The sequence below is a fragment of the Saccostrea echinata genome, unplaced genomic scaffold (genome assembly GCF_033153115.1).
Source record: "Saccostrea echinata isolate AGI-Se365-2 ecotype Australia unplaced genomic scaffold, CSIRO_AGI_Sech_v1 ptg000015l, whole genome shotgun sequence".
Taxonomy (NCBI): Eukaryota; Metazoa; Mollusca; class Bivalvia; order Ostreida; family Ostreidae; genus Saccostrea; species Saccostrea echinata.
The window spans coordinates 11,634,170-11,690,820 of NW_026889764.1; the positions used below are offsets into that span (position 1 = coordinate 11,634,170).

The 56,651-nt window shown below is 33.2% G+C and overlaps 2 protein-coding genes across 3 annotated transcripts; one reads left to right on the forward strand and one right to left on the reverse strand.

Moving 5' to 3' along the window:
* Positions 1-34,865: 34,865 nt before the first annotated feature.
* Positions 34,866-44,793, reverse strand: LOC133187526 (uncharacterized). 2 transcript variants are annotated; one of them, XM_061322930.1, is made up of 10 exons: positions 44,504-44,657; positions 43,116-43,225; positions 41,117-41,870; positions 40,662-40,837; positions 40,183-40,326; positions 38,952-39,231; positions 38,457-38,587; positions 37,938-38,074; positions 36,572-36,661; positions 34,866-36,083 (listed from the first exon to the last, which is right to left on the reverse strand). In XM_061322930.1, the coding sequence occupies exons 2-10, from the start codon at positions 43,212-43,214 to the stop codon at positions 35,891-35,893; spliced, it is 2,004 nt and encodes a 667-aa protein (XP_061178914.1). In that variant the 5' UTR covers positions 43,215-43,225; positions 44,504-44,657; the 3' UTR covers positions 34,866-35,890. The 2 variants fall into 2 exon arrangements, with proteins under 2 accessions (XP_061178914.1, XP_061178913.1); XM_061322929.1 differs by lacking the exon at positions 44,504-44,657 and adding an exon at positions 44,672-44,793 and having other exon boundaries at positions 34,867-36,083.
* LOC133187534 (dol-P-Man:Man(7)GlcNAc(2)-PP-Dol alpha-1,6-mannosyltransferase-like) lies at positions 44,749-54,732 on the forward strand. Its single transcript, XM_061322937.1, has 10 exons — positions 44,749-44,887; positions 47,809-47,960; positions 48,244-48,376; positions 48,974-49,147; positions 49,522-49,716; positions 50,087-50,190; positions 50,715-50,941; positions 51,035-51,204; positions 51,784-51,859; positions 53,949-54,732. Exons 1-10 carry the CDS (start codon positions 44,836-44,838, stop codon positions 54,181-54,183), a joined length of 1,518 nt encoding a protein of 505 aa, XP_061178921.1. The 5' UTR covers positions 44,749-44,835; the 3' UTR covers positions 54,184-54,732.
* Positions 54,733-56,651: the final 1,919 nt, after the last annotated feature.

Genomic DNA, 56,651 nt, shown 5'->3' on the forward strand with positions numbered 1-56,651 from the left:
GTGAAAACCTGATTCCTTTTATACATTTACTTAATGACATTGAGGCTGTTATTCGTTCACAAGTTGGAGCATCTAAGTATCAGATTAAAAAATTAAACAATCATGAATGTGAAAACGTTTATAAAATTGCAAAATTTACTATGACCATGGTTTTTACAATTATTGTGATATTTTATATTTTATTAAGAAACAAAGATACTGATTTATCAAATGATAATCTTTGTGGAAAAATCGTACGTCACTAGTTCAATCCTTTGTGCCTTACTGTGACCACACGTTGTGACGGCCTCGCTTGGAAAACGTTAACACCCCCTTCTAATGTTATTGTGATTTGAATTCAAAACACGTGGCCTTAGTTGACCCATTCAAACGTTATAGGATAGAACCGGTTTTATAAATAAAATTGGCAGCAAACAAGGAATTGCTGCAGTATGTTTCTTTGAAATACATCTACCATGAAAAATTGAGCTTCCAGGCACCTTTCTGGTAGATTTTTATGATTTCAAAAAAGTAGGGGGGTGTAAAAGTCACCTGCTACTTAATCTTCACATCTATGTTAACCTATTGATATTATTGCGCACAGCGGATCTTACCACGAACAATTGTCCAATCATGGAATAAATAGCAAATTATGTTGACCTACTACATGTTTACATTTTACTTCGAACATGTGATTCAGGTCAATCTACGATGAGATATCAAATGGACCAGAACACCTCAGCATGCTCATCTTTAGGGACACCCAAATGACACTGATGAATATCAATCTCAATGATATACATCAAATTGTGAAGTCGTCTTTTGATTGTTTGCTTGAGTTTTTTGGAATTAAGAAAATCTCACAATGACTGAGATTTAGCGAATACGGAGGATGGCTAAGCTCTGTAAACGTTCTTTTCTTCAAAATTTCGTTTACATCTCCATGCTTTTTTGCAGCAGCGTTGTAAGACACAAAAAAATTAACCCCAGGAGCGGTATTTGGACTTCCCTCACAGAAAAACTGCTGAACATTCCTCAATGCAATTGTAACATAAAAACCCCATTGATTTTCCCTCCTTTGGATGTAGGTTCATGTATTACCGGACCTCTTGACTAAAGAGAAAACCTGTACAAGAAATGTTTGGAGCTCTGGCTTTTCTTTGCAAAAATAAGACGACAACTTTCCCTATGGTTCCACTTTTTATTATTGCTCTTCCTTTTTGGCTGTAAAAATTATTCAAGACCCATAACCCACGTTTAGCATACCTTTTTTGTAACAGTGTTTATTTTTTACTAGATCTTTGGCACATTTAACGTATGTTTCCTCTTAGGCATCTGTAAGGAAATAAGGCACCCATCTGAAAAAAAAAAATAAGATTCATATTTTCTTTGTCAGAAATCTATAAACTGCGATGTTGAATTGCTTAGTGTCTTAGGAATTTCTTTCACTGTAAATCTGGCATTAACAGATATCAAGTTGGTCACAGCATCGATATTTTTTGGTGTACATACAGATTTTGATCACCCAGTTCAACAGCAATCTTGTAATATTCCATTTCCATTTTTGGATTTCTTAATGCATCTGAACCCTCTATAGTTTTGAGGCTTGTCTTTCCAGATATCAAAACCATATCTTTCATATTAAGTCTTCAGCGACTTTTGAAACGATTCGTAGTTTTTACATACGCCCTCATTTTCATCTTCTTGGAGGAGTCCATTTTTAAACAGTTTTCGGCTCGGTGTAGTGACCATGCTTACTTTAAAAATTAATTTCTTTGCGAAGAGAGTAGGTAAAAGCTTGCGGTTTTTGGTGATTCTGAGATTTGAAATAGTACTTCTCGAGTGTGGAAAATAAAATTAATTGATTCTACATTTATTATGATAAACCGTATGTTGCATTACTTATTGAACGACCCTCGTATTATTCCTTTGATTTGGAGTGAAAGAATGACTTTTCTTTGAGGAGACACAAGTTTTTTCCTGATAAAAAAAAATCTTATCTGATTAACCAAAGCTTAAAAGATTTTACTGTCGTAAATCAAAGTTACATAGAATAATGTTTCATTCGACATTCCACTTACCGGAGGAAAAAAGTTATAGCCAATAAAACAAATTAAAAATATACTCAGTAAATCACAACGTATATACTCAAAATTGAGAAAACTATTTACTGTGGAATCATTTAAATTCGTGGGGGTCAATGTTCGTGGGCAAGCAAAATTTTCTTGGTTCGTGGGGATGTAATTTCGTGGGCAGCTCGTTTATTTGGTAGATTGAATTAATCAGTACGTTAACAAAAAATGTTCGTGGGGATGTAAATTCGTGGGTAAGGGTTACCCACGAAATCCACGAACATTGATCCCCCACGAACAATGATGATTCCACAGTATTACATTTTCAATACCGAAAATACTGTGATTTATTTATTGAATAAAAGTGATATTCTTTCACAGTGTGATAGGATACCAAAATGATATTCTGTCACAGGGTTAAAGAATATCAGAATAAGTAAAAATGATTTCTTGTCTGTCATGAGATAGAGATAGTTTCACTAAATCATCTTGATAGAGACTAAACTGTAAATTTTCTCCAAAATATATAGCTAAAATCCATGTTTCAATGTTTTCAATCTCACAATTGATAAGCTATGACGTCTCAACCGCTCAATTATGACGTAACAGCCTATAACACTGTGTTAAAAAAAGACAGAGGTAAAGAGAAATATATATATATATATATATATATATAGAGAGAGAGAGAGAGAGAGAGAGAGAGAGAGATATATATATATATATATATATATATATATATATATATATATATATATATATATATATATATATATATATATATATATATATATATATATATATATAATTTTTTCACTCGTGAAAGTGAAAATATCAAAAAATCCTGTTCCACACATGAAATACACCAAAATATTGAATATCCTCTATGTATCTTATATGTTAATAAGATGGATCTATTAATTTACGTCTTTTGTTTTAAAATTGTATATCTCTACAGAGGCATACTACATATTGGTTGTTCTTTACTGTGTACAGTTTGCATATGTCTAGAATTTCTCTGAAGAAAAAAATAATTGAGCACCCCCATTTATAAAATTATTTTTGATATCTAAATTAATTGTTAAGTCTTTCTTAGGAATTAATTCATGAGAATGCTAAAATAATTTTTAAAAAAGTATTTAAAGAGGAGAAAATTAATGGATTGTTATGTTTTATTAACTCAAAAATATTTATATCACCCTATTGGCCTTTTGCTATAGGTTTCCCCCGTCAATGTTATCTCCATATCTTTATCATCTTATTTCTTGTGCATACCCCTGTCCTAGATGTTTGATGAAAAATATAAAATCAAAAACAGGTTTTAGCTGGAGCATGTCACCAACACAGAGAATACTCAACATTCCAAATGTTTTCATTGATCCTTAATCTTAGTTGGATTTGGGAATACTGTAAATAAGTGAGAGTTCACCATGCTAACGTCATTTATGATTACCAAAGGAATATGTTTGTAGGTATCACAAAGCTGTTGGGGTATAAGAGTAATCATAATAAGGTTTTGTTATAAATTTAAAAATTGTTTCCTATATAATTCAATACTAAAAATAATCTAACATTTCCGATGTTTTACTGAGCAGTCATAAAAAATCGATGTTTGACCGCAGAGCGAGATATTGGACCTGTCCATGAGATGTTGGACAGTTTACGTCACAGTGTGAGCGGGGTCAGCTGTATCTTATTAGCATTCGTTGGAGTTAAACAGAACTTTGCGGAATTGACCAAGTTTAAACTGCAGTGCTGGTAAACAAAATTTCATCATGTTATGTCAAAATAAAAAGGAAAAGGTATTATATAACAAAACATTTATTGACTGTGTTCTCGGGCAAAATGTGTTTTATCGACCGCTCGAACCAAAATGTTTGCCATTGGCCTAACGGCCTCAGGCAAACAGTTTGGTTCTAAGGTCCGACAAAACACATGTTGCCCTCGAACCCAGTCAATAAATGAATATTGTCCACTGTAATAGATTAGCAATGTGAATAATTGATTCAGATGTATAACTATAATTGATTCAGTTATTGTTTGTTATTTACAACTGGAACATTTTATTTGTTTATACATTGTCAAAGAAATTTGTTGAAAATGCGCCCTTTGGCCCAAAGAAGAACTTTATTTTACACATAAAAGAGGAGATGCAAAGATGAGAACTTCTCTTAATTACTGTTCCAGTGCTCGAATTTTTTCTTAAATTATTAAATTATTTATGAATATATTATTATGTATTTAATTATATGTCCTCATTGTTGTGTCAGTTGAATGCGTTTGTAAAAGCAATTAATATTCTTGTGTACAGTTGCTCTAACCTGTCATAAAAGAAAAGAAATGAGAACCTTTGATACATGTATGTATCTTACTTTCACTTTTGGGAACAAACACCTGTTTGCAAAGTACTCCCCTGTTTTCAGCCATTTTAAAAACATAACAGCACAATATTATGCATAATTTTCTCTTTAATAACAAAAAACAGTCCTGGTAAAAATCATTACGGAAAGTTGAAATGCAATTCTTAGAATCCTTCCTTTAGAATACAAAGAATTTCATAAAGAAATCATGCTTATTACTATATCAAAGCACGTGAACTATCATTTGCTAATTGTCTTAAATATAACTAGACTTTGACCCGTGCGTGCACGGGTTGACATTGTTATGAATGCATCCATGTGCATATATCGGACATTTACAAAATAGATACATCGACACATTCATATATATTGTAAGGTACTTTTGAAATAAACAATGAATGTGAATATAATTCTGTTTTTCTTTTTTTTTTTTTGTTTTGTTTTGTTTTGTTTTGTTTTTTTTTTTTTTTGCAAAATTGTTGCGTAACGGCGTAGCGCAGAATGGGTTTGAACCCCATTTAGCTATAAATCAAGTCATGAGTTCGAATCACGTCGGAGCTTACATAAATTTCACCTTTCCAAACAGATTTAATAAAAGAAATTATGGATATTTATTGAAAATATGACAACAACAAAGAGTTGAGCACTGCTGATCCATATCAAGCAAAGTAATGAAAATGAAGAATGTGTTTAGCTGGTACTTTTACACAATTAGTTATTAAACTAAAGGTGTAAAAAATTTTGTAACAATTTTAACACTGCAGGTCTCAACTTGTTCAAAATATGACCTCAACAATAAAAGAGTTATTAAGCACTGCTACTACACATACTTTATATATACACAGGTAATAGACATGTATATAATCTGTAAAAGCAGAAATGAAAATGGACAAATGTGCTATACTGGTATATTTCTACATAATTTAGCAGATGTGAAGCAGAACAGATTATCTTGCAAATAACCCCCTCCCCCCCCCCCCCCCAAAAAAAAAAAAAAAACATACTGGTTGTTCAAGAGATCATATTAAAAATTAATAATATCAAATGTACTTTATATATGATAGAAAATGCTCTCATGACTGTCTGTTTTGATAAAAATTAATGTAATATCCTTGAATTAGTAATATTTTGAATCGATTCGATTAAAACAAAAACCTCGGTTTTTGAATAATTTTGATTCAATTTTTGGAAACAATGTTTGCTTCAGTTGTGTTTAAACCTGTTATAGTTATTATAAATTCGAAATAAATATTAACCAGTTTGAAAGTTTTTTTCATCTTTTATGATTCAACAAATGTAATGTGTTTTACTTTTTAGCTCACCTGAGCTGAAAGCTCAAGTGAGCTTTTCTGATCACATTTTGTCTGTCGTCAGTCACTCTAGCTGTCTGTAAACTTTTCACATTTTCGACTTCTTCTCCAAAACCACTAAGCCAATTTCTACCAAACTTGACACAAAACAATTCCTTATGTGAAGGGGATTCAAAATTGTTAAAATGAGGGACCACGCCCTTTACCAAAGGGAGATAATTAAGAAATATTGAAATTTTTTGGTAAATCTTTAAAAATATTCTTCTCAAGAACCATTTGACCAGGGAAGGTGAAACTTATGTAGAAGCATCCTCAGGTAGTGTAGATTCTAAACTGTTAAAATCATGACCCCCAGGGATAGGGTGGGGCCTCAATGGGGGGTTGAAACTTTACACAGTAATATATAGGGAAAATCTTTAAAAATCCTCAAGAACCTTTTGGCCAGGAATGTTGAAACTTATGTGGAAGCATTCTCAATTTCGTTTCAATCTTATCATGACCTTTCATGACCCCTCGTGGTACGGTGGGGCCACAATGGGGGAGGGGTATCCATGAGAGTATTTATAGGAAATTTTTTTTATGAATTTTATTTTCCAAAACTACTTGACCAGAGAGGTTTTCTGAAATGTAAAATTAATTCATATAATGTACATTCAAATTTGATGATGACGATCACAGGGGGTCATGATAGGGTACAACCACAATGGGAGAGGGGGGAATAGAATATTTACTGTAAATTTTACATAAGAAAGTCTTTGGAGAAAAATCTCAAAGTTAGAATATGTATCAAAAACTTAATATAAAAAAACTAAATTTGTACAGATATTTCTGATTTGTTAAAGCTGTTTGGGTTGGAGTAATTGACCATAGTTGCTCAGTTGAGCGGTGTGGCCCATGGGCCTCTTGTTTATACTAAGTATAAAATATATGGGAAACATAAATTATCATTATCTTAGATAAGCCAAGCAAGGGTATCCTAAGTAGGAAAGTAGGAATTTGAAGGTACTTCTTGCTGCAATAATGAAGTCTTTTCCTGGGGTTGGGGTACAACTCTTTTTGGATCATACAATATAAATCATTTCCATTTTTTAATTGAAATCATACAATGTAATCAGGAACATTTTAAAATAAATGTTTCTAATATTATTATTCAGAGCATAAATTTTTCCAAAATATTTAGTAAAGTCTGAGTTTACCGCAAACTTTTAAGTTTACTGACCTTTACCGATTTTATTTTGGGACAGCCAATGAGAGTTTGGGAGCGGATCTTGAACTGAATATGGGAATTTTTCTTACTTCATACGTAAATAATGCAGCAAAAATAAAATACATACCTCATAAACATTTATATATCTGTTTAGTGATAACAAAAATTAATCTACTGCAGTATTAAACGTTTCCAATCAAAAGTCATTACATCACATGAGAACTGTCATGGCTGCTGAAGAAGACAACTTGTTTTCACGCTGGTGTATTTTTTCTTGTGGCGATTTAATAAAACATAAGTTTGTTTGCTACGATTAAATATAATTCATTTCATCACTGAATAAATATTTTTACGATCTTAATTTTGTCCCACCTCATAGTTTTGAGAATTACTATGCATGGATTAAATTTTACAAACAATCGATATTTTAGCAGCATTGATAGAATGAACTGTACGGGCCGCAAGGGCTGACTTCAGACTACCTATCAAGCGTAGTTACCACGACAACCTTTACATATTAAGAAGAACAGGCTGTCCCTTCTATATACATATTTCACCCACTTTTTTTTCAAAGTTAAAGAAATTTTTGGAGGTGAAGTTATAAATCTCAGCAGTGAAGGTAATAGTAAACATGGCAAACAAATTCAAGTTGCAATCATTTAGACACATTTCAAATTGAAAATATCGGTTATATTGACGTTATTTAATTACTTCGATTTAGTTCAAAGTTAAGAAATGAAAATAATGTTATTGTAATTTCTGGCGGAAAAAGAATGCATACTTCACTAAGATGTGATTCTAGCTGGAGTTGTAACACCCCCCTTTCCCCTCAAAAAAGCATAAAAGAAAGGAAGGATAAAATAAAATCGGGTGTATGGTTACATTTATATTGCTCCTACGATCATGAGCTTTTTGCCTCCGTTGAGATGACCAGAGACGTAAATGCGACTCCGAAATGGCGAATGATTACCCAAGTGGCCACAATATCACATTTGCATGGATAAACTCAGAAACATTAAATACAAATATGTGTAAATTTTCATTGGAAATTTGCTATATATTTTGTTCATATATATTTATGATTTCTTATTAGAGAAAATTATAAATAACAAATATATATCTACTTAGTTCAAATTACTTTTGTCTTCTCTGATTTGAACACCGTGATTTAGCGTGAATGTAATACGCACGCGCAAGATTGTAAAATCCAAAAAATCCAGATGATTTCCGGATTTTTTTTAGGAATTTTCGTTGATTATTAATTAGCGAAGCTTAATTGAGAAAAAATAAAAACAAATTGGTAATCTTCAAGTACCAATGATTTTTAAAATATATAAAACAAACGACAGTACTCTTCCGATTTATCGGTATTAAAGGCCAAAAATTCGAGTCTATTATTTTAATATTATAGAAGATATAACAATGAGGAATGGGCTTGTGGATTTTATTCGGAGATATGAGTGCCTACTCCGTAAAGATGCTTTACGACTCTTTGTGTAACCGTTTAGTTATCATTTACAGAAGAACAACCTCTTGTTGAGTGTACAGATACTTTCATCCAGCCTCATATCAGGACACCATGTATCCGCAATCAGTCCCACACACTCTCGATCCTCAAGTGGTTGTTGTGAACACTGAGGGCCAGTAAAAAAAAAGAGCCGTCCCGCCACAGATATGACAATGGAGATACTCTCTTTCCATAAACATGGATAAATTCTGAATGAATGGGAAAATGTAAAGATATTTGGCAAACCCTCATGTTTAAAAGTAATAAACTTAAGAATTTAAGAATGTACGATATGGAAAGAAAAGTAAGTTAAACTAAAGAAGTTTTCTTTCAACAATTGTTCCACAAGACTACATGCTGGCACAGTGAAAACTGTAATCCGACATCTGTACAATCCCTTTCACTCTGAATTCTTTATATTTATTCCCATTTCACTATTTTCTATATTCATTTACACTGTGCAATCCGACACCCTGTCTATTCCGACACAAAATTTGTCCCTTAGTACATGTCGGATTAGACAGATTTCATTCACTGTATATGTGTTAATGTAATCTAGCATTTATTATAATAAGGTATTCAATGTATAATGAAGGGATATTAAACAACTTTGAATCATTTAAAAACTAGTTAAATATGCATTGCTAAATAATTATGAAAGTGAAATGAACCAAATTCACATGACTGATAACATTATATATGAGAAGATGGCCATTTTGCCTCTTAAACGTTGTTGAAGAGTTTTCTGCCCTTGATGAAAAAATAACTAATTTTGTCAAAATATATGTGGTAAATGATCATGATTTATTTTATTTCATAACTTAAGAGAAAGTTTATGCCCATTTTCAAGTTCAAATTACTTTTTACAATATCTTAATAACAAATGTGCTGCCCATAGACTTCAATGTTAAATTCAAGGTTTCATTTATTAGGAACAAGATATGGTCGTTATACATTGAATATCTCAAATGATGCTTTGAACATCTGATAGTTTTTCATTTTCGAAGAAGTCAAATTCACAATGAGAATATCCATGTACTTTAAAAGTTAAAAGTCTTAAGCTTGGTCGTCAGTGAATTAATAATATATTTTTGAAAATACATGTGTTTAAAGTGTTTGCAATAGTCAACCTTTACAAAGCGATCTCATGTTTATCTGGTCACGAAAGTTTTACAACTCACTGACGTCTAGTCTCTCCATAAGGACCTTGATAGCAAGGTACTTCTTGTTTGTTTCCAAGCTTACCAATTCCTTAGACATATTGTGGCACGTTGTTTGAACGTCTTTTTAGAGTATGGGTGTTGTATGAATGTAAATACATTTGCTTAAGTCTGCAATCCATTTATCTCTCCCAGGGACACGTGCTGAAAAATATATAGATAGTACAGTATACGAATATTCCTGATTTGACACACATCCTGATCATAAGACGTGTTTGATAAGAGGTGCAAGAATGATGATCCCCTTTAACATTTTATGTTCAAGTTGAATCATTAAAAAAATTAGGTCCTTTGCATACTACTATTTTTTGCTTGGTCAATATATGATTTATCGTGCATAATTTGGTTTTGTTCACTTTTTCCCTCTAGAACTGAGTGACGATTTAGTTTCACAATCAAATATCAACGTGGGTAATACTATTTTGAGATAGAGACTGTTCCTTTTTCATAAAATCTGTCCTTTTTGTCATTACTTTAAGAAGTAAAGTATTCATATTTCATTTTGTAATTAAGATACTTTTCTCACCAGATCTAAAACAAAAGAATTCAATAAATAGGTCAAGTTTGGACCGTCTTTTGGTACTAGATCCATTATGATATCATAATTAATTAAAACTCCAACCCCGTACTTTACAGTTTTAATAAAATTATGTAGAACATAAAGCATTTTCATGGAATTCAATTTCAAATCACGTCAAAAGTAATCCCGATACCTATGTTCAAATAAATGTCATTTTAAAGAAGAGGTCAAGAATATTTAAATCACCGTTTTCTGAGAGACTGTAGGCAATCTGGGTATATCTTTTTTGTCTGATATTGAAAATAAATTCCATATTTATATCTGATTTCTTCAATTTTCAATGACAGAACAAAATATGTTTTTTCGTTGAGTTTACCTGAAAATTAAGCCCCGATACACCTTATTTTACTAAAGTATAGTTATAAAACATCATTAAAGGAAATAATTTTTCAAATTCGAGAAATCTGTAAGCACCTTTCATTTACTAGGTCTTGACCTTGAGAAATTAAATGAAAAACAAATCATATTAAATAGCCTCAGTAAATTCGTAGCCTCCACATATCCTTATCTATTTTAAACACCATTATTGATGTGTCGAATTGAAATATCAGATTACTTTACTGTCAGCGTAAGTACAATGAATGAAGACTAAGAAAATTTCAAGATGGGAGTCGTCATATACGTAGATTTATATCTCATCCTGTTCTTTGTGTATCTGCCCCCCCCCCCCTCCCTCTCCAAGGTCTCCACTCTTTCTATTTTACCTTCAGGCATCATTTGAAAGTGTTTACTTTCCATTTTTTGTCCGACATCTCTGTGATTTTGACTGCTATAAAGTACACATTCTTGTGAGTTGTTGTTGTAGTGGAATACCTTACTAGATTTGCTCGATCACATACGTAAGCACACATTGATATGGTGGGTACTCCCGTTGTTGTCAAGGGAATACCATCTGATTTCCTGTCCATCAGTCGAGAAATAACATTGAAAATGTTGTCTCCGTCACACACTGCTTAATGGATGACAATTGTCAGTAGTAAATCGTTTGTTTCAGAAATTAAGATTAAGAGTTAGATGCATGACTTCAATCACTGGTTTACATTGGATCCTATTAACTGGCAAAATTTCTTTAAGAATCAATCTAAATATGATCCCTAAATATTCCGGTTCAACTATGGTATACGGAAAAGTAGATCCGTAAAACCGATTAACATCTTTCAGATTTTAAACAAGGAAAGAAATAGTTCCTTTTATAAGTTGCCTTATTACGTCAAATAGTCCACAAGAAAAAAAATAGTCCACAAGAATTTTCCCTAAATGGTTGACAATGTGCCACTTAACCTGTATTGTCAGCACAAAGGTCGACAAGTCGACAGTTGACACCTAATTGGTAAACTCTTATCACTCAAAATAAAGGTCGAAAGTCGACATCAAATTGCTAAATCTTATTCATCACAACAAAGGTCGACAGTTGACACCTAACTGGGATAAAACAAAGGTCGGCAAATCAACAGTTGATACCCGTTCGGTTTCGTTTATAACTCAAAACAAAGGTTGACAGGTCGAAAGTTGACTACTTCTCGGTATTCCGTTTATCCTCATAACATCATCTCGAATCAATAGGGTTAATTCTCGAATCCCCCAGAGAGTTTAGTCCTCAAACATATCGGAAAGATAAGGGTTAGTCCTCGAACCCACCTGAGAGATCAGGGGTAGTTCTAGAATCCACCGAAAAGATTAGAGTTAGTCCTCAAACCCAACCGAGAGATTAGGGTTAGTACCCAAATAATCCGTCGGCCTGTCAACCCTTCGACTCGTCTACTTGTCGACCTGTCAACCCGTCGACCTTTCTTCTTGTATACATTTTGACCTGTCAAGCAAACAGTCTGTCAACCTGTCGACCCGTCGACCTTTCTTCTTGTATACATTTTGACCTGTCAAGCAAACAGTCTGTCAAACTGTCGACCTGTCAACCCGTCGACCTGTATTCATGAATACATGTAGACCTCTCAAGCAAACAATCTGTCAACCTGTCGACCTGTCTTGCTGATTACATGTATACCTGTCAAGCAAACAATCTGTCAACCCGCTGACCCGTCAACCCGTCGACTTGTCAACCTGTCCACCTGTTTTCATGTCCACAATTTTACCAAAAAAGTTCTTACGCTACATAGAATTTCTCCAAATTTCCTGATATTCTTTAGCATTGCACATTAATTCTTCAGCCCTTTTGCGTTTGGAAATATTTACCGGTACTTCTTATCCATATATCCTAGTTGAGCCTATATCCCCATAATTAAAAAGGTCATTTCTGTTCTGTTGTTTTACGCCCCGTTCGAGAACTTTTCCCTCATAGAGACCTGACCATATACATATTGAAGGGCTTCAAAGTTAGACCTTTACTCGGCACCTAGGGCCATTGAGCAGCGAGGGTTCTTTATGGTGCCAACGCCCACCGTGACAAGGCACCTCGTTTTTTAAGTTCTCATCCGAAGGATCTGCAACTTTCACTTCAAAGTGCCGAGATTTCGGTGAGGGAACAGTTGCTACCTTTTTTTTAATCAAACACACGACCTTCCGATCACGGAGCGAGCGCTCTACGGACTGAGCTACCGTGGCGGCTGTTCGAAATAGAGACCATGTTGATATAATTGATGAACTTTTGAGTTAAATTATATTATCAATTGTTACATATTTTTACTAAAATTAACACTTTAAGCAAGCAAGATTTCATAGTACACTGTTTTTATTGTCTACGGAATTCCGTTTCGGACATAAGGACCTATCAGAAAATGTTTTTGAATTGATATAACGAATTGTCAAATTTGTTAAAAGGAATTTATTTCGCTATATCAAATTTTTGTAATCTGTTAAAATCTTTTAAACGAATTGATATATTTTTTTTTACAGATAAAATACGTTTAAAAAAACTTTATTTGTTAGGATATCCGATCCTCAGCCAGGATGGATAACTCTTAAATTTACTATTTTATCGAAAAAGTCTCAAATTGAAGCTTGAAATTGAGATCTTTTCTTGCAACAATTTTCATTTTATGCATCTCAATATGATTCAATGTTGAAGTCTTAGAAACGGTCTTGTAAAAAGTTGACATTGGTACCCCATAAAAGAAAAAAAAATTCATCTCTATAGAAATCGAATTTCCTTTAATCTAGCATTAGATACCAATGCTTATTAGCATGATATGGAATAAGACGTGATATGTGATATCTAGAAATGACAGCACAAGCTTTTTACACTAATTTATGTATTATATAACATTGAAGTAAAGAGAAGAACTAAAATACTGTTGAAGCATAAAAAGATTTTTTGTCTCCAAATGCCTGGACACCTATGTTTTTTTATCCTAAATTTTATTTGTTGATTAATTTTCAATTATAAAATGCATACCTTGTGTTTTTAGTCGCATTTCCTGAATATATATTTGAGATTTGATAATTTTCCCTATATAATACGATATACTATAATGATGAACTTTGAAGAATTCCAATCAATATTAGACACAAGAAAGATTCCAGATGACTGACGACAATCTAGCATTCTTCCAATATTTCAGAAAGGCGACAAACACTCAGCCTTAAATCATCCCCCGAAGTCGTTAACGTCCATTCGTTTGAAACTGCTGGAACATATTGTACATGGCCATGTCATGGACCATCTAGATGAGAATTCCATTCTCTTAGAAATTCAAGATGGATTGAGTTCCCGTAAAACTCATATTGACTTTGATGGAGTCACCACCAGCAACTATCTCATAAGCTGAATTATTACGGGTCCGAGGTACCATTCGTAAATGGATTATTTACTTCTTAGGAGACAGAACACAGCAAGTGTTTTCAAAAGGTCAAAAGTAATCCACTGTTTCAGTGTTGCTAGGGGTGCTCCAAAAGACAGTCTATTCCTCTTTTACATCAATAACCTACCTGAAAGAATAATATCAGACACGCCTTTTTGGAGATGGTCACAATCACAAATAAGGCCCTTGCAGACACTAAACAGAAGGATCAAAATTCACTGAGAAAATATTAGGCAGATGGCATTCTAATTAGAAAAAAAACTGTGAAGTTATACAAGTTACCAACAAGCGGAATCCCCATATCCGCCAACTTCACAATTCATGGGCTTTTCTTAGAAGTGGTTGACATTAGTCACCAACATTAAAGATCTTCGATGAGAGAACCACATCAATAACATAACATAGAAAGCCAACGAAACACTTTGCTTCATTAGGCGGAACATGAGGGGATGCCGAACATCGGTAAGATTTGCAGAATACTAGGGAGTAATGCAACCAACCTTTGACCATGCTTGTCCAACATAGAATCCCTGGAATTTCAAACAAATCCACCAAAAATGAGAAAGTGCAACGAAGAGCAGCAGATTTGCCAAAAAAAGTTACAATGATCACCATGCAAGAAACGATACCAAGGTAATTAAAGAACTTCACTGAGAACCACCACAGACAAGGCGATTAAAAATCAGATACATCTTGCTTTACAAGATCAAGCATGCATTTGTGGCAGTACCTAACTTCTAGTGAAAGCAGGAACAGAGGCATCCATACTTTCCGGTTACCACAAACTCAGATTGACACAAACCGCTATCCAAGGACACACTGTAACCTGATGTTGCCTTAGCATCATAAGAGTCCTCCAAGTCCAAACTGGACAAATACACCTGGTGCTCGCTTACCAACAGCAACTACTAAATGTGACAGTTTTTAACCTTTTACAGTATATAGTGCACTACCTGGTTTTTTAGCTCGTCCAAAGGGCAAAAGGGCAAAAAAGTCCCAAAAGGGAGTATAATGCTCCATCAAGGGTAAAACTTGAGGTAAATTATTGACAAACAAGTTGATGAAACAAGAATATCAGCAGTCTCGTTTAAAGTCAACATTTCGTAAGTTCTATGGTCGATACAATGACCTTGTCAACAAATAAAATTTATCATTGAGTCAAATGGTGACTGACGTTTTTCATACTAATTGTTTGGCCATTATTTACACACTGAGTTGTTGACGGATTTTTCCGTTATTACCCGCTTATGACAAATAGCACACGGCGGGTGTGACCGATCGGCAGGGGATGCTCACTCCTCCATGGTACCTGATCCCACCTCTGCTGTTTTGGAGGTCCGAGTTTGCTCTGCTTTAAAATTTGTATTGTTTAATGGAATTGCTTGAGCTTGAATACTGTTCGATATCTCCATACAATTCATTTAAGCGGCTTTGGCGCAGACAACGATGCGCTAATTTACGAATACTGCTAATAAATCTCATATATAAACAATACACGGCACGGACATGTGTAGTGCTAATTCATGATTATGCCAACAACTCCATACCCAGTAATTGCGCTAAATTTAGAACACGCCAATTTATGTACACGTACAGTATTTATATAACCTTGGAATATACCACCAATAACATTTGAAGCTTAAGTTAAGAAAATGAGTTGATATTATCGATATCAATAAAGAAAAAATAATGTCACTGTGACTTGAACTGACCTTGAATTTGGGTTATATTGTCCAAAGGAAATTAAAAATGTTTTCTAAATTATATTTTTCATCGGTTCGGTTTGTCTTATTGTTTCACTCAAATGAAATTTAAATAAAATATATGATCTAAATGTATGTAAACTTTGTAGTCAATGCATATATACATGTAAATAGTTTTGTTTAAATGAATGGGCAGTTCGGTGATCAGACATCAGTACTAATCAAAAGATACAACAGCTTGTTTCATTAAGAAAAATCAAATTGCTCTGTAGCAACTGGTAACGATGAAACGCCTCTTAATGATACAAATATTATTACGCGTTGCAATTGCAACGCTTGATGACATAAATAGTTGACCTTTTTCAACCGCTAATGCTTAATTGCCGCTGAATGATAATGTTATATCAGTAAGGGTCACAAACGCATAGTAGCCAAACTGTATTTCAATGACCTGGAAAAACACGTTTATCTTCAAAATCCTAAGACCAATTCTATGATTATTTATTTGCATTGTACGATTTGTTCAAAACAAAGACCTGCAACATCCTATTATAAAAATTCAATAGCGCATCGAAAAGTGCAACAAAAAAAAATTATCCTTTGATTTGAACAAAGTAGTTGAACTGAAATCAGTCTTGAAGAACAGTGGGGTCTAGATCGCAAGATTAAAAAAAATTACAAAAAAAAAATCATCAAGCCCCCCCCCCCCCCCCCGGGCAAACTAAAGAAAGAAATAATTTGGCCCATAATTCAAAAAATAAATATTTTAACAAGAGTGTCTCAAAGAATGCTTGTGTAACCTGTTGTAACATAACAAAAGATAAAATTAATCTAGGAGTGGTCAGATATTAATTCGCATTTGTCTGCAAAGACAAAAACGAAAGAAAAGCATTTTTCATAAAATATGACAATCAAATGGAAATACGGTTCTTCCACCCTCAAAACTTAAATGAATAATGAATTCGAAATTATTAGAAAAAATATTTCTTACTTTACTCAAATGTGTTCAATTTGATTCGTGACTAGAAAGATCTGAGTCTGTCATTACTGCAATTGTCAGTCTACAACAATCTGTGTATCTCAGTATTTAAATTTCAATTTGTGTGGTTAAAGTACATGTATGTAATACATTTTAAAATTACAGTGTCTTCAGTTCATTTACATGTAATATAGATATGCTAATTATTGAAGCACTGCCTTTCAAAATTAAGAAATATCAATTAAATTAAAAACTGGAGTATGTATGAAAAATAGGTCAAAGACCGGGGTCAAATGGACTGTAACCCTAGAATCTTTCTTAATTCGGGTATCTTATGACAAACAGTGCACATGCTAAATTGCACAGACTTTCCTAACAAATGTTAAAAATATGCTGTGTATCGGCACTATGAATTTTTTTAAAGTAGGTCAAAGGTCAGTAACCGTTGTATTTTACAAAACTCAAAGCACCAAACAATACATGAGCAAGATATCAAGTAAATACCCCTCATAGTTCTCAAGACATAAACAGTGATAGACAGACAGACAGACAGACGCCGTGTAAAACCCCAAGTGTTGTCTGCTCTGTAGCCGGCACAAAAATCTGGGATTTCAATACAAGAATATCTGCAAATACAAAATAAGAAAAAAAAGAAAGATCTGAATTCTTAATAACACTCTCTACACAAAAGCAAAACTTTTGACATTGAAAAGTTATATTGTATAAAGATTAAATATTGAACTTATTTTTTTTTCAACAATATATATGCCCTTTCAAATTTGATCAGATAAAGAAAACAAGTGTTCGTTTTGATTGATCGATATATAACACCGTAAATGTGGAAATTTCTTTGTGGAGATAATGTAAACAAAATAATTACGTGCTAACAAATTACAAGTAAATAATTGGCATATAATTTTTAGAGAAATATCTTTAGTGCGAGAATGATACACACACGTATTGGATTTGCGAATTTAGTAACAGTCTTAAAAGTAACTCCTGCTGCTGTCTGTCTCAAATATTTAGTAAATAGATTTTTAAAATATGATACATATTCAATAAAAATTGTATCACCTGTTTGAATCATCAACTGAAAAATTGATAAAGATTTTACTGGTGTAGTGGTTCATGTGATCAAATTTATATTTTGTTAAAAACAATCTTATTGTACACACAAGTACTTCATAGCAGATATTAAAAAGATGCTTGGGTTTATGATTGACATTATCTATGTAGTTTTCAAAAGCAAATCATCCAACAATCTGAATCTGAATTGCCGTGGGCGCCAATTTTCCCCCATTATAAGCACACCTAATTTTGCATTCCTATGAAGCATTTTTTTTTTCAAGAACTACTACAAGTTAAGAAGAAGTCTCTTGCTGTGGTCTTCAATTCAATATTTAAATATATCGACGACGTTTTATCTATTAACAATACTCAATATCATTCCTAAGCTGATTTGAGAAATCCCTTTGAACTCGATATAAATGATACCACAGAGACTGACACATCTATTTCATATTTAGATATCTTGAAAAAGACGTTTACAACAAAAGTTTACATAAAACATCATAGCTTCAACTTTTCTATCGTCAACTTACATGCATTTATGCAGCAATATACCATTATCATCCACATATGGAGTTTATGTCTCCAAGCTGAATGGATACACTGGAGCATGCTCTAAGTTCGAACAATTCTAAAAAGAGGTAAGCAATTAACAAATAAGTTGATGAAACAAGAATATCAACAATAAATTATGTTCAAAGTCTCAAAGTCAAAATTTCGTAAATTATATGGTAGATACAATGACCTGGTCAGCAATTACAACTAAACATTAAGTTGAATGTTGATTAACGTTTGGTATACAAATTGTTATTATTTTCACAATGAATTATCTATCGAATTTTCTGTTTGCCCCACCATTACAAGGAGCCCAAGGCGGGTGTAACCGGTCGACGGGGCATGCTTACTCCTCCATGGCACCTGATCCCACCTCTGATGTTTTTATAGATTCGTGTTTGCTCTGGTCCAAATCTGTATTGTCTCAATGAAATTTTGAGATTGATTTCTGTTCGTTATCTTCATATTTTATCAGCCATGTCCTGCATTTGAGAAGTTGAAGATGTTTTATTTGCTATAGAAAAACTAAAGAAGTATATACATTCTTTTCTTTTTTTCGATTTTGTGACCGCCCTCAGATTGTTTTAAAGGTTGATAAAAATGAATAAACCACAAAATCAAAGTAAAATTATTCATCTGTCATTTAGGTGAGGCAATCAGCAGTTATCATGAAATATATGGAGATAACGAACAGTATTCAAGCTCAAAGGTCTATTAAACAATACAAATATTGGAGCAGAGCAAACACGGACCTCTAAAACATCAGAGGTAGGATCAGGTGCCATGGAGGAGTGAGCATCCCCTGCCGACCGGTCACACCCGCCGTGTGCTCCTTGTCATTATCAGTAGATAACGGAAAAATCCATCGACAATTCAGTGTGTAAATAATGACTTAACAATTAGTATGAAAAACGTCAGTCGGTCTAAAGTAAAAGTGATTACTTTGAAAACATTGATTTACTATGGTGATCACTATGACATTATAGTGATAACTTTGAAAACTTTGAACTATACTATGGTATTCACTATTAAAAGTTTGATTGAAATTATCGCATACTTTATATCGCTGTTTATAAGATGATAATACTTTACATCTTGTCTGGTGTATTTAATAACATTTATATAATGTGATTTACTATTATAAAAAGCAATTCAAATGAAAGGCAAAGTATTAATTTTAGAAATGTTAGCCAGTAGCATTCACTAAAAGCATTAGGTTTCAAAAAAGTATCAACTTAAATTTTGATATTAAATTAAATGTTGGGCAAAGTGCATGGAATTGTTCGGAATATAAGACATCAACAGATAACCGTGGTGAATTCAGATAATCTGCAAAACGCGATAAAAACTATGTTGTGAAATTGAATTAATAAAAGAACTTCAATCACAGAATATTATTTACTGTAATAAATTTAAAACTTTGAATTACATGAACAAAAGTTATCACTGTAAAGACGAATAATGACCCCCGTCTAATAATGACCGGGGGTCATTTTTGACGTCGAAAATTGACTCCCAGTCATTTTTCTACGTCGAAAAATGACTCCCGGTCATTTCTCCCAAGTCATTATTCGACGTCGAAAAATGACTCATTTGCCTTAAATTATGCATAAACTAAGTGAAGAAAAATGACCCCGTAGAATAATGACTCTTTGTAGATTTTGGAAGGGATAAACATGTAGTTTTCTTTTTTGATTAAAAGTCAAGAATTATGAATCAAAAGGCCCTTGAACCAAAACACTCACATGAGGTTTCCGTAAAATAAGCGTGCATGGATGTTATCTCGGTATCTCAATTGATGACAAAACAAGATGCTTAAACACTGAAAAAACTCTGTACTTTTATATCAAAAATATATGATTTAGTCTGTACTCCATGACTTTTTCCTCATTTATACCATTATTTTATATATTATATGTATTTATCTTTTTTTTTTCTTTTTTTTCCTCTGTCACATTCATTTTCTGAATAAGTACATGTATACCATATAATTGTACCTCTGACCTGAATTTTATATGCTTTTAATATTTTTAATTGCCCTCATGTACCATATATATTTACATGATTTTGAGTGAATAAATGCACTTGAACTTGGTTTCATTAAGTTTGATTTGTATTTATTCTACAGAAATTAGCAATATGAATCTGAATGAAATGAACAATAGAAAATCTGCATAATTGTGAATAAGCAGAAATATTACGCACATTTTTTTTACCCCAAAACATGATATATAAAATCTTTTATAGAATTTTTTAATCAGAATTTATTTTTCCAAAAGACGGAGCTTCACTATCGTTACCATGTTGTTCTGAACATGTCAATGATTTCAATACATTGAATTTATTTTCTAAGCCATGCTTCACTAATACATGTTTTAATACAGATTTGCTAACATCAAAAATTTACACGGTATTTTCCAAGGAATAGAATCTACTCTTTAGTGCAAATGAATTACAAGTATTTAGACTATTTTTTATTAATAGGTCACTATTGGGACGTTTATGCGGTCTCACCCGAAGAACCTGTCTCCGCGTAAGACAGTAGATTTGAACCTGCAACGTAAGGATCAACTCTTTAATCCACAACGATTTTAGAAAAAATTGCATTTATATAGACAAGGCACGTGGTTGTGGCATCGTCTACTAAGTGATCCGTGGTAGCAATGAAACTGATTGTAAAAAAAAAAAAAAGAAGACCTTTTCATTTTCCCATTTATGCAATCAATTGCTGGTCACAATTTGATAGAATTCTTTAAAACTTTTGAATGCATCGCAATGCAAAAGTGCATAAAATTAATGTCAATGAAAAATAATATCACTGTACATAACACTTACCTTTCACTTGTGCTTTCTTGTCTTTTTTGTCCAAACAAAACTAAAACTTGCTTTCTCAAAAAATTATACTTTTCGTGGGTTTGGTATGTCTTATTGATTCATTGTAATGAATGCATAAATAGTTTGATTTAACAAATGGGTAGTTCGGTGATAAGCTTATAGCAATTGTCATTTTGCAACATACAACAGTTTGCTTCATCAAGAAAATTTAAATTGCCCCCTGAAGTGATCAATGTCAATTTTGATTGTTAAATCTACACATAATTATCAACTTAATTTTTAAACCTTTTCAACGTACAATATTAACACAGAACATGTATTTGTAAAAACAATATAAGCTAAATTAATCATCTTATTGAACTCCAGCGTCTAAAGAGTCTTCAGTACTAGAGTGCACATATCAAAAATACAAGAGAAAATAGGTTTATAACTACTGTAGATTCCTTATTTTACGCGAGTACTTAATATCGCGAAATGGCTCAAGGGCATCAAATCGCGAGAACAATAATTCGCGAATGGATGATTTATCTAGAGATTTTACATACATTAAAGCAACATAAAAATAAAGCGAGTAATTTCATTTCGCGAGTGGTGCTTCTCGCGTAATTAGGCGATAATTTATTCCTCGCGTATATTTAGGAATCTACAGTATTACTGACATGCCGAATACTTTGTCTAGTGTTCGACCAGATATACGTATAGAGACAGTATCTTCAGAATCATTTTCTTGATGCTGTTGTCGTAATTCTCGCCATCCGCCGCCATTTTTCTTCCATTTATTGGCATATCCGCAGTTTCTTAGTGTACACGTAGAGCAACAGCCTCAAGAATTACAACAAGACCACTAACAGTTAGCTGTGTAAACAAGTAGACGATAAAATACGAAACTTCTTCAGAGTCTGTGGCATAAAGTCCTTCATCACCGTCAAGAAGACTGCAAAGGTTAAGAAAAAAGCCATGCAGGTACTCATTTTCTCCCCTGATTCAGCGGAAATCAGGAAACAGACGACATTTAATGTTGATAGAATCCAAACCGGGAGAAGGTTTGAGCACACGGCAAAAAGAAGGTTTCCTGGTAAGTTGAATAATGAGTATAATGATTGTTTTTCTCCCTGCCCAACATCAAGGACGTCTTTTAAATCTGTTGAAACGTCTGTTAGAGTCCATTCTATGTGTTCGGTAAAATAGGACAAAACTACGGATCTCTTTCTTATTTGAAATCGCAAATTTAGAACATGGAAGTGATTTACGTACACCAAGGTACAAATCTGCTTATCAAAAGGGTAATATTTTAAACTTATCTTACATGACATTGAAACATCAGAAATATCATAAGCAGAGGTTGTTCCGTCAGATGTGATATACGACAGTGAATCTTCATGTAAACACTGGTTAGACAAAACAGTATTATGAATGCAAATCGTTCTGGGAACCATATTTTCTTTGAATGTAGAACAATTCGTTATATTGAGAAGCATTCCATGTCAGACGTTTGTCCATCCAGCTCATAACTGTTCCGATCGTCATGGAGCTCATCTGGTTTTTCTCCTCCAATCTGTTAATAGATAATAAAAAGAACTTCATTGTAATGTTCAGTATATCACTGTCATGATCCATCGGAGGAACCAAAGGATCCGCTTGCTTCTTTACATATTTGTATAAATCTGATCGGGTATGGCAATTCATTCTCAGAAGCATTGAGAACAATACCGCAAGGCTAATCCAAAAACAAGTGTCAATTTTCATTTTAAACTGTTCACATTTCAAGCATTAAGTCAAGAAAGGGATTTAATGCTTTGTTCGTTGGATTTCAAACTATTTGTTTTCATTCCATAGAAAAATTGATTTAAATATCAGTGTAATGATGTAATTATAAACTGCACGTGATCATCAAGCATTGGTTGGTAATTATGGTTTGTGTAAACACAGACGAGACTTATATCAAATTGTCGCTTTGACAATCTAAAGAATTTTATGGCTTTTGAGTAGTTTTATCAATTAATTGTAAAATATTCAATGCCAACTGAAGTATATATATATATATATATATATATATATATATATATATATATATATATATATATATATAGGATCTCACTTGACTTGTGGTTGGATATGATTTTTATCCAAGGAGTTTTATGTTTTACACCGTTTATAATTTTATATACATGTATGAATCCACATTATTTTACTGCATCACTTTCACGAAAAACCTATTGTGACGTCACAGCGGTGGGATATTAAAAAAAATATCCAATGAGTGATATCCACGGGATTAAGGGGGTAAACATGGGATAAATTATATTTATCTATTTGCATATAACATCCGGACAGGTCAAGCAACTTTATATATGTAAACTTAAAATGTCAAATACAACGCACATATATACCACACAATTTACAATATACATTGTATAATAGAAATGGTTGCTGATGTTGAACTTTTGACCGACATGGAACTTAATTTTGCAGTTCTAGTGACTGCTTTATAAAGTCTCTAACTGCTTACAAAAGTTTAGATTCTGGATTTGAATTTTTTTTTTTTTTTACAGACTGGTTTATCATTTAAAAAAGTAATCGTAATTGTTACATGTCATTCCCCATGAGGCCCTAATTTGGAAATAAATTCTATTCTATTCCATACTCTTAAATAGGAGTCAGATACTATGTTTTCTAATCTTATTGCTGATTTAGTTAATTTGTACATATCACTCATTAATTCAAATAGCAACCTCATTGAACAGCGTTTCACATTTGACTTGTAAATCATCAGATTTTGTCTCCAGAATCAAATGCAATATATGTTGGGGTCACTTAACAGGACAAAGTCAAAGCATAAGTTTAAAATTAACAAATGGGACAATCGACATCTAAATAAATATTTAAATTTCGCCGACAATTATTTCCTTTCAATGTGCTTAATATTTTACCATCCACTTGAGGTACTATATAAACTGTAGACAAAGAGAATACTGGATCAGAAAACTGTGCACTGCGTACTGATAGGGTTGCAGCGATAATTTCAATAATGTGGGGAATCTTTAAAGCTCACATCGTGCAAATGTGAATGCAATGGGACTTGTAAACAATACATAATAGGTGTTGCCATGGACATCGATAATACAATATACCAAAAATACACAATGTCTAATTTCATTCGCTTTTACCAATGTCAATAAACATGTCTACATCACATTTGCACAAAACTGTTCCTTTGAAACATTTACATGGACTATTCAAATAAACTAAAGCAAGTCCATGCTTGGATTCTTAAACAAGAGAATATAGGCAAGCTGGATCAGCCAATCTCGGGCTCTTTCAAAAGCCACGTACGTGTTAAAGAAGATAATACTGCCAAATCACTCTACAGATCCTTAAACTACAATTCGCCGACCAAGGTATAAATGCTGTTAACATTAGTAACATTTTTAATCTTAAAAGAGATTTTTTTTAGAAAAAAGATTCAAACTTGAGTTCCATCGTATTTCAGTTCGTCTTCATTCTGTATTACACTGTATTCTCCCTCGGATGTTGCATCCAGACTTTTCAGGTACAAACTCCACACTTTGACTAGATTTTGACCAAAGTGAAATCCTTATATGTGTTCCTGTTCTCTTTTTCTTTCGACTATAGACCTACTGGACACATAAATGCTGGTGATGTAAACATGACTGAAGCATGAGAACACTTCTTAAAAATTCAGGGAGCCCAGATTTTTCAGTTGGCGAGTGAATTTCACTTTTATCATGAATTCGATCTAAAAGTTTGTCAGATACTGGGCTAAATATGAAGGAGAGACCTTGACATTTTGTCAGAATATATATAAAGAGTATTAGACGCATATTAAAGTCTTGAATTAGAAAATGCATATCAACTATCTTTCTGTCTTCAGTAGACTGGAACTGATAAAGGGATTAGAAAGACTACATCAACAGTTTGTAATGGTTCCATCTGACAAAGTTTGTAACAACGTAACCTTTGTTGCTTTATTCTACATCGGGTAATCAAACTTTTACTCACAACCAAATTTTTTTAAAGGATGTAATCCTCCGAAATTATGCTTCAGTTTAAAATATTTTTAAAATAACGAAGAACTATTTAAATTACTGTGCCTTTGCTGGATTCAAAAACTTCATAAAAACGTTTATAAACAAAATTCATTGTAAGTGGTGTAAATCAAAAGTGGATTGTGAAAAACTCAGAGGAATCTTTAGAAAATTTCAAATACTGGATTTTCCCCCCAAATCAACATCAAAACGTACAACTTTTAACAGTGTTTAAATACATTTTTAAACTATTCCTTGCTACATAATAAAGAACTGACTTCTGGGCATCATGGAAAACTGCTTCTTTAACATTAATGGAAGTCAAAATCTGCATATCTTGTGATAAGTATTCTATAAACTTACCGGTACTTTGCTCAAATAATTCGATTCATACATATAAGTACTCTTAAATTATTATTGAAAAGATGCTGAAGTTACTCAATGACATTCACAACATGTAATATGTAGTCTATGGAGGTCAAGTCTTTCAGCAATGGCACAAATTGTGCTCTTTTATTAGCCAACCTGTTTTTGTTTCTATGAAGTTAAATGCACGCAAAAAACTTTGCATGAGAAGAAAAAACATGACGTGGCCTTCAATTCGAAATTTAGCTATATCATTTTATCAATAAACAATATTCATTTTCATTCATATGTGACTCTATATATCTCAGTGAACTCGAAATTAAAGACATCACGAAGTCCTTCACGTCTACTTCAGATTCGGATATTTTACTGAATATAGACATTAGTAGCAAACTCTCTGGAATTAAAAATACATTTCGCAAACCAAATGTTTAATATATTAAGTAAAAGAAAATATATTGATACCATATGGGTCTTTACTTTACAATACTTCATAATAAAATATTGTTTAAAAAAAACCTACAGTCCCCTCCGGTTTCACAGGTAGGGGACTAATAAGCAACTTTAACGTAAAATATAAACAAGTAAAGTTACGATTTCCTGCATTCAATACCAGATATAATGTCAAGTAATAATTCTGGTCTCAAGTGTAAAATGGTAAATAATATGTACTTTTAAATTTTTATTGTTGTATGTTTTGTTTCTAATTAATTTACACATATCCAATGACTTAACAGATTTTTTTTAATTGGTTATACTTCTAATGGAATTCAAGGCATGTAAACATGTACTATGCAAATACATTAACTGGTGTTTTGATTAACTAAGTGGAATTAAAAACTCAAGTTTGGCTCCATAATGTTTCAAAAAGAATAAGTTCAAGATACACTGGATAACAAATGCATAATTTATGTAAATGAATTTGAACAGAGTTGATAATTACTCCGACCTTCAGGTTACACAAAGAAATACAGTATGGATTTTATCATATATGATCAAAAAAATCTTTCTAAACAGCGTACTCAAGCGTGATCTATTGAACTAGAAACAAAAGAGGGTACACATATGCAGATAGTTTTATTTCTATCCATAATACCTTTTAAGAATATCCAGTTAACCCATTCCGTAATGATAAAGTGTAAAAGTTATTCTTTGGTAAGTGGTAATTTAAACACCTAATCAATCATGCATAATCAGTATTTTAATACAGAAAATGTCAAAGTTAAGTGGAATGAAAACAGTTGGTTTGTTCTTCTTTTTTCTATAAGCATGAAAAGTCGTAAAATCGAAACAGACTTCAAAATACAGTAGACAGCTACTTGTACTGAGTAAAGAATATAATAACAAGGCTTAGTTTAGATCACAAATTTAACAAATTTAAACAGTTGCTGGGATCATTTTAACAGTTATGGTGATTACGATTTTTTTAATATAGAAAGCAAATGATTAAAATTCTATCAGTGAAAATACCAAATAAACGATAATTGAAGTAATGTTTATCAAAATTACAAATATGCCAAATATTTTATCTAATGTTCCACTAGATATTCTACGAGATCTTCTTTTAATCTTCATTTCCTTATTACTGGAGAAATATTTCTCTAGCTTCATTGACAGCTCGCTCCCAATCAGCTCTGAATCCACGTGTTGATGATGAACATGCAACACTATAGCCTCTAGCACAACAACAAGACCACTTATTATTAATTGTGTGAACAAGTAGACGAGAAAATACGAGACTTCATCAGAAGTTTGTGGCATGAAATCTGTCATCACTGCCATAAACACTGCAAAAGTTAGGAAAATTATTATACATGTGCTCATTTTCTCTCCCGATTTGACAGGTATCAGAAAACAAACAATATTCAATACTGACAAAATCCAAATCGGTAAGAGTTTTGAGCACACTGCAAAAAACGGTTTCCTTTTGAGTTTAATATTTACTAATAGATGATTTTCTTCATGTGTGTCATCTGGAAAATCTTTTAGTTCTACTGAAGCATCTGTGAGCGTCCATTCTACATGTTCAGTAAAGTAGGACAATGATACTTTATTCAACTTCCATAGTTTAAATCGCAGTTTTTCAACTTGTGGGATGCGATTTGTGTACAAAACAGTACAAGTCTGTTCATCAAACGGGAAATATTTCAAATCCATTTTGCAGGAAACTGATATTTCGGAAACTTCTATTAGAGACGTGGTTCCATTAGCACTGACCAAAACTGTCGAGTCTTCCGAAAAACACTTATTAACCAGTATTTCATTTTGAATGCAGACTGATCTTGGAAACCAGACCTTCTTTGCAGGGAGACCAATGATCGCAATATCTCGGTATTGGGAAGCATTCCATGTTATGTGTTTGTTTGTCCAGATCATTCCAACTCCCGTTGTGATGGACAGGACCTGAGCTTTTTCGTCCACTCTATTTATAGAAAATAAAGACACGTGGAATGAGATATCCAGGGTATCTCTGTCTTCTTCCATTGGTGGCACCAAAGGTTCCGACTTTTCCTGTACGAATTTATACAAATCTGTTCGGGGGAGGCATTTCACTCCTTGAAACAGAAATCCGATTGCTAGAAGCATAAAAGAGAAATCTTGGTTTGTTTTCATTTTGCAGTGAACACGTTCCGTGGATCAAGATATGGAATACAGTCACTTATTAAAGAACATGTTGTTCGCAATAGATATAAATCCACTGCCAAATACTTACCGATACCTTTAAATGAACAATAATTTCTTTTAAATGCGTATCAGACTGATCTTATTTTATTTGGTATACCACTAACTGATGTAATGCTTAGATGATTTCAAAATAGGATTAAATTATAAACACCAGACTGGTGTAGTTCAAACAGCCAGATTCTAATTCGAAGAGAGGTGAAAGAAAAAAAATATGAAATTGAAAGTCAAGAGTAAAATCTTTGTATTTAAGAAAAACGAATTGCTTTTGCTTTTAAAAAATGGTGCACTTTATGGGGGAAAAATTACTGTATTAGAATATCACATTTTATACACCTATAAGTTTCTCTTACTCTGAATTGTAATCTTTACAGGCCAAAATATTCTCTTGATCTTCTCAAGACATTTACGGAGGAAAGTGTCAAGTAGTTTCTCATCTACTGTGTTAATCTTCCAGGTTTCCGCAACGTGCATCAAAACATATTAATGATTTTCAATTTGGTCCTTCTTGAATGTTGACTGCTTGACCATGTCTTGAGTCTGTTGTAAGTTACTCTAGCATGACCCACTTCTCTACGTATATTATCATCGTCTTTTACTTCTTCTTTCCTCAGGCTTGCATGAAGATAGACAAAAGTTTCAACTTCCCTAGCCGTACTTCCATTGATAGTTCACTGTTGTTCAATCTCATTACCTTTGTTTTGATAGAGTTGATTGTTAATCTGTGTTCACTCCTTCTTACTTTCGTTGTATGTGATATTTGCTGTTTGACAGGAGGGCAATATCATCTGTTAAGTTAAAGTCATCTAATTTGGAAGTGAACCACAGTTTATGTCTTCTGCTATGTTGCACATGATCTGGTAAATCTCCAGTATGAATAAAAATCCCTACACATGAACCTCCCGTTTAATTCCAGATTTTACAGCAACCAGTTTCCATTCCAGTGTATGATCGATGATGTTTCTGGGTACTATGTACATCTTTTGTACCCCTTCCCTTTCCGAAGTCTGTCTGTTCTCTGCATTCCTTATCCAGTTCTGTTGATACTTCTTCCTTTAATCTGGGATCAAGCTGTTAGTATTAAAATATCCCCTTCCAGATACTGGATTGTGAAAAATCTAATTTTTGAAGGGAAGAGGGTCATGGTTAACTTGAGTTGGGTCCTGATGATTACCGAGGTGTGATCACTTCCAACACCCGCTCTTTTATTTACGCTGTTATTCCATAAGAAATAGGTTTACGCTTTTAAATGTTAAAGATGTAGGAGGGCTTCCGAACCAAAAGTCGGAAATGGAAGGAGCCGATGAAGGACACTATGTATATATATATTATCATCATGATCTTTGCCAAAAATTCTACTGAAAGACTTTCAAATAGATGAAATATACAAGTAACTTACTAAATTCTTCACTACATTTAAGACTAGGGTTCCAAAAGGTTTAAGATATATGTGGATGTGAGGATGCCATAGTTTTACAAAACAGAGAATTTATGTCAATAAACGATTTGAAAATAGTTTGCACTTCTTTTGTATATGATATACAACATTTAGACTAATTGAAATTATAGAGAATGAAAATGAGACACTGATATAGGAAAATATAAAACCAGAAACTTGATAAGTTAACACAACATGTATTACGTTGTGCATTCTCTTGAACTAAATGAAATTTTATAGCATGTACGTAAATATTGTGAAAGTGCATGGTCGTAGGAATTAACCGGGGGGCCTAATAACTTTGCCGATATATAGAATACTATAGTTAACATAGTCACTATATGCTTGTGCCCCCTCAATAATGGTTTTTTTTTTTTTTTTTTTTTTTTTTTTTTTTTTTTTTTTTTTTTTTTGCTTGTCAAAGAATTGTTGGTAGTTGATAGTGCCCCCCAACTGAAAATATATGGTTGTACCCCCCTCCCCTTTCCAACTGAAATTGGTTCCTACGGGCCTGAAGTGTGGCGTAATTCGAACGGAAAAATAAAGACTTTATTGCAAAGATAAAATCTTATATCAAAGTTGAAAAAAAAAAAAGAATACAAAAAATAGATATTCTGGAAATTGAACCCGGGTCGCACCCGTGACATTCTATACGCTTACCATTACGTTTGGTGCTAGTTATTGCGATAAAAAAAAAAAAAACTACTAGTTAAGTCTTTATACAAATCGTGAAAAATTCGCAGAATTAAACCGGAAAAAAATAAGCTGCGGAACATAAACTGGAAAGATTGGAATCATGCTGCATACTTCATATCCACGAAATTGGTGGAAAGTTTGATGCGGATATCAGAAAAAAAGATTGGATTTTATTTCTATTTAGAATTAGATTTTATATTTATGCATACGGGCTTTATGTCTCCCAGTTCATTCGATACGCAATAGCATGCTTTACGTACGATCAATTTTCAAAACGAGGCAAGCTATTAACCAACAAGTTGATGACACAAGGATATCAACAGTCTCGTTTGAAGTCATCATTTCGCAAGTTCTATGGTCGATACAATGACCTTATCAGCAAATACAATCTATCATTAGGTCAAATGCTGACTGACGTTTTCATACTAATTGTTAGGCCATTATTTACACACTGAAAGTTTTCCTATCCAATCATGACAAGGAACACGCGGCGGGTGTAACCAGTCGACAGGGGATGCCTACTCCTCCATGGCACCATGGCACTCCGATTTGTATTGAGCTTGAATAGTGTTCGTAATCTCCATATTCCATTTATTTTCTCAAACGTCCACAAAAAAAAAAAAAAAATGACGCGGACGTCTGAGAAAACATTCGATTTAATTTAATGTTTTCTAAGACCTCCGCGATAAATTTTATGCGGACGTCTGCCAAAACATTCGATTCAGTTTAACGTTTCTCAGACGTCCGCGATAAATTCAATGCGGACGTTTTAGAAAACATTCGATTGAATATAAATGTTTTCTCAGCCGTCCGCGATATATTCGACGCGGACGTCTTAGAAAACATTTGATTCAATGTATTGCTTTCTCAGACGTCCGCGACAAATTCGATGCGGACATCTGAGAAAACGTTTGATTCAGATGTTTTCTCAGACATCCGCGATAAATTCAATGCGGACGTCTGAGAAAACATAAGATTCTTACAAGAATTTCAATCCAATGTTTTCTCAGACGTTTGCGAAAAATTACGCTAATCATTATGCTGGCGGGATCATAGCTTGTGAAAAAAGACGAAAATCTAGAGTATAGATTTATCGATTTTAAAACAAATTATATAATAAGTATTTCGAAAAGAGTATTAATTAACCCTCTTAATATTAAAGAAAAATATTGAAAATGGAAAAGTTGAAAAAATTGCCTTTTCATATATTTGCTTCCGGTAGCGACCGGAAGTACTGACAACTCATTAAAAGACCCTTCCAAACATCTACAACTCATGGTCTTTTATCTTTGGCATGTTTCCAGTTCCTACCTTTAGCCATTATTGAGAAAACATGTGGTCAAAATTTCATTTTAAAATCAGGAAATTGTCCATAACTTGGAATCAGAATGAAATTTACCAAATTCTCTTGGTCATGCCAAAAGATTATATCATTGCTCATAAACCCTGGGGGTTTCACTGAAAACTACTCAATAGTCTTTCAGAAATCGCGTGCACAAAATTTTGCCTACAAATAATGCTGGTAATAATAAGAATCACTATTATAAGGTCTTCTGTGAAGATGGAAGATCTTAATTACACCTGTGTCTCTGAAATTCCACCCAAATGAGGCTTTGGGTTACACCCCGATAGAAAGGGGAGACAGGTGTTTTTAACTTGTGATATAAATGCAGTTTATACACATTTTATTTCCTATCATTATTTTTTATGTACAGTATTGAGGGCTGTTCAACAGAGCAGGTGTTTCCAAGCACTCACGAACATTTCTGAAAGAGGAATTGGGAATTTTGGCAAGCATTTGCAAGTGCTCACTTTGTTAAGCATGCCTCTGGTTTACAGAAACAGAGTGAATTCATTTTTAGGAAGTAAAAATGACACAAGATTTTGTTGTTTTCTTCCTGAACAAAAAAAAAAAAACAGCAACATATAAGACAATCCTTATATGTTTGCAAATATTTTCATCATTTTTTTTTCTCATAAGGAAGTAAAGAATACCTAATGATTTGTTTCCTCCACTCCTGGACAAGGCAACGAAATAATTTTTCAAAGACAATGTAGATATATTTGCAGTATTTCTTATTATTTATTTCTTTAAAAATATATTAGAAATATAAATCACACATGTTTTCTTTTCCCATTTAGAATAAATACAAATTAAAGTTAAGACAGAATGTATACATATAAGAATTGCACCTAATGAACAAATTATCCCCTATAGTTTAAATAGGTTCAGAGCAAAACAAGAAAAAAAAAGAATGGTTTTGTGTTTAAAGAAATGGTTTTCAAAAATTAAAAATGACTTATTATTCATAAAAAAAAAGGAAAATGTACCTCTGCAATGAATTGAACACACTTCATAAATGTCCTATTTTTATAAATATTAATCATAAATTAACGAAATAAATCACCGGCATTAAAATTATATTAAAAATGCAATTTATCTACTAGTAATCCTTTTCAATGAAATAATATGAAGAAATGAAAGGTAATCACGTACCAGAAATCAGTACAAGTACATAGTTTACATAAAGGCTCAAGGATTTTTGATTATGCTATATGTAGCTGAAAATTAACAGAAAATAAATAAAATATGTAAGAAACAATGTAACTTGCCCCTAAACACAATGTAACAAATGTATACGTCATATAATTAGAAAACAAAACTAATAAATAATATCAGAATCAAATTCTTTGCATTCATAAAAATACAAAATACAACGTAAATTGAAACTTGCAAACAGACATGCACGATGGAAGCAAATATGATAATAGTATAAATAACAATCGGCATATTCATTAAGAATTGTACATTGTCTATAATGTACAGAGAAATGTTTACATAATGACTTAATTTGGAAAGAAGAAAACTATTTTCTTTTACAAGACTTTAGATATAAATCTCTGCTTAATTATAGTACTATTAATAGTAACTCTTAATTTGTTTCAATGATCGATCAGTTACACATGTTATATAGATATACTACACTTCACATACATTATGCTGAAACTGAATACAGAATTCTTGATGTCTGTCTAAATTACTACAACTTTCATTCTCATATTTTATTAACTAAAAAGCATACAGAAGTCATAAACTAGAAAAAAAATATAAAAAATTAGGGGAAATATTGGCGAATGTGAATTCTCCTTAATACTTAAAACTAATGGCAAGTTTTTGACTTTATAATGTCAACTTAAATTATTATAAAGATTAACAAGTTTCAAGATGAGCTTTCCACAACACATTTATATGACATGAGGTTGTTATGTATAACAATGATGGATATGAAAGCAGGGTTGTCCGTAAGAATTGAAATAGGAGGGGACATTAAACAAGAGGCCCATGGGCCACATCGCTCACCTGAGCACATTGGCTAGGCAAAAGCACACAGTTCAGTATTGAAAAGACCGGGGGGGGGGGGGGGGGGGGGGGGGGGGGAAGCTTGAATTTTAAACTACCTGATGATGCTTCCATGACAATATAACAAATGGCTTTGTTGTACTTGAGAGGATTTAAAAAAAAAATTCCCATATATTCCTTTGTAAAAATTTGATCCTCCATTGTGGCCCCGCCCTACCCCCGGGGGTCATGGTTTGAACAAACTTGAATCTACACTACCTGAGGATGCTTCCATATCAATATGACTAAACATAGCTTTTCTGTTCTTGAGAAGAAATATTTTTTCTATATGTTCTTATGTAAAACTTTCCATCCCCCATTGGGCCCCACCCTACCCCTGGGGGTCATCATTTGAACAAAATTGAATCTACACTACCTGAGGATGCTTCCATATCAAAATGACTAATCATGGTTTGCAGTTCTTCAGAAGAAGAAATTTTCCTTTATATTTCTATGTAAAATTTTGATCCTCCATTGTGACCCCACCCTACCCCCGGGGGTCATGGTTTGAACAAATCTGAATCTACACTACCTGAGGATGCTTCCATATAAATATGACTCATCATGGCTTTGCTGTTCTTGAGAAGAAGATTTTTAAAGATTTTTCCTATATATTTCTATGTAAAACTTTGATCCTCCATTGCGACCCCGCCCTATCCCCAGGGGTCATGATTTGAACAAATTTGAATCTATACTACCTGAGGATGCTTCCTTATAAATATGACTTATCATGGCTTTGCTGTTCTTGAGAAGAAGATTTTTAAAGATTTTTCCTATATATTTCTATGTAAAGCTTTGATCCTCCATTGTGGCCCCGCCCTACCCCCGGGGGTCATGATTTGAACAAATTTGAATCTACACTACCTGAGGATGCTTCCATATAAATATGACTTATCATGGCTTTGCTGTTCTTGAGAAGAAGATTTTTAAAGATTTTTCCTATATATTTCTATGTAAAACTTTGATCCTCCATTGTGGCCCCGCCCTACCCCCAGGGGTCATGATTTGAACAAACTTGAATCTACACTACGTGAGGATGCTTCCATATAAATATGACTCATCATGGCTTTGCTGTTCTTGAGAAGAAGATTTTTAAAGATTTTTCCTATATATTTCTATGTAAAACTTTGATCCTCCATTGTGGCCCCGCCCTACCCCCGGGGGTCATGATTTGAACAAACTTGAATCTATACTACCTGAGGATGCTTCCATATAAATATGACTCATCATGGCTTTGCTGTTCTTGAGAAGAAGATTTTTAAAGATCTTTCCTATATATTTCTATGTAAAACTTTGATCCTCCATTGTGGCCCCGCCCTACCCCCGGGGGTCATAATTTGAACAAATTTGAATCTACACTACCTAAGGATGCTTCCACATGAGTTTCATCTTTCCTGGCCCTATGGTTCTTGAGAAGAAGATTTTTAAATGATGCCATAATTTTTTTCAGTAATTCCTAATTATCTTCCTTTGAAAGAGGGCGTGGCCCTTCATTTGAACAAACTTGAATCCCCTTTACCCAAGGATACTTTGTGGCAAGTTTGGTTGAAATTGGCCCAGTGGTTCTTGGGAAGAAGTCGAAAATGTGAAAAGTTTACAGACAGACAGACGAACGGACAGACGGACGCCGGACAAAATGTGATCAGAAAAGCTCACTTGAGCTTTCAGCTCAGGTGAGCTAAAAAGTAGAAGGGGGGTCTGGGGTTCCTCCCCAAACAAGGGGTTGAGGGGGAATACCAGAGAAGCCGGGGGATAATGTCATTATAAGTGGGGAAATTTCCTAGCCCCCGCAGGGTCTTAGGGACAACTCTGTAAGAGCCAGGTAATATTTAGAAAACGTGTGGTCATGACCTTGAGGAATAGTTCCAGAATGTCCTGTCATGCACGAAAGAAAATTGTTTTAAACCTCTGTAAAGTAAAGGCTAATATAGCCTTATTATAAACTAAACTAGATAAATGTGACCCTTGCAAAACCATGGTCAAAGACTTTTGATCAAACTCAGGGTAAATAATCCCTCAAGTTTTTTACATGTCATACAATCAAAATCAATAAGAAAACTCTCTTTCATGGAAAAGCAAAACTTGTGTCATGGAAGGTAATATAAAGCAAATACAAGGTTATGTCCCTTTCATGGTTAAGGAAGTCCTATCATGTCTAGAAGTAGATTGACCTTGACATTGAGCCAAGCAGTCTGTTTCTTTCTAAGTCCATGGACCCAGTGTTTTGGTAAGCGAGAGAATCCCACCTTTGAGCCCAAGACGGCCCCAGCCACACAACAATTGCTGTTGGAATCTCCTGCAGCCAGGATCATCTTCATCATGCAATCTCTGTTGAAAAAAAGTAACAAAATGATTATCTGCTGATTCTACCTGTTCTGACTGTGCTGTTAACTTCATTTTTAGATTACACCCAGCTCTGTAGATTTTGGCAGTTCCGGCCTAACTGGGATTCACTACCTCATAGTTTAGCACAAGCATCTTTTTTACTTGTTTATTCTAACTTGTAACACTAATATTTTAATTAAAGTTTGTAATTGTCAATAAAAGATTATTAAAGAAACATGAAGGTAACATAATATGATGCTCAAGAGTCCAAATAAACATTCAAACACAAACTGAGAGCAGAGCAATCAGGGACCTCTGAAAAATCAGAGATAGAATCACGGTGGAGTAAGCACTTCCTTACAAAACAGAACTTTAAAAAAATTCTGTAAGTAAAAATACGTACAGATTTACAATTATGAACAGTACTACATACATGTAGATACACTTTGAATTCCATTTTAAGAGTACACTAAAAGTAAGGTCCCACTTACTTAAAGGATTCCCTAGACCTAAGACTGATAAGAGCTGCCCCCAGAGGCTTCATACAGTAGGAGGACTTTCCATACTCATTCACATCTAACCTGAAATATATAGAGTAAACATATGTGTACATAACATGGACATAAATGTATATGAATATAACCTGAATATTCTTTTTTGTACTGTATCAAAAAAAAATGAAGATAACAATCAAAAAAATGTTTGATCTCAAAAATCTTTAAAACAATACAAATTTTTGAAGAGGATATAAAACACGGACCCTTAGAAATTCTAGAGGTCGTATTAGATGCCTAGGAGGAATAAACATGCCTTGTTGACTGGTCAAATCTGCTGTGATCCTTAAGTATCATTCAGGTAGACAGAATAATCAGTAGTAAAATTTAGGATAAAAACAATGGCCTCAATTTATATGAAACAAGATATGATCCAATGATAGGATGTATTTGCAAACAAGGTCATTATAAGGACCAGAGAATTTTTGAAATGCTCTTCTTTAAATGAGGCTGTTGAAATCTCTGTAACATCAACTTAATTGTCAGTAGTTTGCCTCGGTTTAAAAATTTATCGCACTCAGAGCATGCTCTACTATAAATGCGTATGTTCTCAAAAAATTGTTTCTTGAACTCACAGACATAATGTTTTTATTGTTTTACACATAAATGTACAATAAAATTGTGAAATTGTGAAATTATTATTTTTTCAAATAAATATTCATATTTTGTTACATTTTGGAAAGAGACATTCCTAAATACTTTTAACCATTTTTCATGAATAATGCAGAATCATGCCATTTTATTTATTTATTCATGTATTGATGTGGAATCATCTGCATGCCCGATCATTTGTGGATCAGGCTGATTGTGTAGAATGGCACTTGCATTGTATCTTGTCAACAATAATATTGTAGACAATACTAGACATTGTGCAATAGTTTACAAAATCACCTTTACATGTCTAGTTCCTGTAAACTACAGTAGAAAGTGCTAAGGAATCAGCATTTACCTGTAAACTACAGGAGTACTTAAAATCATCTTTAGCTGTAAACTACAGTAGCACTCAAAATCACCTTTACCCCTGTCTAGTTCCTGTAAACTACAGTAGTACTCAAAATCATATTTACCTACATGATTCCAGCTCCTGTAGACTACAGTCATGCTCAAAAGCACTTTTACTGGTCTAGGTCCTGTAAACTACAGTACATTTAGTACTCAAAATCACCTTTACCTGTCTAAGTCCTGTAAATGACAGTACTATTTAAAATCCCCCTTTACCTGTCTATAGCTAGATCCTGTAAACTACAGAAGCATTCAAAATCACCTTTACCTGTCTATGTCCTGTAAACTACAACAGCTTTACCTGTCTATGTCCTGTAAACTGCAGTAGTATTCAAAATCGGCCTTCTCCTCAGTGGTCACCAGGAGTTTTCTCCCTTGATCTCGAGCTATTGTAATGATTTCCTCAATTTCTTTACAGGTCTGCATTTCATTCTTTCCCTGTACAATGGTTTGATAATACTTTTAATTTTGATGCAAAAGGTCCTGATATAGATTGTTTTCACAATAATTTTGGATGAAGAGGTGAGCTGGTGTTTTTCAAAACCATGGAGCGATCATAATCGCTGCTCCACAACAGTAAAATGACAAAAATATGATTCTTCATGCTAAATATTGATAATGATTTTGGGATAAAAATAACATGGACATGTATGTAAAAAAAAAAAAATGACAAAACTGGATTCTTATTTGGGGTTCACTGAGCATATAACAATCATTGTACATTTTTTAAAAAAATCATGTTTATTTCCACACGGTAAGCCTCCTTTATTTTATTGGCTTTTTTTTTTTATAATTATTGTAATGAAACATCTTTTTGTACCTGTAACATACAGGCGATGATGACAGATATGACACAGCATGCAGCCTGAGACAGAGGACTTGGGTGGGTGGAATTACAGATCCTCAGTGTATTGTTCTGTACCTCAGTCAAATCAAAGAAATTAGGAACACCTGTCAGGGAAAAACCCAATCTAAAGAATGTGTTCACATAAGATACCTTCTTCTTAAGAGGTTTCCACTGGGACATAAATACCAGAAAAAATGTTCGGGGGTCACATGACATGCCATGCAGTTACGGAAGTAATTTAACCAAGATTACAAGTTGTACTTGTTTGTTTATTAATTGACAAAAAATTTGCAAAATTATGTAAATATTTTTGCAAAACATTTTAGAAGAAATAAATTATTAATTCAAAAACAGTCTGTTTTTCTTCAAATGCCCCCAAAAAATTTCAAATAAGTATTTTAAATATAAACTGTATCAGCATATTGTTGTCAAACTAAATACAAGCTGATTGTCAAAATGTTTTGTTACCAAGAATGGCAGTCCTGACAATTGCTCCATTATCCACACAGGGCTGATCACATCCCACACAGAACTCTGACTCTGAGCTGACACTGTGTAGTAGATGCTTGCGAGGACTGCGATCACTGCTTATACTGCTGATGCTACTAGATATACTGCTTATGCTGGACCTCTCATCCTCACTTACAATGTAGCCATTCTGTTCTGATGCTGTAGTGTTCAGCTCTTGGAGGTAAACTCTGGTTGCCACTGAGTGAGGATTTTCTGTGAAGTCTTTCTCACCAATTAACTAAAAAATGTTTCAAATTCTTCATAATAATCATCATACAGAGGCCAAATAGATTAAACACATATATTACATAGACAAACTAAACATTCTTTTTAAATTTCATAATAAAAACAAACCAGAAAAGAAATAAAGAACAACAGCCTACACAAGGTACATCAGAATCATTAATTATACAGATTACTCAATTAAGTACATATTCCTCTAGTTGTCTGCACATGTAACTGCATATCACAGTCACTTAAAATTTCTTAAAGCTTTGAATAGATTTTTAAATATCCTTAAATTTCATGGTAATAACCACAGTAAATAATTTTCATGGAAAAAACTGTCATACAAAAATTCTTTCCTTTGCAAGTTTATACTGCATGTACATGTATTTCTCTTTCCTTTATCAGTTTATAGTCATTATTCCTAGTGATGGGAATCAGTAAAAATTTTAAAATCGATGATCAGGCTACTGTAACTAACTAATTATCAATTATAATCGGACATTTACAAAGTCCTTCAATTTAGTTTATAAAATGGTAAGAATGGTTGAATAACTACTTTCTGTGGTGGTCCAGCTGTAGTTAGAATAATCTAACTGTGTCTCGGGACAACCCCTAGTCCTTAGGACAATATCATTTGAACTATAGAATGTTCTATCTAGTCAAGCTGGTTCTACGTTCATTTTGTAGAATCCAAAGTACGCCCATACCCCGGAATGAGCGTTGTTACTCGAGTATGAATACAATGTCTCATCATCTGCGCCATTACGATACACAAATAAGTTAATAGAAAAGTCACGGCTGGAATATTTGGCTTAAAAACTAATTACGCTCGTAAAAAAAAAAAAAAATAACCCGATTAATCAGAATAAAAATTTTGTAATCGAGCGCTTGGATTACGCCAGCAATCGACTGATTTTCGATTATAATCGATGATTGGAACACCACTAATTATTCCTCTCACTTTTTTAATGGTTTGACTGAGTACTATCCCCTCTGTGTCCCCCAGCTCAGGGTACCCTCGCTCACTCCATTCCTTCAATCGCTTGGCAAAGTCCAGTTCATCCACCACACCTGCCCAAGCCAGGATGGAGTCCAGCACCAGTAACTGAAAAGATGAATTGAATTATTAAAATCAGAGATGGGGCTTGTTAATGTATATCTAGTATGTTATGTTGTCAAAAAGCCTAAGAATAACAATCTATTAATGCACAGAGAAAGATACTTATATTGCATAATTTATCAATAAAAAACATGTATGCATGTATGTATGGAAATATTAAAATATGAAATTAAATTTCCACTGGCAAGCTAAAATACAATGAACATTTACTTATTTTGAGCATTTCTCCACTGTTACTTTAAATTTATTCCATTGATATTTTTAAGATGGCTAATATTGTAGATCAATACCGAATTTTTTATAGTGACAGTTATTGTTACCATGGAATCAAAGTTTGACGTCCAGTCTCCAGCTCGCCACAGAACGCGCTGTCTGTCTTGTAAAATCTGTGTATAATCAATGTCGTCTGTGTCGTAGTAAAATGAGCACTCATCTCTACTCATTCCTCGAGTGGCAAGCCCCAGGGCATCACCAATAGCAGCACCATACAGCAATCCTATAGAAACAAGATTTTTGTTGAGAGTTATTCATGAAGAAAATTCTATATCAAAAGTACAATTAAATAACTTTAAAAAGAAAACAACATTTTTTGAGATAAAAACAATTATCAAACCTGAAAAAAAAAATCATTTTCTTCTTCAGAATGGGCATTACTTTTCTTAAATTAATCAATCAAATTTTAAATATTGCAGTCCGAATTAATTAAGCCAATGTTATGATATAGCAGATGCAACTTTATACAGTATAATATCTTAAAGTCCAATATGTTACAAACCTATAACTTTATCTTTCAGAACATCTGATTCCAAAGAGCTGGCCCCTAAAGGTGGAAGGAGGGGAGTTTTGATCCTACTGGGGGTGTTTGTTGTATGTGTCTGAGACTGGATGTATTGCATGTTGGCAGAGTGAGGGTTAGGGACCGCACTGTGTAACTGGTTACCTCTGACTCGAGGAAACTCGTTCAGTGGAGTCAAAGGTCTTTTCTCATGAAGTGGTTTACTGTTTTTGTAAAGCTTGCGTAAAAAACTTAAGGTCACGTCCGACCCTTCATCACAGATTGCTTGCGGAGGTTCATAAAGTCGATTTTGTTGAGCCATTAGTAAGACTAGAGTTGTAGAAGCACCAAGAGACAGGGGAAGTTGTCGAAGCTTATTGCCACTCACATTAAGTTTCTGAATAGCTTCCATATTTCCAATATCCTGGGGTAATTCCTTGAGCAAATTGTTAGATAAATCTATTTTTTCTAGTTTGACTAGATGAACAAAAGACTCTGGTAGAGATTTCAGTCTATTGTTGCGTAGGATCAAAGTTCGGAGATGAAATTGCAAGCCGAAGCTCTCAGGTAATGTTTCCAATACATTGTGACTAAGATCAATGGTGTGCAGGTGAGGAAGCCTGAGGGGCATTTCTGGGGGGATCTCAGGGACCGCATTGAAGGCAACTGTCATCCGCTCATAAAGAGAAATGGAGTCCCTGATGTTCCAAGGAATCTCGGTCAAGCAGCCCTCATGGAAAATCCCCTTAATATGCTTCATTGGAAAATAATTTTTAAACTGTATCAATCAATCTGTGTTATAACAAGTATAATGCATGATTTTTGACTGATGAAATGTAAATAACAAATTATAACTAGTCATTTTAATGTTCCTTTTAAAAAATTAATTTTTTTCAGAGATTAATTAAGTCTAAAACAACAAACTAAGAAACTAACATGTTCCATCTTGATATTTTTTTTATACATGTAGATTTCTAGTTGTTGATCATGTTGATAAATTAAGTTCACTTACCATAATTAAAATGAATTCATAAAATTAAAACTTTGAAAAAATATTTGGCTTGTACCAATTCTATCTATTTAGACCTTAAGACTCTTTACAAATTAGAAATCAGTTCATTTTCTCCTGAACTATCATGGATAAGTAATAATATCTCTACTGTTACGTCATACATATAATACTGTACTGGATGTCAAAACTATAGTACAAACTGTTTTGCTTTAAAAATGACAGCTGAATGGCATAATTTTTAGCAACTCTTCAGATAAATAATGTAAATATATGAATTAAATGTTTGAAAATTCATGAGGAACATCAACTACAACGCTTCATGCCAGGATATTTATCATGAAGCGCTAATGCACTTCATATGAAAAATGCTGGCATGAAGTGTCATATAGTTCAAGTCTTCATGAATTTTCAAAAATTTAATTCATTTCTTAAGGTCAAGATCTAGTAAATGAGTTTAGATTGTCTTTTTCATGTTAGATCTATTATGATGTCATAATTAATTGATTTAAACTTAATTTTTCACGCAATTTACTGCTTTAATAGAATAATGTAGAAAATGAAGCATTTTCATTGAATTCAATTTGTCAATGAAATAATGTCAAAAGTAACCCCAATACCTAATTTCAATTTAATATCTTTTTAAAGTAAAGGTCAAGAAGATATGAAAAAAACATTTTCTGAGACTGTAGGCAATATTGATACATTTTCTTTTTCTGAGATGGAAAAAAACCCAGAAATTTATACCTGACTTTCTTCATTTTTCATTGAAAATGACAGTTTAAAATATGTTTTTACATTGAGTTTACCCTAAAATTAAGTCCACAAACATCTTTTTTACCAACTGGGAAGCTATATTTGTAAAGGATCATTAAAAGAACTTGTTTCTCAAATTCGAGAAATCTGTAGGCACCTTTCATTTACTAGATCTTGAGCGTAAATATACTGCTGCTTTAATTTTTACTTAATGTTTTCTTGTTAAGTATTTACCTTGCAATACTGTTTGTATGTTATTTTTCTACTCAGATTCAACTCTTTTCTTTCATCATCTCTAACTGGGGCCAAATCATGAGTTTCATAGTTGCCCATTCTTCAAACAACTGCAAATAAAATAAAAGGAATATACATGTAATAGTTTTGACAAAATTTCTCTGAACTGTACAATCATCTTAATCCATGCTAAAGAAAAATATTTTAAGCTTCTGTTCTGTCTTAAAAACACAATGGATATTAAAGATGATCTTTAATCATAGTTGAATATTTTCATTTGGCTAAAATTTAATTTACAAATAAAAGATTGGGAGACGCATGTGTACACCTGATCTACATAAAACTGTACATTGAAACACGTTGTTTGTGCTGTACGTTTGTTAGGTTAATACCACAAGTGGTTTAGTCAAAAATGAAAATTAAACATATTTAGCTTATTTTGCATGTTTTGTTTTTATTTTTAATTATTTTTCTTTTATTTATTTTTTTTTTTCATTCTCTACATTTGTGAACCTTTTCACTGACTTTAACTATGTACCTTTATAATTATTGTTGTCACATTCTGAGCTTCGCACAAGGGCAGGGGTGCCTCCAAAAATCCTATTTTTAATTATTTCTAAGAGCACATAGTATCAAAATTTCATAGTTTTATTTTGGGGCAGGCCTGTCCTAAATGACTTCTATGCTAAATTCATGCAAACAAATAGTGCTTTAATGGGGAAAATATTGTTTCACCCAACTTTACGGGTTGCAATTTAAAATTGCCATGCAAATAATAAATTTTGGGTTCAAATGCAAATTTTAAACATTTAAATATACATATGGTAGAAAATAACTAATAAACACTGATTTGGAAATGTGACTTTTTCCGGGAAATTGTTCTCCCCTAAAAGCTGGTTCTTTTGAAAATATGAATACATTCTTTTATTATCATAATTTAATAATTTACAGAAAAGGATTGATTGGCATGTCTGTATATATTTATATAAAAAATGGTTCCTTCCCCCAACATTCTTTATAAAACAAGTACTCACACATAGATCCCTCCTTCTTCTACTCCCACCCACCCAAAGACAGTGAGAACTGGAGAGGCTTCAGGAGCATTGTAAAGAGGTCAGTCAAGAAAAAATTGGAAAAAAAAAATGATCCAAGAAATAATAACAGAAACCTATATACTATAGGTCCCTGATAATAACTGTGCAAAAATGAAGGGTGCCAAATGCACATGATGCAATAGGTTGCACATGTTGGAAGATGCACATTTATAAAGCAAATGAATGTTGACAGCTTAAGTTGAAGTAATCAATAATGGTATAACTTTATTAAAAAAAAAAGAACAATACATCTCCTTGTTAACGTCGATTTATTACAATAATAAGTTTACTTACCTGAAACACTTTCACTCAATCAACACTCAGTCATTTTGTTACACATTTCACTCCACTTTTCTGAGTCTGTTTATTTCGAAATATTCAAGAAAAATTATTTTCATACATAGCGCATCTGCTTGTTACTTGTTTTGCCTTTCAGATATTACATTGCATTAACAAACATACGTGTCATAATGTAGTCTAGGGTTATTTGTCAAAAATATTGCTGCTACAACCACTTTATTTTCGAAGTCCACGAAGGCACTTGTGTAAAACGTCACAAAATTTGTGTACACAACCGGAAGTCAATTTACCTGTTGCTGTGGTCGATATCATGCCAAAAATGTGCTATGTCTTGCTTGTTTCCTTGGTATGGTGATTTAAAAGAATTTGTCTTACATAGTAAGCATTTTTAATTTATTTTGAAAATGTTTATTTATCGCTGTTTTTCATTCAAAGCACCATTTACTAGATTTTATCATTTAGCAGGGTCAACTCGTTCTAGGCCTAGGCCCTAATTTTCTCTGTCAAACCCGGCATAATCTCTTGATTTAGCTATATAGCTAATTAGCTATATAGCTTAAATTAGCTATACGGCTCGATTAAGCTATTCACAATATTAGCTATTTTTAATATAATTTTTTCTTAAATATGCAATTTTCACAGCAAGTAAAAAAGTTGCACTTAATTTAAGTGCAGTGACATTTTTCAGCTTTGAACTCTTCTGAAAACAATACATGAAAAAATCACTCATTAAATAAGGTCTCCTTTAGAAACTTTTGTTCTCCAAATTCTAAACTTCTTGGAGCTATATAAAGCTTTGTGACCACACAGTAAATAGTTATGTCTTGTCAATGAATGAATTTTTAAATTAAGGTCAGTTATGCATGGTCAACAAGAGAATTCAGCACAATTTGTTTTGCCCCAGACTAGAATGACCCTGTGTCATTAGATAACAGATGTCTTATGCCTGCCTTTAATATATATTTTTGGGCAGTTGAGTTGCAAAATTTGGAAAACAACATGGCAAATATTAAACAAAACTATGTCATCTAAATCATGCGAGCACTATTTTCCCGTTTAATTCACTATGTCCCTACTGATTTGGAATTGTTTTTTTAAATAGTTCATTGTACAAATTTGAGTTGTCACATACTTGTGACTTTTTGTCTATTTCTTATAAAAATAAAAACAAATATTTCTTAAAAACTGTTTTGAAATAGCACTGTCAAGTTATTTTGAAAGCTTAATAAAGCTATATAAAGCTAATTCAATTAAGCTCCAAAGTACATCTATTAATTATTATAGCTAAATCAAGAGATTGTGCTAGATGGTAGACCTGCTGTATCATTGTGGTCTTTAGATAAGTTTTTGTAAAATCACTTTTAGATTCTTAAAAATACACCACATGTACCAATGTCTACCACAATTTGTTTATTTAGTTTGTGTGTGTGCCAGAGGTCAAACAATTTCTTTCCAAATGTATGTATACATGTTTTAAATATATACATGTATGTACAGTTACAGGGTCAGGGGTTCTGGTGTTAGGGTGGGGCTCTATTGATTATATAGTGAAAATACATTAATTCTTTGAAAATCTTCTTTTCTGCTCCTGGGTATGAAATAAACTAACTAAGAACATAGATAAGATGAGCATGGCTGCCTTTTCAGAAATTGTGAATTTCATGGCCCCAGGGTCAGGAGTTCAGGTGTTAGAGTGGGGCTCTATTGATTATTTGCATTTTAAATTCTTTGAAAATCTTCTTCTCTGTTCTTGAGTATTAAATAAACTAACTTAGTGCATAGTTATGATGAGCATGGTTTCCTCTTCCAAAATTGTGAATTTCATGGCCCCTGGGTCGGGGTGTTGGTGTCAGGGTGGGGCTCAATTGATATATATATATAAAGTGAAAATGCATTATTTCTTTGAAAATCTTCTCTCTCCTGGATATTTAATTAACTAAGTACATAGTTATGATGAGCATGGCTGCCTCCTCAGAAATTGTGAATTTCGTGGCCCCTGGGTGAAGGGTTCTGCTGTCAGGGTGGGGCTCAATTGATTATATAGGGAAAATGCATAAATTCTTTCAAAATCTTCTTCTCTGCTCCTGGGTATTATTCAAATAAAGAAAGTGCATGGTTATGATAAGGAAGAATGCCTCTTCCAAAATTGTGAAAATCATGGCCCCTGGGTCAGGGTTCTGGTGAAAGGGGGGGGGGGCTCTATTGATTTTATAGTGAAAATGCATAATTTCTTTCAAAATATTTTTTGTACTACTGGTAATAAAGCAAAGTTCTTCTTCCAGAATTGTGAGTTCATGGCTCCTGGGTAAGATGTTCTGGTGTAAGGGGGGGAGGGGGGGCTTTATTTATTTAATTATATAGTGAACATGCATTTCTTTGAAAATCTTCTATGCTTCTGGGCATATTTGAGGCAAACAGAGTAAAAGTTTTAGTATGCAAGGGTATTTTTATCAGAGACCAATGTGAGAAGTAGTAATTTGGGATTAATAATAGACATTTTGTTAATAGTCTGCATGGTAATAGTGTTAAAAGGGGGACAGATAGATGCTATACCAATTATTCTGTTGATGCTTATCATACTATTTTTCTTGCTTTTGGGCAACATTTAAAGCTTCATTTATCAGTTTATGGATCCTCTAAATTGTTGTATTGTACTCAGGTGACCGTTAAGGCCATTGGGCCTCTTGTTATATTTTCATTCCTGAAGTAAATTAAGGTCTGGGTCAAAATGCTTAATGGCTATATACATGTACATAGCCAAAGGCACTCCTTGGCTTAACCAGGGACCTATATACTATTAGTATATAGGTCCCTGGCTTAACTGTTAAAAAATATATCATATATAGTATGGTAGATAGCAGTTAAACTGTATATTGCCCTCAGTTTTAACAATAAATGCTATGTAAAGGACATTTTGAAAGTCTACCTTTTTTTTGCATTAATTCCTGTGATAGCTAAATTTATAGAGCTAATCAGTTGCCAAAATATTTTTTTGTGGTACATTTTGAATAAAATACAGCTAAGGAAAAAAGAATTTGATCGGTAGTTTAAAAAAGCAATTTTTAAAAACTTGATAACCAGATGACCATGATATTGCTATAAATTGCTTTAAGATAAATCAAGAGATTGTGCCAGACCTGTGTATAAACAAAAGAAAATCTGTGATATAGTACATGTGTATACAGATAGTTGTTGTACCAATTAATGATTATAAGAAAAAAAATTAAGATGCATTACTGTAATAATTATTAACACACCTGTAAATAACAGCATTCAATCTAAAATACCAAATATTTTAGGGTTGAGAAACATGCGATGGCCATCAGTGGAGTCCCTGGCAGGGGCTGTCATGCTTCTACACATTGTTGTCTGTCCATTCACTAAAGTAGAGGAGAGTTTTAACATACAGGCAGCTCATGACATACTATATCATGGCATCAACATTAATCAGGTAAACTCTGCCAATCCCGTACAAACTGTTACATGTGTGTGTGTTGGTTATAGAAGTCAGATTTCTTCATCTCAGGAAGTGGTGTTTTGTATAATCAAAAAAAAAAATGTGTTGAAGGCTTTCAGAGAGATCAAGGAAAATCACCACGATAAAAACCAGGAAAGATTTATTAAAGTTTTTTTTTTTAAAAAAATCATTTATTAGTTCAATCCAAGATTATAACTGTACAAAATCTAGCTTAGCATTAGACTGTTGATAAAGTATTGACTGTACTCTTTTTCAGTATGACCATTTAGAATTTCCCGGTGTGGTTCCCAGAACCTTTCTTGGCCCCCTTGCTCTAGCTGTGACAACATATCCAGCAGTGTTCCTCTGTCAGTGTCTGAAGCTCTCCAAATTTATATCACAATATTTAGGTATGAAAAATTAACTATTACTGAGTTGAATAGACAAACTAAAGAGCACTTCAATCCAGGGGTATTTTCATTCTAATAACACCTTGAGTCAGATTTGAGAAGTACTGTTAAGTCACAAATTTTCATGGGGGTTTAATTTTCGTTGTTTTCGAGGTATGAAGAGACCCACGAAATCAAGTTCACCACCAAATGTAAAATGTTATATACATAACTACTCAACAATGCTTCATCCACGAAATCAAATACCCATGAACCCATAGTTTTTCCTCAAACCACGAAAATTTGACCCCACGAAAATAATATGTGATTTTACAGGATGTTACATCATAAAATATCTGTTTATGAAGTCTTTCCAAACAAGTTCAGATTTATTAAGTAAATAATAAAACATCTGTTTATGAAGTCTTTCCAAACAAGTTCAGATTTATTAAGTAAATAATTATACCTGAAATTCCATAATGTAGATGTATCAATGCATCCATTCTTCCTAGATTATTAAGTAAATACTAAGAGCACTTTATTTCATTCAATGTATGTCATAGATTGAGAGAAAATTTGTCACTTTACTCAGACAAATTTCAAAGTCTTATATTTCAGTAAGAATTGCATTAGGACTTTATGTTCTGGCAGCGCTCTCTGCTTTTGGTAATGCCATCAAGTTCCGCTTTGGTCCTGGTGTCAAGAGATGGATGTTTATTATAACAGCAACACAGTTCCATTTTATGTTCTATATGTCAAGACCACTACCCAACACATTTGCTCTTGTATTAGGTAAAATACATGTACATGTAGATGTTTTCTCATTTTCAGTTCATCATTGTTCATAGAAATTACATCTATGAATATTGACAAATCAAATACAGAAGCTATCAGATGGAATAGGCAGTCAAATGATGATAAAGAAATCCACTTTGTTTTTGTTGTTTTTTTTTTAAACCAGATGCTAATTATGAAAACTGCATAAAAATATACTTTCCACATGATTAAAACATTTGAGTGAGATTCAAGATAAATATGGATCTAACTTTTTTTTGTTACCTGTTTGAAGATGATTGAAGGCCAGATAAGATAAGTGTTTCATGTGCTGCTGAAGAATTATATTCACTTATAAATCATGCGACTTTACTGTGCCGTAATCATTACAGTGTTGTTTGCATTAGCGGCCTGGATAAGACAGAACCATGGACAGTTTCTATGGATATCTGGGGCAGCCATTATTATATTCCGATCAGAGCTAGCTGTATTTCTGGGACTAATTCTGGCAGCAGAACTTTTCTCCAAGAGGCTGAGCTTTACTGATTTTTTAAAGCATGTTATTCCAGCTGGAATCCTCCTACTTAGTGAGTACAGCACTATTCATATAGATAATTCATACTATAAATTGTACATTTAAATTAATGGCAGTAACTTTATCAGTAAAACTTTTGGACACACAATGTTGTCATATGAAATTTGATATATAATTTTTGATTGTAAAAATTTTGATGAATTGATGGTTTTCATACTTGATTATTAGATTTTAGCAAAATTTGTGATTGACTGATTATATGCAAAAATCCTTTCTTAAGATCAAAGTTAAATACATTCATTTGCATGTATAATATTTTTGGAATTTTCAGATTTTTTTTAACCTTTTGTAGAGGCTTGCTGCCTTTTACTCTATTTAATGTTGTCCCCAACTATTTTCATTACTATAGTTTTTCTTATCAGGTCTTACAGTCCTGGTGGATAGTTTTTTCTGGAGACGCTGGTTGTGGCCAGAGGGAGAAGTCTTATGGTTCAATACAGTAGAGAACAAAAGCTCTCAATGGGGTGTATCCTTGATTATCCACATATGTTCCACAAATGATAGAAAAGTCATCTGATATTTTTATATACTGTAGATTCCTAAATATACGTAAGGAATTAATTAACGCGTAATTACGCGAGGAGCACCACTCACAAAAATAATTACACGCTTTTATTATTATGGTGTTGAAATTAATGTTAAATCTCATTGTAAACCGTCCATTCGCGAATTATTGTTCTCGCAATTTGGCGTCTAAGAGCCCTTTCGCGATATTAAGTACTCGCGTAAAATAAGGAATTTACAGTAGAAGCCAACATCTGAAAATAAAGCATGACAGAATATAAACATACATGTTACATATCCTCTTAGAGAAAAATCTCAGGTAAACTAGATTGTTGGTTTTTTAAATGTCAAAATTAGGATACATAATTCATTTAGATGCACCAGCACACTGTTGAATTTTAGTGAACAGTTACATTTTATGAGCTGAAATATATTTAAGATAATAATTTCAATTTCTCTTTCAAAATGATCCTTAACTACTAACAGACAGAGCCCTTTATGTGGTATTTCACATCTGCCCTGCCTAGGGCCCTGTCCATGAGTTTCTTTTTAGTTCCCTTAGGAATAACCTTGAACCCTCACCTTCGACCTCTCCTTATTCCTGCCATTGGTTATGTATTGTTATACTCCAATCTGCCTCATAAGGAGTTACGCTTTATCATTTATGTGATACCTATCTTCAATGTTGTGGCGGCATCTGCAGTTTCTAAAATGTGAGTAAAACTGTTCATTGATAGAACACTTAGTCAGATTTTGTCTTCACCTTTCTTTTGTATTACGTGTACATGAGTTGTGACCTTCCACAGGTTGGCTAATAGTTCCAAGTCCTGCTTCAAGAAACTGGTGGCTCTAGCTGCTGTGTGCCACATTATAGGAAACATCACATGTACCACAGTATTTCTGTTTGTCTCTCACCAGAATTACCCAGGGGGACAGGCCATGCAGAAACTTCATCAGTTGGAAAAGCCATATATAGGTAATAAATTGTTCTTGTAGTGTATGATTTATGTCTGTAACTTCATGGATTTTCCACTGCCCCATGTAGGGCCGAATTCGACCCCATTCCCAATTGCAAAACCCTCCATTTTTTCTCAAATTTCCACCTCAATTTTTCCCTAAATTATTTACGTTTAAAATTCGACTGGGATCAGAATTCTTACAAAAGTACGGGAATGGAATTCACAACAAACAATATGTAAATGACAATTTTTCTTACTCAAAAGAACAGAATGGTTCAATTTCAAAAAAATTGTTTTGGTAATAAACTTTATTCTGACTCACTTCTTGAAATTTAGTCTAACAATAGTACATAAAAAATTCCCAATTTTTGATAAATCTTCGTAAAATTCCCCATTCCCAACATGATATGGAAAATCCCTCAATTTTATTTTGTTTGAGTTTGGCTTTTCAGTCCTTATCCTATCTTCAGCCTTTGAATTTAAATTTCTTTGTCAAAAATTGAAAGTTGTCATCAATTTTCAAACTTCGCATTTTGTAATTAATGAATCTTAGTAAAAGTTAATCATCTTAATCATTTTATTTCTGTAATTTGTAGCCATCAATCTTCACATTGATGTAGCAGCTGCTCAGACAGGTGTCACTAGATTTACACAGATCAACTCAAAATGGAGGCAAGTTATAATAAACTATAATTCTGTATGTGAAATACATACATGTATATACTTAAAGTTTTTCACTGTTCATACAACATTTTCAATGTACATATTTTTAGCTCACCTGAGCTGAAAGCTCAGGTGAGCTTTTCTGATCACCCATTGTCCGTCGTCCATCTGTCTGTCTATCCGTCCGTCTGTCCGTCCATCTGTAAACTTTTCACATTTTCAACTTCTTCTCAAGAACCACTGGGCCAATTTTAACCAAATTTGGTACAAAGTATCCTTGGGTGAAGGGGAGTGTAAATTGTTAAAATAAAGGGCCAAGTCCCCTTACAAGGGGAGATAATCAAGAAAAGACAAAAATAGGGTGGGGTCGTTAAAAAATCTTCTTCTCAAGAACCACTGGGCCAGAAAAGCTGAAACTTATATGGAAGCATCCTGAGGTAGTGTAGATTCTAAATTGTTAAAATCATGACCCCCGGGGGTAGGGCGGGGCCACAATAGGGAATCCAAGTTTTACATTGAAATATATAAGAAAAATCTTTAAAAATCTTCTTCTCAAGAACCACTGGGCTAGAAATACTGAAACTTATATGGAAGCATACTGGGGTAGGGTAGAATCTATATTATTCAAATTATGACCCCTGGGGGTAGGACGGGGCCACAATAGGGACTCCAAGTTTTACATTGAAATATATAGGAAAAATCTTTAAAAATCTTCTTCTCAAGAACCACTGGGCCAGAAAAGCTGAAACTTATGTGGAAGCATCCTGGGATAGTGTAGATTCTAAATTGTAAAAATCATGACCCCGGGGGTAGGGCAGGGCCACAATAGGGAATCCAAGTTTTACATTGAAATATATAGGAAAAATCTTAAAAAATCTTCTTCTCAAGAACCACTGGGCCAGAAAAGCTGAAACTTATGTGGAAGCATCCTGGGATAGTGCAGATTCTAAATTGTTCAAATCATGACCCCCGGGGGTAGGGCGGGGCCACAATAGGGAATCCAAGTTTTACATTGAAATATATAAGAAAAATCTTTAAAAATCTTCTTCTCAAGAACCACTGGGCTAGAAATACTGAAACTTATATGGAAGCATACTGGGGTAGGGTAGAATCTATATTATTCAAATTATGACCCCTGGGGGTAGGACGGGGCCACAATAGGGACTCCAAGTTTTACATTGAAATATATAGGAAAAATCTTTAAAAATCTTCTTCTCAAGAACCACTGGGCCAGAAAAGCTGAAACTTATGTGGAAGCATCCTGGGATAGTGTAGATTCTAAATTGTAAAAATCATGACCCCGGGGGTAGGGCAGGGCCACAATAGGGAATCCAAGTTTTACATTGAAATATATAGGAAAAATCTTAAAAAATCTTCTTCTCAAGAACCACTGGGCCAGAAAAGCTGAAACTTATGTGGAAGCATCCTGGGATAGTGCAGATTCTAAATTGTTCAAATCATGACCCCCGGGGGTAGGGCGGGGCCACAATAGGTATATTAAAAGGGGGGAAATCTGGTTAAGAACAGCATGGCCAAAGTTACTCAGGTGAGCGATGTGGCCCATGGGCCTCTTGTTTACTAGATGTGTCCATGTGACATTGGTGCTTCTTCCAACATTCAAGTTCAAATTAAATATTTTTCTTTTATTTGAACTCCAAGAGCTATAAAAAATATATAGAAAAAGTAGTTTAGTTGACATGGGACTCCAGCTTGATTTGTTCAACTTTAGTGGACACACACTATAAATATTGGTTACATGTACTGTACTTGCATAGCAAAAAGAAAATAAGTCTGGAAAACTGACATTGATGGAATGATGATTGAAAGGAGTAATAGTTCTGCATTTGCCTCAGCTATTTCATAGTGATATACTCTATTATTGAATGTTGAATTATCTATATGATGAGATGGACATACATTGCTTTGCTTCCAAACATTTTCCTTATACATTTCCTTTTCTCTCTGTTTACTCACCATTCACAGGGTTGGTTATGTCTGCCAGCATACTATCTATAGAATTAGATGTTTTTCACAAATAATGTATTGACATCTTTACACCTGTAGTTTTACTATTAATCCAGATTATTGTACATTGTAGATATAATAAGACAGAGGACATACTACCAGGATCTCAGGAGATGCTGGATTTCTCTCACCTCTTTGTCAGTGATGATGATATTCTACAGTTTTACCAGAGTACACATTCTGTAATAGCAAAGATTGATGGATTTGATACACTCAGAGTTGATATTCGATCATTGCCTCCCATTGTTGTCACCACTAAGCCAAAAATATGGATTTTAAAAAGAAATTTGTACTTGAAAGCCAGCTGACAGCTAGACCTGCTAGGAAATTTAATTAATAAAGTGAACTCAGAGCTCTCAGATAGATACCCAAAACAGACTAGAATTTCTTAGTATTTATTTTTTTATTTCAGTGTGCAATATTAATTGTTTACTTAGTGACCTAATGCTATATGTATTCAATGGTATTAAGAGTTTGTTAGATTTTAATGCAGTTCCCCATTCCATTCTACATAATCCAAAATGCTTGTGTAATTGGAAACTTTCAATTTTGACCATTTTGCTTATTTTAGGTCTAGGTCTCATAAACTATAACATTAACTTAATTTTATATTCAAAATGCACATGAACATTGTCAGGGAGAACATTAGTATGATAAGACATACATATAAATAATTAGCTTTTTTGTACATTCCAGTAAGATACCTGTAGATTCAGGTGCCTAATATAACACAATTTGTGAAGGAGTTTTTTTTTCCTTTATAGCTGTTGGGTATTACATATTGTGATACAGTTTTTATATAACTTTTTGTGGCTTGTTTTTGTAATGTTTGACAAGGTTTTAAAAGAGTTGCATTGAATTCCTTCTTCTTTTTTTTTGTTTTTTTTTTTTTTTTGGTATTATTACTTTTTTTTGTATTGAAGAGGTTGATAAGTATTTTTTTAGTTTTCAGATTTGTTTAAAAGTGCTTTTAGTTGGTTGGGTTTTTGTTTGATTTGTGTCTCAAGAATTTTTTTTTTTTGTGTAAGATGGGAAACCACCAGGGAGGGATTTTCTTCTTTTTTTTTTTTTTTTTTTTTGGTTTTTGTTTTATTTGTTTGTTTGTTTTTTTTTTTTTTTGAGTTTTGATATATATAAATTATGCATAGTTTTGATAAACATGATATCTATAAAATAAGTTTGGAAAATTTGAAATTTTGAAGAACCTACATGTAGCTTTTAAACATACATTACAACTAAATCTACAACTATTCATGAACCTTGAATGATTATACGTTGCTACAGCAATAACTAATTTTGATGCTTCCCCCTTTTTTAAAAAACACACTACATGAAGTAGAATTTTTGTTCATAAACATTATACAGTTAAACTTCTGTATCTCAAACATCAGTATCTTGAATACCACGGATATGCAGAAGTGAGTTGGTAGTCCCAACCATATCCCTAATCCTTGGATATTTTCTCAGCCCCATCTTGTTAGAAAACAAGATTTTATTGTAAGGTATAAGTACTAGTACCGGGTATTTAATTTTGAACGTCAAGAGGTCTTTTTTTTACATCTGACTGTGCATTAGATATTGTGAATTTTTTATTGTCTAGTCAATTGAATGATACATTGTGTAATTTTTTTTTTTTGAATTTCCCTCTGTCATGCATGTTCAGATCAAGTGTGCATTAGGGTTAATTAACAAGTTTTTTGAAATGTCCCCTAGTGTCTTTTTTTTTAACATGAATAATGATGGAAGATTTGTTTAACAGTGCCATATAGTGTGATTTCATTGGTACAAATAAATGGATTTATAAGGATATTTGTAAATCTTACTTCTTTGTCCTCAGTGGTTGAACCACTTGATGACCACTTTCTATTTATGTCATTACTGACCACATAGTCATTGAATAAAAACAGTCCAGCATCTACCTATACCATATAAGTGGAATTTTAGCATTTTGCTCTGAAAATCGGTATATTTTAGCTAGAAATAGTTTTATGATACCTACAAATATAATTATGGTAATTTAAATGCTGAAGGAATTGTTAGCAATATCCAATTAATTTAAGCGATCTCAACACCTGCTAAAAATGTCAAAATTAAATCCTCGCTAAAATTTCTGCTTATACGGTATTTGGAATCACTTTGTTATTGTTCATAAAGTAATGACAGGTTTTGCATTTAGTCATGCAGTTATAAATCAACATTGTATACTTTCCCATTTAAATCTATACTAAAACAAGAAGTGTTTGTGAAACACTGATGCCCCTGTATGGCAGCTTATGGCGAAGGTTAAAGTTTCTCAAATGCAAGTCACATTCCGGGCCAAGAGATCAAAAAAGTTGGTACCCAAAGAAAGGTCTTGTCTCAAGGAATATACCTTTGAAATATGAAAGCCCTAGCACCAACCATTGAAAAATTATGGCAAAGGCTAAAGTTTTTAAAAAGTAAGTAAAACGTCATAGTCAAGATGAAATGGTGCCCAAGGGAAGGTCTTGTCACAAATGATAAACATGTTCATTAAATGTGAAAGCCCTAGAATAAAATGTTCAAATGTTATGACCAAGGTTGAAGTTTTTTGAAAGTACGTTTAACTCCTAAGTCAAGGTCAATGCCAAAATTGTTGGTATCCAAAGGAAGGTCTTGTCACAAGGAATATACATGTGAAGGATGAAAACCCTAGCACCAATGGTTCAAAAGTTATAGGCAAGAATAAAGTTTTTCAAAAGTAGGTCCAATTCCAAGGTCAAAGAGTCAAAGTTGTTGGTATCTAAAGGAAGAATGC

Excerpts from the sequence above, each read along its gene's own strand:
- LOC133187526 (XM_061322930.1), bottom strand. The coding sequence starts at position 43,214 with ATGGGCAACTATGAAACTCATGATTTGGCCCCAGTTAGAGATGATGAA. Across the intron at positions 40,838-41,116 it reads TCTGAAAGATAAAGTTATAG|GATTGCTGTATGGTGCTGCT; the intron begins GTTTGTAACATA and ends TTGTTTCTATAG. Across the intron at positions 40,327-40,661 it reads CGTCAAACTTTGATTCCATG|TTACTGGTGCTGGACTCCAT; the intron begins GTAACAATAACT and ends TCATCTTTTCAG.
- LOC133187534 (XM_061322937.1), top strand. The coding sequence starts at position 44,836 with ATGTCTTGCTTGTTTCCTTGGTATGGTGATTTAAAAGAATTTGTCTTA. Across the intron at positions 49,148-49,521 it reads CACATTTGCTCTTGTATTAG|TGTTGTTTGCATTAGCGGCC; the intron begins GTAAAATACATG and ends TAATCATTACAG. Across the intron at positions 51,860-53,948 it reads CAGATCAACTCAAAATGGAG|ATATAATAAGACAGAGGACA; the intron begins GCAAGTTATAAT and ends TGTACATTGTAG.